The following is a 68,263-nucleotide window of genomic DNA, read 5'->3' as shown; positions in this document are numbered from 1 at the left end:
AAGAGCCTGATAGCACCCCTCTACCTTGTCTCACAGGCTTTCATTGACCTATGAACCACTCTTTGATGCAACAGTGACATTCAAGTAAGTTCTGGTGACTGAAGTGTAGCTGGGCTGGTATGTCTTCATTCTCTTCTGTTCATCTGACATCTCTGTTCATCTGACATCTCTGCTACCCTCACCTCCCAGGTTCATTCTGGCTAGTCGCTTTTACCCAGTGTCTGCCCGATACTGGTTTACCATGGAACGACTTGAAATCCACAGCAATGGCTCTGTTGTCCATTTCAATGTTTCCCAAGTCACGGGACCCAGCATCTACTCTTTCCACTGTGAGTATGTCAGCAGTCTGAGCAAGAAAGGCAATCTCCTTGTGACCAACGTGCCCTCACTCTGGCAGATGACTCTTCACGACTTCCAGGTATTGAAAGGGGGGGATGGGAGCCAAGCTGGTTGCAGTAGGGGGAGGGAAGAAGAGCCCTGAGAATCTTAGTATGGCTTGGGCATGTAGCTGAGAGTTCCATCCTTGTGCTGTCTCTGAAGTATAGACTGTTCACTGATTTCAGAACCCCAGCCCTTGCTTTTTGTCGAAACTTGTAGTCCCTTCTGATCAATGTCTATGTGTCTCCTAGATCCAGGCCTTCAATGTCACAGGTGAGCAGTTCTCCTATGCTAGCGACTGTGCTGGCTTCTTCTCCCCAGGCATCTGGATGGGGCTGCTCACCACCCTCTTCATGCTTTTCATCTTCACCTATGGCCTGCACATGATACTCAGCCTCAAGACCATGGATCGCTTTGATGACCACAAGGGCCCCACCATCACTTTGACACAGATTGTGTGACATGTGCCAGAGAGGGATTGAGGAAGTGTTGGTGTCTAGGTTGTCATGTTTCCATCTTGTGGCACAGTGGATGGAAGGGTTTGTCCTCTTCCTATTATAGCATGAACCCTCAACCTTTTGCTTCCTCTTCAACCTGCTTAGGGACTTCCCTGGGGCTATCCCCCATCTCTACCAACAAAGTGTATATATTCTTCATAGATATTAGACAAATTTTCCAGGCTCCATCATCATGAGGGGAAGGGACATTAATTCTAGTGTTTCCCTTTCCCCATTTCCCCTTATTTATTCTTGCCCCTCCGCTACTATCCCTTGCTGTTTATAGTGCTTTTATGTAGTTAATGCTCACTCCCCAAGCTTTATGGAGCTTCCAGCAACAGCAGTGAACTTGAGGTTCCTTGAGTTTCAGAGGTGTGGAAAGATTACTTAACTGTCTGTCCAGCTTAACTGTTGTGTTTTTTGGGTGATGTGTTAAGAATGAGCGGTACATTGGGGTTTATTTCTGTGGCCTGAGAAGGAAGAGACCTTCACGAGGACTGGTGAGCAGAGTGTGCTTACTGGGTTTCCGGCTTGTTCCCACTAGGATTGCCTGTCAAGAGGCGGGGGTAGGGGTGCTCTGTTTTTTCCTTCCTAATAAAATAAAGACGTATTGCCATGTGTTGGGCTTCGGCTTCATGTCACTCATTTCTGCACTTGACAGTAGATTTGTTCTTGACTGAGGGAAAGAAGTTCCCGGGTGTAGTCCTATCAGGAAGGAGGTGAGAGGGGAAGCAAGCTGATACTCTAAGAGTTAGGGTAGAGGCCTGTTATTTCTCCTGGCCTTGGGAGGAGTCCTGACAATGGGAGCTTTCTCAATGATACTGTCAGCTGCAAAGACACACCACAGGGCCTTGCTTTTTCTCCCAGGGGGGTGGTACGGGAGTGCGCTGGGCGGGGCAGGACTGGGCGGGGCGCGCGGGGCTCCCGCGCATGGATCCTTCGCTGGACGAAGCACCTGCCGCGGACCAGCCCCGCCCCGTATTTCTCTGGGCTCACGAAGATCCGCCCTGCTCCTAGAGTCGTGCTGGTGCTGGGACTCAAGCGCCGGAAGCCCTTCCAGAAAACAAGCCGGGGAACGGTGGCTTCGGTTGAGTGGCAGGGCCCGAGGAAGTAGAGGGACTCTTTGACGCTGCGGAGGGATAGGGAGACGATTAATAGCCGCCATCTTTGGTTCAGTGCGGCGCAACAGCAGCGGCAGTGGCTGCTGAGGTGAAGGAGGAGGAGGAGCTGAGTGGGCGCTGGTACCAAGGCCTGACCATGGACGAGGAATACGATGTGATTGTGCTGGGAACAGGTCTTACCGTAAGTGCCACCACAGGCGCTCATACCCCTGCATCATTCCTTTCCCATCCCCCGCGGTGATGCAGAGCCCCGGCCACCCATCTCATTCTCCCATCATTGCGTTCCTGGCTCCGGTCCTGGCAAAGCCAACCCCGCGCCCACCCCACTACCTCACCCCAGGATGTCGACTCCACTGTGCTGCCATATTCTCGATTCCCCGTAGAGGGTCCCCTTTTAGCCTGTACCCCCGCACCCTAGGTCTTAAACTCAGACCCCTCTCATCTTCCTTATCTGTGTCACTGAGGTGGAAAACTCCCCCTCCTCCCACTGGACCGGTTGCACCCAGCCCCCACCCTTCGCCTGCACTCATCACTTGATTAGCATCCCTTATTTTTTGGTGATCACACTAGGACATGGAGTATGAAGATATGGCTATGGGGGCTTCCCAAGGGTGGGCTCTCATCCTGCCTTTCCGCCTTTTGAGAGGGGACGGGGAACCCAGGGAATGTTCCAGAAGCAGCAGCAATGGGGGTGGTTACCACATTCCTTCTACCCCAACCCTGTTTCTCATGGAGATCTCAGGCTGAATATATCCTTGGTCTTTGTCCTTGGGCTAGTGACAGTGACTGGTGAGGGTGGGGTGTTTGTCTTCCCCACTTCCTCTAAATCTTGTTGGTTTGCACCCTGAGTCTGGACCAGTAGATAGGCCAGAAGGGTCAGGGGCTCCTGCCTTTTGAAGGAGGAGCCCAGGGTGGGGCCTGGGATTTCAAGGACTGGCCTTCCCTTTCAAAGACCCTTTGAATTGGTTCTCCAGAATTCGTTGTCTTATCTTTTTGTGGGTTCAGAGCAGGTAGATACTTCCTTGGTGCTAGAAGACTGTCTCTGGGTCTGCTGGAAGGTCTGCCTCCTTAAGCCTTCTTTAATGCTCTAGTAGTTCACCATTTTGCCCAGCAGGGTTATAAAGGAAACATCACATGAAGCTATCTTCCCTCTCCCCAGTTTTAAGTGCTACAAGAGCCAGGATTTTACATTATGAAATTTGTGGCAGGTTTGAGTCAGGGACAAATCAGGGATGCAGGTCAGAAGGCATATGAGAGTGTAGCTGCAAATACCACCCCTCCCCCAGGAATGCATCCTGTCTGGCATCATGTCTGTGAATGGAAAGAAGGTGCTGCACATGGACCGGAACCCCTACTATGGGGGTGAGAGCTCTTCCATCACACCTCTGGAGGAGGTAAGGCTTCTCGGATCTGGGCTTAGACCCAGACCCCTCATTAGTCTCACATAGGGAAATGGGGGTAAACTAGTTCCCAGGTGCTGGGCAGGAGAGTGGGAGAGGGATGGATGGTCCTTGACATTTTCTTTCTTCCTGTCTTACAGCTATATAAGCGCTTCCAGTTGCTGGAAGGGCCCCCTGAGTCAATGGGCCGGGGCCGAGACTGGAACGTTGACTTGATCCCCAAATTCCTCATGGCCAATGGTGAGAGAGATTAAGAAGATAATGTATATGGTGATTGGGGGGTAGTGGTAATTGGGAAGACCAGAGGGAAGGGTTAAACTCCAGAATAAGGTCAGTCAGACAACAGAGCTTTTGAAGGGAGTCACACTAATGTCCCTTCCCCCCTTTGGACACAGGTCAGCTGGTAAAGATGCTACTGTATACCGAAGTGACTCGTTATCTGGACTTCAAAGTGGTAGAGGGCAGCTTTGTATACAAAGGAGGCAAGATCTACAAAGTACCATCCACTGAGACTGAGGCCTTGGCTTCTAGTGAGTATGAGTCTCCACAGAAAATAATGGGACAGGAGGAAACAGACTGTTCTCAAGATAGTTAGGCAAAAGGCTCCCATTTGCCTAAGCCTAATCTTAGCTCCATGTAGTACCAGAGTCCCCTTGCTTTATGGTACCTTTATTGGACTGTGCTACCCATTCTGGCAAGTTACCAGAAAGGAAGCTCATGGGGGAGGATTTCTTTTTGGCAGAGGGCCCACGACCCCCATAACATCCCCAAGTGGAGCTAGGAGGACCTCTTCCTACAAATAGGAAAACTGAGGCCAAGAAGGGTAGGGCAGGGTTACCATGACTAAGCTCTGGTGGGAGCCAGGACACCAACTTTCCTGGCCTGCTCTGGTGGAAAGAGGGGTTTTATGTCTTAGTAATATAACGGGTCTTCTCAAAACCCTTTCTTCAGATCTGATGGGCATGTTTGAAAAGCGACGCTTCCGAAAATTCTTGGTGTTTGTGGCAAACTTTGATGAGAATGACCCCAAAACCTTTGAGGGTGTCGATCCCCAGACCACCAGCATGCGTGATGTCTACCGGAAGTTTGATCTGGGCCAAGATGTCATTGATTTCACTGGCCACGCCTTGGCGCTCTACCGCACTGATGAGTGAGGGGAAAGCTGACTGGTGGCAGGAGCCCCTTTGTCTGGCTCACACCTTACCCTCCCCACATCTGCCTATTGTATCCACCACCCACCCTACATATCCCTTTTACTTGTCTACAAGCTCATCTGTTGAATTTCCATACCTCTTCCATTTGACCTATATCTTTGCCAGGTCACAAAGGGTGGTGGGAAGGCTGGATGGTGTCTTGGAAGGTGAGCAGGGTGCTGCTGTCAAAGCATCTTCTCTTATTCCCCAGCTACCTGGATCAGCCCTGTCTTGAGACTATTAACCGTATCAAGTTGTACAGCGAGTCCTTGGCCCGGTATGGCAAGAGCCCATATTTGTACCCACTCTATGGCCTGGGTGAGCTGCCCCAGGGTTTTGCAAGGTGAGGACCTGTTTGTTTTTCTTCCAGCTGGCATTACTGGTAAGACTAAGGCCAATAAGCCATGTGGTGGTGCAAACTTCCCAGCATTTGGTAGGCAGAGGTAGGTGGATCTCTGTAAATTCTAGGCCAGGCTAGTCTACAGAGTAAGTTCTAGGACAGTCAAGGCTACACAGAGAAACCCTGTCTCAAAAAACCAAAATAAAATGAAATAAATAAAAGACTAAGGCCAAGAATGGAAATTACCTCCTTGAGCATTTTTGTGGCATCTCCTACTTTCCCATCTAATCTTCATGTACATTGCTTCATCCTTGGGTAATGGGGGCACAGCCCTAGTGCATTAAAATGCAGAGTAGAGGTTGGAGAGTTGGCTCAGCAGATAAGAGCACTTGTTTTTACAGGGGACCCAGGTTCAATTCTAACACCCATATGGTTGCTTACACTGTCCATAACTCCAGTTTTAGGGAATCCAACACCTTTATCTGACCTCCACAGGCACCAAGCATGCATGTGGTTGTACAGGCATATGCAAACAAAATATATACACATAAAATAGTGAATATAAAAAAATTACTTAAAAAGTAAATGAAATACAAAGTAAAGGACCAGATCACCATGAACATTGATTCCCCATCTGGTAGCATCAGGACTAAGTCTAGGACCCCAGAACCTTGAGTCTGGGCTTCCCTAGGAGCTGACTCTTTTCCAGAGTCCTTGATTCTAGATTCCTAGGCCATTACTATGTGGAGCTACTCCTTCATCCTACACTCACTGTCCCTTTGCAGAATAGAATGTTCTGGATGGAAACTCCAGAGAGGAAGGAGTATGCCAAGATGGGGTCCCAAGTTCATAGGAGGGACACTTGAAACAGTTGGAGTTGAACTCTTTCTACTTGGGCAGTTTTCTCTATCTCACTGGTAGGGTGGGAAGAGTACAGGAGATTTGATCCCTCTTCTCCTAAGACTTACCCATCATTTTCCTTACTACAGATTGAGTGCCATCTATGGGGGAACATATATGCTGAACAAACCTGTGGATGACATCATCATGGAGAATGGCAAGGTGGTGGGCGTGAAATCTGAGGGAGAGGTAAGCATGCCCTGTGCATTTGTTACCATGGATCAGGTAAGGTTTGGTCTTTCTTTTAGGGCTATGTTCATAGGGAACCTTTTTGCTGGTAAGTTTGCTGTTGATTAACCCTGAGAGCCTCATAGCTAGGAACTGGGTGGTCAATAAAAGTCTATGTAGCTATTCCTTTGGCAAGAAGTATCCTTCAAATTGCCAGGTGTGGTGGTACATCCCAGTACTCAGGAGGCAGAGGCAGATGGATTTAAATCAATCAAGAAGCAAGAAGTAACCTTCAGCTGGGCGGTGGTGGTGGTGCATGCCTTTAATCCCAGCACTTGGGAGGCAGAGGCAGGTGGATCTCTGGAGTGTGCAGAGTGAATTTCAGGATAGCCAGGACTGTTATACAGAGAAACCTTGTCTCGAAAAACCAATAAATAAATGAATAAATAAGTAAATAAATAAATAAATAAATAAATAAATAAATAAATAAATAAAAAATAACCTTCAGAAGTCACATGCTGTGTCTGTGGTCCTGAAAGCATTCTTTTGGAAAGGGTGTCATATATCCCAGGTTGGCCTCAAATAGTCTATATAGCTGAAGATGAACTCTTAATCCTTTTGCTTCCATCTTCCTCATGCTGGGATTACAGGTATGTGTTAGAAATCTAACCTAGGAGCCGGGCGGTGGTGGCGCACGCCTTTAATCCCAGCACTTGGGAGGCAGAGCCAGGCGGATCTCTGTGAGTTCGAGGCCAGCCTGGGCTACCAAGTGAGTCCCAGGAAAGGCGCAAAGCTACACAGAGAAACCCTGTCTCGAAAAACCAAAAAAAAAAAAAAAAAAAAAAAAAAAAAAAAAAATCTAACCTAGGGCTTTATGCATGATAGGCAAGCATTCTACCAACGGAGACACATGCCTGTCCATGCCCCCCCCTCCAAAAAAATCCTTCAGCCTGTTGTGATGGGGCATGAGCACTGAGGTGACTGAGGGAGGAAGGTCCTGAGTTTGAGACTAGTTTGGGCCAAATAGACTCAAACAAAAAACCCCATCAACACAAAAAAATGTGTTTGTGATTGTGTTTCAGCAGTAGGGTCACCTACCCTGTATGTAAGGGCTTACCTCTCTGAGCTTTGAAAAAGGGGTTATGTGCTATAGTAGGGATGGTGATGACAACTCAGAGCTGTTTGGTTTTACTCTTAGCTCAGCTTATACTACCAAGGGCAAGGGGGTGATCTGATAGGTGCAAAGCCTTCTGGTGCCTTCACAGGTGGCCCGCTGCAAGCAGCTGATCTGTGACCCTAGCTACATCCCAGACCGTGTACGGAAGGCTGGCCAGGTTATTCGCATCATCTGTATCCTCAGCCACCCCATCAAGAACACCAATGATGCCAATTCCTGCCAAATTATCATCCCTCAGAACCAGGTCAACAGGAAGTCAGGTAGGCCAGGTGATGAGGGACTACCTTCTGTTGCTATGCCTCTCTTCTCACAAGAAGTCTTGTGGCTTCTTGTGACATTTTGTTACAGAATATACCTGGGATTGGATGGCCTTCCCTTCATGAGAGTGACAGTTTGGATGCTGTCTGCATGTTGGGCTGGGGAGGGGCAAGTGGGCCAGATTCTTGTCCAGTTCCTAGGAACTACATTTTTGTGTGGTCATTTCCCCTGGCACATGTTAACCGAGTGTTTTCTGTGGTCAGACATCTATGTGTGCATGATCTCCTATGCACACAATGTGGCAGCACAAGGCAAATACATCGCCATTGCCAGCACCACCGTGGAAACTGCAGAACCAGAAAAGGAGGTTGAGCCTGCATTGGAGCTGTTGGAACCCATTGACCAGAAGTGAGGGGCTGAGCCAAACTGGGAGGGCTTGGTTAAAGACCAGGAATGGGCAAGGCCCATCAGGAGACTTTAATCTACCTCTCTGTCCCATTTGCCCCTCAGGTTTGTGGCTATCAGTGATTTGTATGAGCCTATTGATGATGGTTCTGAGAGTCAGGTAAGAAACCTGTCCCAGTCAGCCCTGAGTCTTGATGCCCATCCAAGATCCTTTGCCTGACTTCCCTAAACCCTGGGGTTTTGCCTATTTATAGGTATTTTGTTCCTGCTCTTATGATGCCACCACACACTTTGAGACCACCTGCAATGACATCAAAGATATCTACAAACGCATGGCTGGGTCTGCCTTTGATTTTGAGAACATGAAGCGCAAACAGAATGATGTCTTTGGAGAGGCTGATCAGTGATTGCTGACTCCCCTCCTCCAGCCCCTGCTCCCCTCTCCACAACCTGTATGTCCTCTGGAACAAGGAAGATGGTATGGCTGGACATCCTTGTTTCCAGAATCTTCTGCTTCCCCCACCACATTCCAATCATACACCTCATTGATTTGATTCACTGACCAAATCCTTAACCTTAGTGATGGTTTGGGAAATGGGGGTTGGATAGTATCCTCTTTCTTGGCCTACCCTTGTTCTAGGAAAAGAGGATTCCTGTGTGTGTGTGTGTGTGTGTGTGTGTGTGTGTGTGTGTGTGTGTGTGTGTGTACATACGTACACATATACACCCTAATTCTACTGTTTGGGAAGGAGTGGAGGAAAAGCTGACTCTGCACCCACTGTTCTTACTCCCAATGTAGTGGCCTTTGGAGATACTCCATCTCCTCCCCCAACTCTTATGTGTTGGAGACACGGGACCCTTCCAGCACAAAATTGCATTCCTCCTCCCCCTTATAATTTATTCTAATTTATTAACTTTGTCCTACCTGTCTGAGCCCTCAGCCTTTCTGTGAAGCATGGGGCTGTAGAGTGAGCTGCCCTGGCTTATCCCAGCCCTTGCAAAGTCTGGGTTGGGTGAAGGTTTAGGTGTAGCCCCCTCTGGGGGTTGATCTATTTTTAATTTCTTGTCTTTGTGTTGTGTTCTCTGAGAAAAAGTAAATGTGAGCAAAGAAGAAGGAGGTGGGAAAGTGGATCCAAACCCCAGTGTGCCCTGCCCCATGCCTTTTCCTTTAGTGGTGGGAACCCTTATCTTGCAAAGTGAATGTGTCCCCTTCCCCAACCTCTAGTGTATTTCACAGGAAACAAAAACCTCCCAATAAAACTGTTGAAACCTGAGTCTGGATCTTTAGGTTCTTTTCTCAAAGGTTGTTGGGTTGTTTTGCAGGACTGGAGCAATTTAGCTTCTGGAATTAGAGCTGTATCCTCAAGGGTCAAGGCAGGTGAAGTAGGTAGGATCAACAGCTGGTGTTTGGTGGGATCATCTTTGCACTTGTGGTTTCTTTCTTTTTTTTCTTTTTGGTATTTTGAGACAGGGTTTCTCTTTATAGCCCTGGCTGTCCTGGAACTCACTCTGTAGACCAGGCTGGCCTCTAACTCAAGAAACCTGCCTGCCTCCACCTTCCTAGTGCTGGGATTAAAGGTACGCCAACATTGCCCAGCTGCACTAGTGGTTTCTAAGTCAGGGAGAAGGCATCTAGGTGTAGAGACTGGGTTCAAGGCCATTCTGGACTCTCTGAGGCAGGGAAGCACAGGTGAGATGGATCAATGGGTAAAGGCACTTTCCAGGCAACCTTGAATTTGATCTTTGGAGCCCATGTAAAGGTGGGAGGAGAAAAACAACCCCACAGTATGACCTCTGCACATATTCCATGGCTTATGCACAAACACATATATACGCACCTTTAACATTTTATGTGTATGGGTGTTTTGCCTAGATGAATGTGTACCACTTGCATGTCTGCTGCCTGCAAAGGCAGTAGAGGGTGTTGGATCTCCAGGAACTGGAGTTACAGTCAGTTGGTGCTGGGAATTGAACTTGGGTCCTCTGGAAGTACTTCTTCTAGTACCCATCACTGCCTGAACCAGCCTCAGTTCTGGGAAAGCAAAGGGACCCATACCTAGCCTTGGATGATAGCAAAAAAATCCAAGCAGCCAACTGAGAGGTGGTATGTAACACGAATTCTAAACTGTCTTTTAATAAAAACCTAGAGCCAGATATTGAGGTAAATGCTTAAAGATCAGAGAGACAAAGGAACAAGCCACTGCCACATCTTAACCTCTAGGACTCCAGCCTGAAAAGCCTTCAGTTTCTCCTCACGCCTTATATATCTTTCTCCACCCAGCTATCACTTCCTAGTCCTTGGATTAAAGGTGTGTGACTCCCAAGTACTGGGATTAAAGGTGTGTGCTACCTCTGCCTGGACTATATGTTTAATCTAGTGGCTTATTCTGTCCTTTGATCTTAAGACAAATTTTATTAGGGTATAAAATATATAACCACAGTGGTGGTTCACGCTTTTAATGCCAGCACTTGGTAAGCAGGGGCAGGTGGATCTCTGTGAGTTTGAGGCCAGCCTGGTCTACAGAGTGAGTTCTAGGACAGCCAAGGTTATGCAGAGAAACTGTCTGGGGTGGGGTGGGGGGTGGGGGGGAATCCAAGCAGCCAAATAGTGTCACTTTGTGACCAAGTAGGGGAAAGAGACTAAGCCTCAGGGTGAAGGGGGACACTTTGCTCGAAGAGCTCCATTAGCTAAGTCAGTGAAGCGCTGCGCTTAGCCTTGGGGCCAACTGGAGTAAGTAGTTAACTTTGAGGGCATGCAGGAAGCTAGGGGACACAGCTCTGTCACAAAAAAAGCCAGCAGAAAGAACTTGTTTCTCTAAATGGTGTGGAAAGGAGTCCAGCCTCCTGTGGGGCGGGGCGGGGCGGGGCGGGGCGCGATCACGTGCCAGAGCCGCGGGCGTAAGGCAGGGCCGGCGTCCGCACGTTCCCTGGTGGCTGACGTCAAGCATCAGCTGACTAAGCCGCTGCTGCTGCTGCCGCCAGGACTCTTTCCAGCCTAAGTCGCCACCGCTGCCGCCGCCACTGCCACCGCCACTGCCACCGCCACTGCCACAGCCATTATGGCTCAGTACAAGGGCGCTGCAAGCGAGGCGGGCCGCGCCATGCACCTGATGAAGAAAAGGGAGAAACAGCGTGAGCAAATGGAGCAGATGAAGCAGAGGATTGCAGAGGTGTGGGCCAGGCCGGGGCGCCTCAGAGCATGCGCTTCGCGCGGGACCCCTGGCGGTCTCATGCTATTTGACTCTAGGAGACCTCTAGGCGGGCTAGAGTGCCCGGAGGGCGGGCCCCCACTGGGGGCGGGACTTGCTTGTGAGTCTCTGGCTGGTAAGGGAAGCCAGCTGAGACAGTGTAATGGGTAAAATGGGCTCAGTGTTGGGCCATGTCAGAGATTGAGACCACTAGCTTGTGAAAACTTCAGCAGGAGGGAGCCACAGTCTGTGATTCTTGGTGGCATTGATGTTGGGCGAGACTCACTGGCACTCCTCCTGAGCACAGAGCTTTCTATGTTCCCAGCCTTCCAATGCATACAGGGAAGTGGAGAGGCACAGGGGTATATGCCACTGAAGCTAATTCCAGAGCCTTTAGCATCCCAGAGTACTAGCGTTTACCTCAGGGCTTCTTCATTGAGTGGTCACTGGTTCAGGGGCGTGGTACCAAAGAGGCCTGGGCTTGATCCTTTGGGCAAGACTCCTAAGAAGAGCAGGGCCTTAGCTCTCCAGGTGAGAGCAAGCCCTATCTAGGGAAATGAGAAGCCAAACCCAAGAACCAGCCTTCAGATGGAGGTATCATCAACCCTCAGTCATGCTTGTATTGACACCTAGTCCTCTAGCTCTGACCCCATTGCCTCAGTGGCAGCTGGAAGTACACCTCTGCTGGCCACTCACTGGGAGGTCCTGGTCAGAGAGGGACCTACATGGCACCTATTATGATGGGGTTGGACTGAAGAACAGTGACATGGGTAGCTGCTGATGACATCCTGGGCCAAAAAGAAGGAAAATTCTCACGGGGGTGGGGTGGGGGGGAGGGCTCGACCTTTTTATTCCTCTTCTCGTTTATCCTTTCCTGAAATCCCATGGTTGGGGTCTCAGGAGTTTTGGCTTAAAGACTGAGTAGGAAAAAGGCCAAAGGTGAGTATGGTGGTGGCTATAGGCTACTGAGGGAGTGCTGATCCCCAGCAGGAGACCTGAAGGGGCCAGAGCAGTTCAGGGATGCCAAGGAAAGGATCTCCTTTGGCTCCTTTAGTCCTCCTAGCTTCATGGATCCTTCTCCCCAGAAAAGGAAAGGGGTATGTGTCTTTTCTAAGATCATATCATAGTGTGTCTGGGTACAGATCTAGGACCCACAGCCACTCTTTCACTTCCACAGTGGAGTGGTAGATGGCCTTCACTGATGTGTACCTCCCCTGCAGGAGAATATAATGAAATCCAACATTGACAAGAAGTTTTCTGCACACTATGATGCTGTGGAAGCAGAGCTCAAATCCAGTACTGTGGGTAAGCAGGACACATGTACCACCTTCTTCCAGACCCAGGGGCTACTCCTTCACTGGCCTTGGCTGACCAGCCTTTCCTTCCATGTCTCCTTGCCTCACAGGTCTTGTGACCCTGAATGACATGAAGGCCAAGCAGGAGGCGCTGGTGAAAGAGCGAGAGAAGCAGCTGGCAAAAAAGGAGCAGTCAAAGGAGCTACAGCTGTGGGTCCCCCATCCTTTCTAAGCAGTGGTCCCCTTCCAGTGCAGCTAGTGCTTAGGAACTCCTGGGGGTGGGTCAGGCTGTTCCCATTCCATAGGGAGACCCCATTTTCTGCTTTGGGAGCAGTTGTGGTATCTATTGAGCTCCACACTGGTTCTCACTTTCCAGGTTTATCTTTCTGTTCTCTGTAAAGGTGGTGAGTCCTTTCTGAGCCCTTTCTTTTTACTGGGTGCCTGAACAGCCTGCATTGTCACCATTCCTCTCTGTCCCATGACCCCTGTGTCCTTTATGCTTGGTGTGTCATAATCTGAGCCCTGCCCTTGAGCTTGAAGTAAACTAGGGCAAATAGAATCCCTCTGGGGTGCTGGGGAGATCCAGCTTGTGCTAAGTGGACCCCATGCTAGGCACACAGTGGCTCTGGGTCAGAGAAGGGGCCCCCGGGCAAGAACATGGGGTATGATGGCCACCCATGCTTTGTTAGGAAGCTAGAGAAGCTGCGTGAGAAGGAGCGCAAGAAGGAGGCCAAGCGGAAGATCTCTAGCCTGTCCTTCACCTTGGAGGAAGAAGAAGAGGGAGGTGAAGAGGAGGAAGAGGTGGCCATGTATGAGGAGGAACTGGAGAGGGAAGGTGAGGGCACTGCCCGCCAGAGCTCTGTCTTGGCATTTGGGCTGACATTTGGGCCAGCAAAAGAAGAAACACTCATTTTTTAGCCTAAGTCACCTACTGTGCTTGTGGTCCCCAGTTTCACACAGGGTAGAAGAAGACAGAACTGAGGCAGCATTTATATTTTTAAACCTAAAGGATACAGTTGCTGTCAGCAGTAGACTAAGTCAGAGCTAGGCCAGTACAGGAGCCACCGGTGTGAGAAGTTACCAGAGTACTACTAGTGCCTGGTCTAAAAGGATCCAGAAGCTGTCCTTTGGAGCACACAGGATAAACTGAGGAGGAGAGAAGATAGTCTGGACTAGGCTTGCCTGCTGAAACTTTATGAAATAATAGGAGTGTTCGTGAATACCTTGCCAGGCATTGTGGGGTTTTTTTGTTTGTTTGGTTTGGTTTTGGTTTTGGTTTTGGTTTTATGAGATAGGGTTTATCTGTGTAATAGTCCTGGCTGTCTGGAACTCGCTTTGTAGACAAAGCTGGCCTTGAACTTACAGAGATTCGCTTGCCTCTAACTCCCTGAGTGCTGGGATTAAAGTGTGTGCCACCACGACTAGCCACTGCCAAGTGGTGTAACTGCTCACCACAGGTGGCCACTGGGCACTTATTGTGATTGGTGAATTTGATCTATACATGCTGAAATCCAGTGCCTCCAATGTACTGTCTTATATATATATACATCTGTTCTGTGCCTGGCCAGGCTACACAGTCAGTGTGGGCTCAGGACACTTGGGATTACTGCTTTCCCTAGAGCCCAAGGGAAATTGCTAGATCAATGTGAGATAGTCATATGGGGATAGTTGGGTTGGCCATAAAGGATGAATATTTCATTAGTTACAGCGATGGGAGGAGGTAGGAAGAGTAGATGTTGAAGTGAAATAGTTGTACTGAAATAACAGGACAAAGAACACCTGTGAAGACTTGGAATAATTTAGGTAATAGCTGTTATTTTAGCCATGTAGGTCCGTCCCCCCTCCACTGGTTGCTTTCTGCCACTGTAATTTTTAAAAATTTCTTTTATTGAGACAGGGTCTCATGTAGCTAAGGCTGGTCTTGAACTCCGGATCTTCCCGATTTTCCTCAATGCCAAGATAATGTGTGCACTACCACACTGGGCCCTTCCACTTTAATTTTACCAGTACATTTAACCCAGAAATAATACCAATATAGCTTTTTGAACTAGATATACATTCAGTAGTGTTCAGAGCTCTATGTGGCAAGCAGTGTTATTGTTTTTTGTTTTGTTTTGTTTTGAGGTTTTTTTTTTTTTTTTTGCTTGATGTATTTTGAGACAGGGTCTTATATGTAGCTCAGTCTGGCCTTGATAGTCATCTTGCATCCACCTTAGGAGCTGTTCTAGATTGCATAGGCTAGTGGAAATGTTGTCAACCTCACTGTGTATCAGTGGGATTTTTTTCTTTCAGATAGTTTCACTATATATCCTAGGCTGGCGTCCAAATTTCAATGCTCTTGCCTCAGCCTTCTGAGTGCTAAGATTACAGGTGTATGCCACTACACCTAGTTCACTAGGGCTTTTGAAAAGCATGGGTGATGGGCTTTCCCGTTCCATCCAGAGATTTCATTTTGGTGTTTTAGAAATAGGAACTAATCACCCAGTGCCCTGGCATCTATTTTTTTCTTTTAGTTTATGCTTGTTATGTATCTAGGTTAGTAGTTCTGTTTTTGTTTTTTTTCATTTGTTTGTTTATTTTGGCTTTTTTTTGGAGACAGGGTTTTTCTGTGTAACAACCCTAGCTGTCCTGGAACTTGCTTTGTAGACCAGGCTGGCCTTGAACTCACAGAGATTCACCTGCCTCTGCCTTGCAAGTGCTGGGATTAAAGGCTTGAGCTACCATCACCCAAATGGTTTTCTTTTTCTCTCTTTCTTTATTCTTTTTTTGCTTTTCAAGACAGGATTTCTTTGTATAGCTTTGGAACCTGTCCTAGAACTTACTCTAGACTAGGCTGGCCTTGAACTCACAGAGATCTGCCTGGCTCTGCCTCCCGAGTGCTGGGATTAAAGACATGTGCTGCCATCCGCCGCCACCACCACCTAACGATTTTATTTTTAAGACAAGGTTTAACTGTAGTTGTGGCATGGCTGGCACTCACTGTATACACGGTCCTGGGCTTAAACTTTGATCCATGTGCTTCTTCTCTTCAGAGCTCGGATTAAAGTTATGTACTACCATAACTGGCTTAGTCAGTAGTACTTTTTTTTTAGTTTTTCGAGACAGGGTTTTTCTGAATAGCCCTGGCTGCTGTCCTGGAACTCACTTTGTAGACCAGGCTGGCCTTGAACTCACAAAGATCTGCCTGCCTCTGCCTCCTGAGTACTGGGATCAAAGGCGTGCACCACCACCTACTGGCAGTTAGTAGTTCTTACAACATACTCTAGGGGCCTGAGAGACCGAGACCTTACAGAGGTCCATAGAGATCAAAATCATTTTTAGGCCAGTCATGGTAGCACACGCCTTTAATCCCAGCACTTTGGGAGGCAGAGGCGGGCAGTTCTCTGAGTTTGAGCCTAGCCTGGTCTATATAAGAGAGTTCCAGACCACTCAGGGCTACATAAATGTGATTCTGTCTAAAAACAAACATGCAAAATCATTTTCTGAAAAATGATAAGATGTTCTTTGTCTCATTTGCTATAGAGATCACCACAAAGAAAAGGAAATTGGGGAAGAACCCTGATGTGGACACAAGCTTCTTGCCTGACCGGGACCGAGAGGTAAAAACTGGTGCTGACTTTGGTGATGGTCATGAATTTGGTTTTGGTGGAGACTCTAGCCCTGGAAGCAGCCCTGAACCTCATCCTTTGTCCATTTCCTCTCAGGAGGAGGAGAATCGGCTTCGAGAAGAGCTGCGTCAGGAGTGGGAAGCCAAGCAGGAGAAAATCAAGAGTGAGTACTATATAGCTAGATATAGTGGCTTAGGTCTGTTATCTCAGCACTCAAGATACTAAGGCAAAAGGATCTGAAGTTCAAGGTCATCTTTAGCTACAAGGCTAGTTTGAAGCCAGCCTTGGCTACATTAGATCTAGTCTCAAAAAGTCAAAAACAAAACAGACACTCAAACAACCAATAGTGGCTGGAGAGATGGCTCAGTGGTTAAGAGCACTGACAGCTCTTCCAGAGGACCCAGGTTCAGTTCCCAGCACCCACATGGCAGCTCACAACTGTCTAACTCCAGTTCCAGGGGATCCGACACCCTCACACAGATATACATGCAGGCAAAACACCAATGCACATAAAATAAAAAGAAATTAAAAAAAAAACAAGTTCTAGTAGAGTTGGGCATGTGTGCTCTAGAGTTGGGGCAGTGAGAGAACAGGGACAAGGCCCAAACAGCTCTCTTGCAAATATTCACCTTGGTTATGTATTTCAAGGGAACTCTTAGCACTTGGGTCTGAAGACCAAGAGAGGCAACTCTTCTTTGTAGGTGAAGAGATTGAAATCACCTTTAGTTACTGGGATGGCTCTGGACACCGGCGCACAGTTAAGGTAAGAAATGGAAGGGCTCCTTTGTCTTGAGTTCAGTGGAAAGTAGCTGACAGTCTTGGCTTGGGAAACCTCTGGATAGCAGGGTGGATCTTTGCCTTCTTGGAGGTATTTCTTTGGACTGTTGTTTTTACTTCCCAATTTACTGGTATACCTGCTTCTGCAGATGAAAAAGGGCAACACAATGCAGCAGTTCCTGCAGAAAGCACTTGAGATCTTGCGCAAAGATTTCAGTGAGCTCAGGTGAGCAAACTATACACTGTGTGTGCCTGTGTTGTGCATCTGTGAAAAGCCTGCCTTCCTGGCCAGGGTATCAGATAACCTTGCTGACTGTTCCACATCTGGGAAGATTTTATGCTGGGCACTGTTCCTCAAAGAGGAAAGCTGTGCTCTTTTTTCTTAACTTCCACCTGTAGAGAGTTTAGGTGAGAGAGCCCTGCCTTGGTGATATGGTCCAGAAGTGGAGGACACTGGGATTCCCATCCCAGGTTCACTAAACTACACAGCTTCCCTTAAACTATAAGGCTTAAAGCATTGTGCCAACTCTGCTGACTTCCAGCTGTTCATCCCCTCCTCTCTCTCTCTCTCTCTCTCTCTCTCTCTCTCTCTCTCTCTCTCTCTCTCTCTCTCTCTCTCTCTCAGGTCAGCAGGGGTGGAGCAGCTCATGTATATCAAGGAGGACTTAATCATCCCCCACGTGAGTCCCTTCAACCCAGGGTCATACACACTGGTTTCATAGAGTCACCATACTGCTGTGCACTCTTCCAGGGCTGGTGAGCACAGTGGTGCCTGCTCCCACCCTGCAGGTAGGGGTGTGGGGAATAGTGGGTGATAGAGGCTTAGATGGATCATCAAGGTTGCCTTTCTCACCTTCTGCTCCTAGCATCACAGCTTCTATGATTTCATCGTTACCAAGGCACGAGGAAAGAGTGGTGAGTGATTCTATCTTAGTTTATCCTATAGCTTGTTCTAATATGTTGGGAAGGGAAGTAGTATGGCCTTGGGATTACTGCTTCTCCCTTCCAGGGCCACTCTTCAACTTTGATGTTCATGATGATGTACGACTGCTCAGTGATGCCACTGTGGAGAAGGATGAGGTATGATAGTGCTAGGATACTGGTCAGGCAAAGGTGCCCTGAGCCTGACATGGGGGTTGTCCTTGGGGAGAAGTCACAGGAAGGCAAGGTCAGGTAGTATGGCCCTGAATTACAGCCTTCATTCCTCAGTCGCATGCAGGCAAAGTGGTGCTGAGGAGCTGGTATGAGAAGAACAAGCACATCTTTCCTGCCAGTCGCTGGGAGCCCTATGACCCAGAGAAGAAATGGGACAAGTACACGGTGAGGAGTCAGGGAAGACAGGCAGGAAGGTTAGGTCTTGGGAAGCTACTTCTTGATGGTCCCACTGCTGGACTGGGCAGCTCAAAGTCAGGGGTGTGAGTCACATCGGCTTTCAGTGACCTGCAACCACCCTGCTAGGAAACCAGAGATAACTAATCTGACATCGTAACACATACCCATAATCCCTCTACTAGGGAAATTGAGGCAAGAGGAGCATAACTTCCCAGCCACCCTACATAGCAAGACCACTTTAACACACACACACACACACACACACACACACACACACACACACACACACACACATATACACATACACTCACACACACACAGAGGCGGGGGCGGGGAGGGGAGGAGAATCATAAGTGACATGCTAGCCTGTCCCTATTTATTTCCTGGCTTCCTTTCCTTGTTTCATGTGTCCCCATTTTCTCATACCAGATCCGGTGAGCATCCAGAAGTGGGCATGACCTTGGCTCTCCCCAGCGTGCCCTCCATATCTCTAGGGCTCCAGGTGCCTAGATTCCCTGGGATCATGCCAGAGCACTCTGGGAGGATGTTAGTTGCTATTCTCTAGCCCTGATATTGTCATTACTGCTTTTCTCTTTTACAATAAAAAAGTGCACATGTGGGAGCCGGAGTGCCTGCATTATAAGAACCTGTGCTTTATTTTTAGAGAGAGAGAGAGAGAGAGAGAGAGAGAGAGAGAGAGAGAGAGAGAGTGTGTGTGTGTGTGTGTGTGTGTGTGTGTGTGTGTGTGTGTGTGTGTGTGTGTGTGTGTGTTGCCAGAAGGCAACCCTGAGTGTCATTTTTGTTCTCCAACTTTTTTTTGGAGATGGGATCTCTCACTGGCCTGGAACTTGCCAAGTACACTAGACTGGAAGGTCGGTGAGCCCTGGGGAGCTACCTGTCTCTATCTCTCCAGGGTTGAAATTGTACATGTATATCATCAACGTTGGGCTTTTAAAAATATGGATTCTGGGGATTAAACTGATAATCTCATGTTTGCAATGCAAACACTTTACCAACTGAGTTATCTCTCTAGACCTAAAACATTTTTGTTGAAATAACATTTATATAATATTTTGGTCATTTTACCAGGTGTGTGATGCATACTTACAATCCTAGTACTAGGGAAGTAGAAGCAAAGGGAACATGAGTTTTGAGATTAGCCTGGGTTGCACAGCAAGTTCTAGGCCAACCTGAACTACAGAGTAAGATCCTGTGTCAACCTCTTCTACAGACCACACCAAAGGATTCTTCTTTTCACCCATTCCTTTTTATTTATTTATTTTTTTAGACAGGTTCACTCTACATAGCCATAGCTGTCCTTAGAACTCACTCTGTAGACCGGGCTGGCCTTGAACTCAGAGATCCATCTACCTCTGCCTCCCAAGTGCTGAGATTAAAGGCATGTACCATCACATCATCCATTCATTTTGAAACCATATAATTAAGTGAATAAATTAGTTTATTCACAATGCATGCAACCATCCCTTCCATTTACATCGAGAACATTTGCATCATTATTCCATGGACTTCCTGGGTTTTTAGCAGTCATTCCTCATATCCTCAGGCCTAGACCCTAGCAACCTTTAAGCTTTCTGTAGATTGGCCTCTTCTAGATATTTCACTTGTCTGGAAATAGAAAGGGATGCCATGGGAGCAAATCTGAAAGCAAAAGGAGGGCTTTCTAAGGGAAGGCCCAGCTGTTGCCATGACCCTGCCCTCCCTTCCCCAGGACACTTAGGTAGTACTGTTCTTGAATGTGGGGACATAGCCTCACACTTGGACAGGGCTCTGGAGTGAAAAGGAAATACTTCCTTAAGCCTCCTTCCCAGGTTCTTGTGTACTCTTAGCTGCTTGTTCCATGGGGTCTTGGCCAAGCACCTCTCCTAGCTCCTGTCCCCAGTACCTCCAGTCATGGCTGCTATGGGTGCCTTGAAGTTCACTTGCCACATCTGTGCCTACCCTGCTCAGACAGCATGGGGACTGGTCACTGTTATAGCCCCAGGGGCAGGATCCATCTGGGGGTGGACAGTGCCTCAGCCTTCAGTACCAGTGGCTCTGCCATCTCAATGGCAGCTCTCTCAGTTCCTCTTGGGTAAGCTGAGACATAGTGGTCCAGCTTGGAGAGTAGAAAAGATGAGTTGAGAGTCCCTTCCCTGTTTGAGGCCAGGTGCTTGTCTGCACCTTGCCTCTCTGGCAAGCATGAATATCATCTAATGGTACTACGTAGTGAGCTTTGCTTTGGCTGGAGGAGGTTTGGTCCTTGACTCTGTGCCTATGGTAGAGACATCTGAGATCACTTTGAGGATGGAGAGGGTAAAGTAGGTCAGGAGAGCACATTGTAGTAGGTAGTTAGACTCATCTTCTTCTCCAGATGTATGCTGCTGGGAGTCCTGGATGCTAATTGTCTAGTCCCCTGTGACAATCCCAATCTGCCATTTGAGAAGCCATCAGAAAAAGAAGACACTATGGAGAAAAAGTTCACTCTCGGCTATCTTATCCACATATTAGTGCCTCAAATCCCCTCTTTAGTCCCCAAGCTCTCTGAACACTACATTCATATGGATCTGAGGCCCAAGGGACTCTGTGCCTGGATAGGTCATACCTAGATAGAAGCTACTACAATTCTGCATCTTCTGGAAAAGGAACTCCTTTGAAGTTCACTGCTGAGTCTTCTCGGGGAAGGATCTATGTTGTTGGTTGTTTTTATTTTTGGCTCTTTTGGGGGCCCACCACCCAGCTCCCAAATAAATCCACAGGGAGTCTTATTATTACTTATAAATGTTCGGCCTTAGCTTGGCTTATTTGTAGCCAGCTTTCCTTAAATTATCCTAGCTTCCTTTTGCCTCTGTTTTTTTTTCTTTTCTTATCTATATATATTACTTTCAGTCTTACTCCATGGCTGGGTGGCTGGGTGGCTGGGTAGCTGGCCCCTAGCATCCTCCCCTCCTTGTTCTCTTACTCTTTGATCTCTCTTGCTCTCCTATTTATTCTCTCTGCCTGCCAGCCCCACCTATCCTTTCTCTTGCCTTGCTATTGGCCATTCAGCTCTTTATTAGACCAATTGGGTGTTTTTGACAAGAAAAGTAACACATAAACAAATGCAACAGGGTCAAGACTAAGAGGATAAAGGTCTGTCAGGGAAAGAGATGTCAGTTTTTTGTTTGTTTTTGTTTTATTTTCTTTGAGACAGTCTTTTTGTATAGCCCTGGCTATTCTGGGGCTCCCTATGTTGACCAGGCTGGCCTCAAACTCATAGAGATCCACCTGTCTCTGCCTCCTGAGTGCTGGGTTTAAAGATATATCAACATGCCTGGCTAGAAAGGCCACATTCTTGTTGTGGCCAATGGAGAGACAGAAGGCTGTACCATGGTGGATCCAGGATCCCTTTGAAGTGTTGAGCTGTATTAGCTATGTTCCTTGTTGCAATAAAATAGCTGACAGAAGCTACTTAAGGAAGAAGGGTAAGTGGGGCTGGAAAGGTGGCTCAGCAGTTAAGAACAACTGTTGCTCTTCCAGAGGACCTGGGTTCAGTACCCAGCACCCACATGGCAGCTCACAACTGTCTATAACTCAGTTCCAGAGGATCTGACACCCTCACACAGATATACATGCAGGCAAAATACTAATGCACATAAAATAAATTTTTTAAAAAAGGGAGAAAGGGTTTATTTTGGCTCACAGTTTGATGGTACAATCCATCATGGCAGAGAAAGCATGGTGGCAGAAGCTTGAGGCAACTGGTCGTCACATTGCATCTACAGTCAGGAAGCAGAGAGAGGTGAAAGCTGGTGCTCAGCTCAGTTCCTCCTTTTTTTTTTTTTTTTTTTTTTTGAGACAGGGTTTCTCTGTGTAGCTTTGCGCCTGTCCTGGAACTCACTTGGTAGCCCAGGCTGGTCTTGAACTCACAGAGATCTGCCTGCCTCTGCCTCCCGAGTGCTGGGATTAAAGGGGTGCGCCACCACTGCCCTAAAGGCTTGTTTTTTTGTTTTTTGGTTTTGGTTTTGGTTTTGGTTTTTTTTGGTTTGGTTTTTCAAGACAGGGTTACTCTGTAACTTGCACTGTAGACCAGGCTGGCCCAGAACTCACAGAAATCTGCTTGCCTCTGCCTCCCAAGTGCTGGGATAAGGGCATGAGCCACTATACTGGCTTAGTTCCTTTTATTTATTCTGACACTCTGGCCCATAGGATGGTCCTACCTATACCCACTGAGAGCATCTTCCTACCTCAATATAGAAACTCCTACACAGACACAACCAGAGGCTGGTGGTCTTCTTGTGAGTCTAGAATCTAGACTCTAGATCCTGTCACAAGTTGACAACATTAATCATCATGGGGCCAAGCTTGAAGAGCAGAACTAGAGGGTCCAGTTCCTAAGATTCCTGTGTGGCCACTGGGGTTCAACTATCTGTATGAACCTCATTATTGGAAGCTGGTGCTGGCCTGAGGAGGGTATGACCCAAGTTCAGTAGTGTTAGTTATTTGCAGTGCTCTTACCCTGCAAGAAAATGTCACGAAACACGACAGAATCCACTAACAAGAGTTTTATTAAGATAGGAAAGAGAGACAGACGTGACAGGCCTGTGGAAACACACGTGATTAAAGAAAGATGGAGCCAGGAATATGGCGCCGGCTTATAAAGGTTGGGCTGCGCCTGCGCACACAGGGCCATGTGGCTATTCCATGTATGCACATAGATCACATGGTTGTGCTGTGTGCTTTATGCAACCATGCAAAGCCACGGGGTCATGGTCACGCCAGATGTTTCGATCCGGAAATGGCTAATTTGACCTGGAGTGGGTATGGGGCTTCGTTTCTCTCAAAGACTGCTTCCGGTCGAATAGTGGGCATCGGTTGGCTCTTGGGGGAAATGGGGCGGGTAGCTTGTGAAGTCCTGGGATGATGGTGAGGGGGTCCTGGAATGAAGTTCTGTCGTCCCCTTGTTCTGCAGCTGTCCATCCTTTGTGGTGTGGCTGGGAACCTTTTGTCTGACAAGACACTGGTGACACAGAAAAAGCTTAGAGAAAAAAGAATCATTACTATTTTATTTTTGGAGTTGACATTTATCTGAGGTAGATCTGGCCTGCCCAGATGGAGACATGTGACATTTATCTGAGGTAGAGCTGGTCTTAGTACTCTGCTTAATTTTTACCCGAGACAAGCCTTATTAGAGGTAGTTTATTTAAGGTACCTGTTTCCTTTATTAGTTTAGCATTTAGGAAACGTAGGTGATCAGTTGCTGAGTATTAAACAAAGATAGACTGCTGTATTACATTTTTCCTTACCGCCTGGATATTTTTGATGGTCCTTTTTGCCTCTGGCTCTGTGTGGCCCTAGTTGGGAAAGGAAGGGGTGATACCTTATTCCTCTGGAATTGGTGACAAGGCAGTGGATCCTGATGTCCTCTGGAGCTTGTGAGTGAGAGGCCCTGTTTGTTTCACTGTATATGAAGAGAGATTTTTCTGGGATGGAGGTGAGATAAAAGGTTTTAGATGAGACAGGTGGACCCAGTGAGGAAAGCCCTCAAGTTTAGCAGCTGTAGGAGTCATAAGAATTACTTTGAATGGTCCCTGCCACTAAGGGTTAAGGGGTGAAGGGCGCTGGCCTGGAGGGAAGAGAAGAACCTGATCCCCAATGTGGATTGGAGTTGGACAATTATTGTCACACGGCTGAGGTAATGAACAGTCTGCATAGCTCCATACGATAGACCTTAGGTGACATAAAAGGGGAGTTAACAGGCTATCTGGAACAGTTGGAGGCTTGGATAAAAGACCTGGTGTTAGAACCGTCCTTCCATACATTAGTTCAAACGGAGAAATTGAAAGAGGCTTTTTAGGAAGAGCCCTGAGCCTGAGAAGAGCTAGAGGCAATAATCTTACCCAGTCGAGGTGAAGTTCCTGTGACATCTTGGTAAGAATAGTTTTTAAAGACCGGTTGGTACACTTCACCTTTCCTGAGGACTGAGGATGGTATGGGATATGAAAATGCCAAGGAATGTTAAGAGTCTTAGCTAGTGTCTGAGAAATCTGAGAGGTGAACTCTGGGCCATTGTCAGACTGAAGAGAAGCAGGAACCCCAAACCGAGGAATAATATCTCTGAGAAGGAGGTCTGCAACTGTCTGAGCCCGCTTATAAGAAACCAGATATGCCTCCACCCATTTTGAAAATGAGTCTGCCATCACGAGGAGATATTTAACTTTCCTGACAGTGGGCATATGGGTAAAATTGAGCTGCCAGTCAGTCCCTGGAAGGGAACCTCTAGTCTGGTGGGTGGGAAAAGACTGACTCCTGTACTTGGTATTGGGATCTGTTTTTTGGCAGATCGCACAAGAGGCAGTAATAGTTCTTAAGAACTGTAGGTCCTCGGAGGTGGGTTGCAGGTGGGCTTTTATGAATTGAGACAGAGCAAGATTATTAGGATAAAAGAGATGGTGTAGATAGGACAGAATTTGCCTAGTGTCAGGGGTTCCCTGTGAGGGTGTGAACTATACTGTATGGATTCCCTGTGGTGGGTGAGGTGAGACTTGGCCCTGGAGGGCCACTGTCCTGGCTGCCTGATCAGCCTGGTTGTTTCCCTTAGAGATGATGGAGCTCGGTCTGATGAGACCGGCAGTGGATAATTCCTATAGTCTTGGGGAGGTGGGAAGCCTCCAGCATGGCCATTATTTGTCCTGAGTTAGATATGGATCCTTCTTTTGCTGTGAGAAGGCCACGTTCCCTCCACGTAGCAGCATGGGACAGGAGGATATAAAAAGCATATTTGGAGTCTGTGTAAACATTTAGGGATTGTCCCTGTACCAATTGGAAGGCATGGGTGAGAGCTATCAGCTCAGCCTGTTGGTTAGTGGTGTGTGTGGGTAATGCCTGTGCCTCTATTATCTCAGTAGCTGACACTATGGTATAACCTGCTTTATGGGTCCCTTCATATAAAAAGGAGCTGCCATCTGTGTACCAGGAATAAGTAGCCTGAGGCAATGTGCCTTCCTGTATGTGTGAAGGGTGAGGTAACAGTTCCTCCAAGGTTTCAGTGCAGGAATGAGAAGGAGAATAGTCAGAATTAGTTTGAGGAAGGAGGCTTGAAATTTTAAGATGTGGACAAGTCAGGAAAATAAGTGTGGCATCCTCTAGTAATGCCACCTGAAGAGAAAGAACCTGGGAAGGAGGTAAAGTTTGTAAGCCTTTATAACCTAAGAGATGGGACAGATTATGGTGAGAGAAGACAGTAATGGGTGACCCAAAGCTTAGCTTCTCTGATTCCCGAATAAGGAACTCTGCAGCTGCTAAGGCACAGATGCAAGGTGCCCAGCCCTGACTGGTAAGGTCTAGCTTCTTTGACAGATAGGCCACAGGTGCAAAGGAGGGTCCCAGCTGATGCCCTAGCGTTCCCAGGGCAAATCCCTCCTTCTCTGCTACATAAAGGGAGAAGGGACGGGTTAAGTCTGGGAGATGGAGCACTGGGGCCTGAAGAAGAGCCTGCTGGAGCCTTTGGAAAGGTTTAGTGACAGGATGGAGGAGGGGCTCATGTGGTGAGCCCTGAGCTGCCTCGTATAAGGGGTGAGCAAGGAGAGAAAAAGATGGAACCCAAGACCGTAGGAAGCCAGATATTCCTAGGAAAGACCGAATCTCCTGTATAGTAGAAGGGACTGTAAGAGACTGGATTAGACACTTTCTGTCTACAGTAATAGTCTTATGGGTTGGAGTAATAGACCCAAATAGGTGACCTGGGGAGTTGACAGCTGAACTTTAGAAGGAAATGCCCTGTAAGCTTGGCTGGATAAGAAATTTAGGAGAGCAGAGGTGTTAGTTTGGCTAACCTGTAAGGATGGGCTACAGAGTAAAATATCATCTACATACTGTATTAGTTTAGAGCCAGGGAGAGACAGAGAAAGCAGGTCAGAGGCCAGAGCCTGACCAAATAGGTGTGGACTGTCCCTGAATCCCTGTGGCAGAACAGTCCAGGTCAGCTGTGTGGACCAGTGAGTATCAGGGTCAGTCCAGGTGAAAGCAAAGATATTTTGAGACTGAGGACTGAGAGGAATAGAAAAGAAGGTGTCTTTGAGATCTAGAACTGAGAAGTGAGAGGTTCCTGAAGGGATAGTGGACAGGAGAGTATAAGGGTTAGGCACTACCGGATGGAGAGGGACCACTGCAGAGTTAATGAGCCGGAGGTCTTGAACCAGGCGGTAGGTTCCATTAGACATTTTTGTTTTGTTTTATTTTTTGTTTTTTCGAGACAGGGTTTCTCTGTGTAGCTTTGGAGCCTGTCCTTGGACTATGCTCTGTAGACCAGGCTGGCCTTGAACTCACAGAGATCCACCTGGCTTTGCCTCCTGAGTGCTGGGATTAAAGGCGTGTGCCACCACTGCCCGGCTCCATTAGACTTTTTAACTGCAAGTATGGGAGTGTTAAAAGGTAAAGAGGTTAGGCGGAGCAGCTTTTTCCTGAGAAGGTCAGAAATGATAGGCTTAAGTCCTCTTAGGCTCTGGAGTGAGAGAGGGTACTGAGCTTGGGTGATATATCTGGCAGGATCTTGTAGCTGGATAATTATAGGCTGATGGTGTTTAGCGATAGAAGGGTGTTGGGTATCCCAGACTTTTTGGTCTACCTGAGAGGCTGGCAAGGGAAAAGAACTGTTAGAGTCTGTAGTGTGAGTGGCTAGGAGAAGGAGGAGGGGAGCTGCTGGCACGTCTGGGGTGAGGTGAATGTGGGGAGCAAATGAAATGGGTGCTCCTACCTTAGCTAGAAGATCCCTCCCTATTAAAGGTACAGGGCAGCTTGGCACCACTAAGAATGTGTGTGTGAGAGGGATGCCTCTGAAAATGCAATTAAGTGGTGGTGTCTGATGAGGTAGGTAAGGCTGTCCCCCAACCCCGACAATAGGGAGATGAGAAGGAGAGGTAGGCCCCCAAAACTCTCTTAGGACAGAGTAGGTAGCTCCGGTGTCCAAAAGGAACAAGATGGGGCACCCATTTACTTTTATTACTACCCTTGGTTCCCTGTGTGAGATGGGAGTGGCTGGGGCAGAAACCAGGCAGTGTCAGTCCTCGCTGTAGGCCAAGCCTAGAAAGTCAGCCAGAGGGTGGTCTTCATCTGGCATTCCTATGTCGCTTGGTACCTTAGGACAGTCAGCTGACCAGTGACCCTTTTGGCAACATTTTGGACAAGGCTTTGTTGGTGCCCTTCGTGGGGTGGGATATTTGCTGTTAATCTCTCCCAAAAAATTACTGCAAGCTCTTTGCCAAGGTTCACTTTCTACCCATAATTTGTCAATATCATCCTTAGTTAAAGGTACTACAATTTTTTCTGCTGAGTCTATCCCTGCTAATTGACAAAGTCTTAATTTTCCTTTTAAAATCAACTCAGAAATGTTTTCCACATAAGTTTTTAATTTTTTTATTTTGTTTATTTGGTAGAAATATCCATTCCAATATAATATCTTCCCTCTGCATTAATATTCCTGTAGGAGAATGCCTAGAGGGTAAAATAACCAAAATGAAATCAAGCTTTGGATCCACACGATCCACATGTGCATCTTGTATTTTCTTTTCCACCAAAGCCAATTCTCTCTCAGCTTCAGGTGATAATTCTCTTGAACTATTTAAGTCCTTGTCACCTTCTAAGGTTTTGAACAAATTACTCGGTTCATCATTTTTTTTACCCCAACAATAGTCTGTAGATGGGAAATGTCTCTCAATAATCTTTGAAAGTCATTAAGAGTCTGTAATTGATCTCTCGTGATTTGCAACTTTGGGGGTCTAACTTTTGTAAACCTATTTTATATCCTAAATAATTAATAGAATCTCCTCCTTGTATCTTTTCAGGAGCAATTTGTAATCCCCAACAAGGCAAAATTTTCTTCTTCAAACATTCTTTCCAAAGTATCTGCATTTGAATCAGCTAGTAAAATATTGTCCATGTAATGATAAAGTATAGATTTAGGAAATTGTTTACATATTACTTCCAATGGCTGTCATACAAAATGTTGGCTCAGGGTTGGTCTATTTAACATTCCCTGTGGGAGACCCCTCCATTGTTATCTCTTAACAGGCTGAGAATTATAAGTAGGCACTGTGAAGGCAAATATTTTTCTCTCTTTTTCTTATAAGGGTATTGAAAAGAAACAGTGTTTTAAATCGATTACTATAAGAGGCCATCCTTTTGGTAACAGAGTAGGCAAAGGAATTCCAGATTGTAGAGAGCCCATTGGCTGAATTACTTTGTTAATTGCTCTAAGGTCTGTTACCATTCTCCATTTACCAGATTTCTTTTTAATAACAAATACAGGAGAATTCCAAGGGCTGGTTGATTCTTCAATATGCTGAGCATTTAACTGTTCTTCTACCAGCTCTTCTAAAGCCTGGAGTTTCTCTGTTGTTAAAGGCCATTGTTGAGAGTTCGAGGCCAGCCTGGGCTACCAAGTGAGTTCCAGGAAAGGCGCAAAGCTACACAGAGAAACCCTGTCTCGAAAAACCAAAAAAAAAAAAAAAAGGCCATTGTTGAACCCATACAGGCTTGTCTGTTAACCATTTTAAAGGTAGATCTGTTGGTGTCTTTGGAAGATCATCAGTTGTTGTGTCCTATTCTTGTACAATCTGGATGGCCAGTGACTGTTCTTTATAATACCTTCTAATATTTTTCTCAGTAACATGTGTTAGTTTATGGTTTGTTTCTGAGATTGGAAGAATGTTCATCTGGGTATTCCATTGTTGTAATAAATCACAGCCCTATAGATTCATAACTATATTAGCCACGTATGACTTTAATTTTCCTCTCTCTCCTTCTGGCCCTATATATTCAAGCCATCTTGTGTTCTGTTTCACTTGAGATAATGTTCCAATCCCTAACAGCTGAACATTTACATCCTAAAGAGGCCAATTTGGATGCTAAGATTCTGGTGCAATTATTGTGATGTCCTCACCTCTGTCTACAAGACCCTCCATGAGAAGGTCATTTATTTGTAATTTTAATTTTGGTCTTTGTTCATTTATAGAAGTTTGCAAAAAAAATTTGCTTTATTGTTTCTCCTGAATTTTTTGTTCTCTGTGCTACAGCTGTTCTATCATCCTGAGCAGCCTGGTTTATTACAATAGGCATTTGGTTATTTAATTGCTTTGAGAAGAGGTTTCTTCCATGATGTCAGGAAAGGCCTGAACTGAATTTGCCATGGTGGCCTGTGAGAGGCCCCTCAGGGAGTTTCAAGATTACCATGTCTGTTCCTTGTTGATCTACATTCATTAGTGCAATGTCTGCCTTTACCACACCTTTTGCACAATCCAGAAGAGAGGGCATTCTGTTGCCATTGTTCCTTGAAGGAACATTGTTCCTAGGAATGCCTTGTTTATAGTCCCTTTTTAGGTGGCCTTGTTTACAATTAAAGTATCTGACATTACTATTTTTCTTTTCTTTCTTTCTTTCTTTTTCTTTTTTTGAGACAGGGTTTCTCTGTGTAGTTTTTGTCACCTGTTCTGGATCTCGCTCTGTAGACCAGGCTGGCCTCGAACTCTGCCTGGCACTGCCTCCTGAGTGCTGGGATTAAAGGCATGCGCCACCACCGCCCGGCCACTATTTTTCTTCAAACCTCTTGAAATCACATCTCCTACTCACATATTTTCATAGTCATGAGATTCAATATTAATTGTGTCTCTGATCCAATCCTCCAAGGGTGCTGATCTTGCCTTTAATGACCTAATTATCATTTTTTATGTGGCATTGGCATTCTCAAAAGCCAGGGATTCAATTATTATCTGTCTAGCTTCTGAATTTGATATCATTCTATTTACTACTGAAGACAGCCTTTGTAAGAAATCGATGAATTTTTTTTTGGGGGGGGCCCCATATAACTTTTGTAAATGACTCAATTTTCTTTCCTACTTCTTCAATTCTGTCCCAAGCATTCAAAGCTGCCATGTGGCATAAAATCACTATGTGGTCATCATATTAAGATTGTCTTTGTGTATCAGCATAATTGCCTTCTCCAAGAAGTTGATCTTGGGAAATGTCCATACCTCTAGCCCTACATCATTGTTCAATGGTCTTAGCCTAATCCTTCCACCAGGTCCTCCACTGTAACTGTAGACCAGCCTCTAGTATTGCTGTAACTAATTCTTTCCAGTCCTGAGGGATAATTCTATTACAAGTTGACCATGAGTTTACCTCTGCTTCACAAATGGTGAATGCATACCATATGATACTACAGCTTCTTTAAATGTCCTGAAATCTAACATTTCAATTGGAGTCCAGTTAGCTTGTAGACAGCCTTGAGCATTTGGCTGTTCCTGCAAAGTTACTGGATAGATTAATGTTTGCTGTCTGGTAACCTGAGGCTGTTTCTCTGGAACCATATAATTCAATGCTGAGACAGGTTCACCTTTAAATTCTTCTATCTGAATTTCTCTATAATTCATTTTAACAGGTTTTTCTAAAGCTTTTATCTTGGCACTCAAATTGACCAACCTTTTTAATGCTAAAATAAAATGATCAAACAAATAATATTCAAAATTATTATGTAAATCCCATCAACATTAATTATCATCTCATTTAATTGTTCCATTTTCAGACCTCCTAATGTGTTATCAAACAGAGACCAAATTCCATCTATAGTAAAAATGTTTCCCATTTTTTAATGTGGGGAAAAAAGAAATCTTTTTAAACTTATTTCATCCTTTAAGATATCTTAATTGACTCACCAACTCTGCCAACTGCATAGAACAGTAGGAGTCTGAGGGAGTTTCAAAGCAGCTACCTAGTATGGTAATAGTCCAAGATGGAAATCCAGAGAGAGCCCACCACCCACCAGGAGAGAAAGAGACAAACAAACTCTGGCCCACGTGGGGTGGAGACTCCAGCCACATGTAGCTTGGGCCTGCAAGGTCACAAGCAGTGTTTTAATGAATTCTTGCCACAAATATTGGGCTGCCAAATGTAACACAAATTGCTAAACAATTTTATTAATAAAAAAACCTGGAGCCAGATATTGGGGTGAAAACCTGAGATATCAGAGGAATAGAACAAGCCACAGCCAATCTCACCTTAAAGATGCCTCAGTCTCCAAAGAAAACTACCTCCTGTATACCCACGACTATATGCCTTTCTGTTCTCTCATTTTCTCTCTCAGCCCAGCTACATCACTTCCTCTTTCTGCCCAGCTCTGTCACTTCCTGTCTGTCTGTACAGACCTCTATGGCTAGTGCTGGGATTAAAGGCATGTGTCACCATGCCTGGCTCTGTTCCCAGTGTGGCCTTGAACTTACAGAGACCCACATGGATCTCTGCCTCCCAAATACTAGGATAAAAGGCATGTGCTACCACTGCCTGACTTCTATGTTTAATATAGTGGCTGGCTTTTTACTCTGATTCTCAGATAAGCTTTATTAGGGTACACAATATTTGGGGAAACACAATATATCACCACATATTGGTCTCTTGCTTGCCCAGGCTTCATTCCTGTGTTTCTTTTCTTTTTTTTTAATTAATTAATTTATTTATTATGTATATGGAAGAGGGTGCCGGATCTCATTACAGATGGTTGTGAGCCACCACGTGGGTGCTGGGAATTGAACTCAGGACCTCTGGAAGAGCAGTCGGTGCTCTTAACCTCTGAGCCATCTCTCCAGCCCCCAGTGTTTCTTTTTATGGTTATTTGTTGTTTTGTTTGAGACAGGGTTTCTCTGTGTAACAGTCCTGGCTGCCCTGGAACTCGTTTTGTAGACCATCTTGGCGGTAAACCCTGTGTTTATTTTTTCCTTTCCTTTTCTATATTTTTTTAATCTGAGACAGGGTTTCCCTGTATAGTTCTGGCTGTCCTGGAACTCACTTTGTAAACCAGGATGGCCTTGAACTCATAGAGATCTGCCTGCCTCTGCCTCCTGAGTGCTGGGATTGAAGGCGTGCACCACCACCACATGGCTTCCTTTTCTATTTTCTCTTCCTGTACTGGAGGTGCTTTGAAAGTACTCAGTCACTAAGCTACACCTTTATCCCTCATTTTTCTGTCATTTTGTGGTATGTGTGTGTGCAACAAAGAAAGAAACAAAAGATGAAGTGCAATGACTTTCTGGAATAATGACATCACTGACATCTAGCAGGATATGAGATTATAGGAAGGTGTGGACAGAAGAATTATGCATTTGAGGCTAGCATGAGCTACAGAGCATGACCCTGTCTTACAAGGAATGGAGAGAGAAGGAAGAAAGGTCAAGAAAGTGGGATGGTATTCAAATGATAATAAGCCACCAGGCAGATTTAGTGGTGCACACAAAATTCCAGAACTAGGGAGAGAGAGGCAGGAGGATCAGAATTTTATGGTCATCCTCAGTCATGTGGTGAGCTTGAGGCTAGTCTGAGCTACAAGAAACCCTGTCTCAAAACCAAAATAAAACAACAAATTGAGACCCATAATCATGTAGGAGACACTTGTAGGTGTGTCTGTGATGGTGTTTTCAGAGAGCTTTAATTCAGGAGGGACGGCCCTGAATGTAGGCTGAAGTTCCAGACTGAAGAAAAAAAGAAAAAAAGAGAAAGTGAGTTGAGCACCAGCATGCATCCCTCTCTGTTTCAGTGTGATCAGATACCTTATCACCAGGTCTTCTTGGCAAGCTGTGAACTACTCTCAAACTGTGATCCAAAATAAAGTCTTCATTCATTGAGTTTTGGGGGGCTATTATGTCACAGTAATGAGAAGAATAACTAGTACAATACTCTTCCCCCGCATTTACCTTGAATGTTCAACCAGAAGCCAGTATGGATGGCAGATAGCAAGGTATTTCATTCATTCCCAGCAGCAAGGTCCTGGGCCAGTCTTGTTCCCACAATTGCCTACACACCCCTCTCCTCCTGGCCCCATAGTAGTGTTACTTGATACCTGAACATCTACATGTCTTTTCATATCATGTACACATAGCCTTGCCATTTGTTGTTATGCTCCATAGTGAATATTGCAGATATTGGCAGTTTCCACCCAAGGCTTGTCCTATTTTGCAACCCCAATAGCAGTATGAGAGCACTGAGCAAGCTCTGCACCTATCAGCTAAGATCAGATGAGAGACAAAGAGACAATGTCTCTCAGGTATTATATATGTTATTTGTTTGTTTTGAAGATTTGTTTATTTTAATTTTATGTGTATGAGTGTTTTGCCAGCATGTGTATTTATTTATGCATCATATGCAGTGCATACAGAGGTCAGAAGAGGGCAAAAGATCCTCTGGAACTGGAGTTATAAATGATCATGAACCACAGTGTGGATACCAGGAACTGAACTCAGGACCTCTGCAAGAGCAGCAAGTGCTCTTAATTTCTGAGCCATCTCTCCTCTCCAGATTCTGGTTGTTTTAAAATGAGGTTTTATGTAATCCAGGCTAGTCCTGATATCATTTATGTAGCTAAAGATGTTCTTCAACTCCTGATCCTTCTGCCTCTATTGCCCTTGTGTTGGGACTATAGACATGTACAGCATGCCCAGCTTTGGTGATCTTTTTGTTTGTTTTTGTTATGTTTCTGTATCTGTGTTTGAGTGTATATGTGTGTAGGTGTGAATATTGTCATAATATGTATGTAGGCCAGAGGACAACTTGCAAGAGTCAGTTCTTTCTTTCTAATATGGGTTCTAAGAATCAAACTCAGGACCTCTGACTTGTCAGCAAGTGCCTTTACCCATTATGCCATCTTGCCAGCCTCTCTAAAATTTGTTTTAGATTTATTTGTTTTATATGTATTTACATGTTTTGTTTGCATGCAGATAGGTATCCATGGAGGCCAGAAGAGGGTATTGGATCCCTTGGAACTAGAGTTACAGATGGTTTTGAGTCACCATGTGGGTACTCAGAACCAAACCCAGGTCCTCTGCAAGAACAAGTGTTCTAAACCACTGAATCACCACTCTAGCCCTCCACCTTTTGTTTTGTTTGTTTTTTTGTTTGTTTGTATTTTTTTGAGACAGGGTTTCTCTGGGTAGCTCTGGCTGTCCTGGAACTCACTCTGTAGACCAGGCTGGCCTCGAACTCAGAGATCCGCCTGCCTCTGCCTCCTGAGGCCTGGAATTAAAGGCATGCAGCACCACTGCCTGGCTCTAGCCCTCCACCTTAAAAAAAATTCAGAATCTAGGTACCTTCCATGTATGAGGGAGAATAGCCTTTGTGCCATCTAGTATTAGCATATAAACATTTTCCTGTTTTTCACATATCTTAGAGTGTTGTTCTCCACCTTATTCATTGAGGCAATGTCTGTCCATTGAACTTGGGACTCACTGGTATGACTGATAGTCTAGCTAGATAACTTGCTCTGGGGATTCCCTGTCTCCCTGCCTTCCGAGTGCTGGAATTACAGGAGAGCCAGCATTTACATGGGTGCTGGGAATCTGAACTCTGTTCCTCTTGCTTATATAGCAAACCCTTTATTCATTGAGCCAGTTCCTCAAGCCAGAAACTCCAAAAAAAAAAAAAAAAAAAGATTTGCTGGTTGTCCTTTTAATCTCATGGTTTCTGCATTAGAAAGATCTTCTGCAATTCAGTATTGCAAAGGAAGTGATTGTTGTGCTGGTGAATTAGGCAGGCTTGGAGAGGGTAGTTTCTTAGGGGAGAGATGTTAAGATTTGATAATGGGTAGGAAGTGGCATTGAGAGAAAGAAATGAAGGACAACACCAAGGTGCTAAAAAGATTATTTTTAATGTGCATGTATGTGTGTCTGTGTATGTGCACATGCATGCAGGTGCCTATAGAGGTGAGAGGAAGGTCCCCTGGATCTGGAGTTACAGGCATATGTGAACTGCTTGACATGGGTGCTGGAACCCAACTCAGTTCCCTACTAGAGTAGTATTCACACTTAACTGCTGAGCCATCTTGTAAGCCCTAATACCTATACTGAACTCTAATATCTGCACTAAGATGGACTCATGGTGAGAAGCAAGTTTTAGGTGAACAGTTTACTATTTGTGGACATTTTTATACAGATTCCTGCTAGGTAGTCCAGTGGGGCTGACAAGATGAGAGGTGGATCTATGAACTAGCAGTTTTGATGAAACATTATAAAGCTGGGGAGAGAAATCATAGTGATTTCAAGAAAGACCTTATTTGATGCTGTTGAACTAGAGGTCATCATGAAGACCAAAGGTTGACACCTAGGCTTCCTGTGTGAGCAAATAAGATGAGAACAATGGGCCAGGTTGGTGCACACCTTTAATGCCAGCACTCGGGAGACAGAGGCAGGCGGATTTCTGTGAGTTTGAGGCCAGCCTGGGCTACCGAGTGAGTTCCAGGAAAGGCACAAAGCTACACAGAGAAACCCTGTCTCGAAAAACCAAAAAAAAAAAAAAAAAGCTGGGAACGATGGGACTGAGAAACAGATGTGACAGGGTGAAGTGTTTGGAGCTTGTGATATTTACATGAGAATGCTGAGTAATTACAGGAAATGGCCTTGAATCCCTCTCCTCTGTAATAACCCAAGAATAACCTCTGCAGACTCATCCCCCCTTTCTCCTTCCACCTCCCTCTTCCCTCTTCTCTCCTCTGTGAACCTAGGTGTAATACAGTGGGGCAAGCACTCTGTAGCTCAGCCTAGCCCATCCCTGCCTATCCTCCTTGGGTTTCAGAGGTTTGTTTCTGTTGTCCTGTTTTTTTGTTTTTGAGTTGGCCTAAGCTGGCCTAGATTCCAGGCTTGAGCCACCAAACCTGGCATTATTTCAGGTTGAATATTCAACACATGTACATAGGGTGAAGATCCAGGAAGTGAATCAGTGAAAACCCAGAAGGGTCACACCTTAGGAATAGCTAAACTGACTGTTGGTAAAAGCTTCCTAGACTTGCCCTACAAAGCTTAGCAACAGACCTTAAGAGAGGATAATGTGCATATATCACTGACTGCCAAAGTCCAATATTCTTCAGGAAGACAATAAATCCAGACATTCAAACCACAGAAGAGTCATGAATGTCCAGAATGTAATAAAGGACTACCATATATTCAAAGATTCTTAGCTAGAAGAAATACAGGCTAAGTGAGACAGAATTTCAAAATATAAAATTAAAAGAATATGGAGTGTCAGTATAGAGGCACACACCTTTAATTCCAGCACTCAGGAGGTAACAAAGTAAGAGAATCAGGAGTTCAAGGCAGCCTTGGCCACATAGTGGGTTCAAGGCTAGCCAGGTCTTCATGAAACCATGCCATAAAAACCCCAAATGAGCTGGGTATTGGTAGCGCATGCCTTTAATCCCAGCACTCGGGAGGCAGAGCCAGGCGGATCTCTGTGAGTTCGAGGCCAGCCTGGTTTACCAAATGAGATCCAGGACAGGCACCAAAACTACACAGAGAAACCCTGTCTCAAGAAACAAAAAACAAAAGAAAACAAACAAACAAATAAACAAACAAACAAAGATGCCAGCCACCAAGCCTGATAATTTCACAGGACCCACATGGTAGAAGGAAAAGAACTGACATGCAAATTAAATTATCCTCTGGCATCCATATATGTATTCGGTGGCACACAAGCAAACACACACACACACACACACACACACACACACACACACACACACACGTAATAAAGGGCCTAAATAAATACATAGGTAAAATAAAATAAAAGGGATGTAGCACAAATTGCTAAATGGTCTTATTAATTAGAAACACCTGGAACCAGATAATGGGGTGAAAGCTGAAAGATCAGAGGAACAGAACAAGCCAAGCCACAAGTTCTTACTCTAGGAAATCCTCAGCCCAAGAGAACTACTTCCTGTATACTCACACTTATATACCTTTCTGTGCCCTGCCATCTTACTTCCTCTCTCTGCCCAGCTATATCAGGAGCTGAGTGTGATGGTGCATACTGGAAATCAGATATTGGTAACACAGAGTATAAAAATCATTCTTTTAAAAGGATTTCTTAGAAGCTGGCCAATGGTGGCATATGCCTTTAATCTCAACATTTGGGAGGCAGAGGCAGGCAGATCTCCGTGAGTTCAAGGCTGGCCTGGTACAGAGAGAGTTCCAGGACAGCCAAGGCTACACACAGAGAAACTCTGTCTTGAAAAAAAATTAACAAGAACCTGGTGTAATGATGCACATCTTTAATCCCAGTACTCAGGAGGCAGAGGCAGGTGGATCGTTGTGTGTTTGAGGTCAGTCTGGTCTACATGTTGAGTTCCAAGACAGCCAGAGCTACATAGTGAGACCCTGTCTGTAGTTGGTTTTTTTTTTTAACTCTTTGGGGCCCACCACCCAGCTCCCAAGTAAATACATGGAGACTTATTCTTACTTATGAATGCCTGGCCTTAGCTTGGCTTGTTTCTAGCTAACTATTCTAACTTAAATTATCCCATTTCTCTTTAACTATGTTTTACCTCTCAGCTTTTATCTTTCTCTATTTCTGTATACCTTTCTTTACTTCTTACTCTATGGCTTGCTGTGTAGCTGGGTGGCTGGCCCCTGGAGTCCTCCTCCTCTTGCTCCTTGATCTCCCTCTCCCCAGATTTCTCTTCCTATTTATTCTCTGGCAGCAACACCTATCCCCCTTTCCTCTTTATTAGACCAATCAGGTGTTTTAAACAGGCACAGTAACACAGCTTCACAGAGTTAAACAAATGCAACATAAAAGAATGCAACACATCTTTGCATCATTAAGCAAATGTTTCACAGCACAAACAAATGTAACACATCTTAAAATAATATTCTACAACACCTGTCTCAAAAACTTATATGTGTTTGTGATTGTCTTTAGGTATCTGCATGTGTATGCAGGTCCTCATTGAGTACAGAGGCATCCCATGAATCTGGAGTTACAAGCATTTGTGAGCTACCAAATGTGAGTGCTGGGAACTGAATTTGGGTTCCCCGCAAGAGCAGTATACTCTATTAACTGCTGAACCATCTGAACACACAGTATAAAATTCATTCTTAGGACTGGAGAGTTGGTTCAGTAGTTAAGAGGACCTGGGTTTGAGTCTGAGCACCCATTTGGTGGCTAATAACTGTCTATAACTCCAGTTCCAGGGGAATCTGGTGCCTTCCTCAGGCCTTTGAGGGCACTGCATGCCCATGGTGCATCCATATACATGCAGGCAAATTACATATATATAAAACAAATTTTTAAAAGTTTAAAAAATAAAATTTATTCTTTCTGGCTGGTGAAGCATGCCTATGATTCCAGAAGTTGGAAGGATGAGGCAGGGGAATAAAGAGTTTGAGATTAGGTCTGGAGAGTTGTTTCAGCAGTTAAGAGCATTTGTTCAACCCCCAGCACCCACATGACAGCTCACAACTGTCTGTAACTCTAGTCCCATGGGATGTGATGCCCTCTTCTGACCTCCAAGAGTACCAGGCTTGTATGTGGTACACATATATAAATGCAGAAAAACCAATCATGTACATAAAATAATAAAACAAGCTGGGCAGTTGTGGCACACGACTTTAATCCCAGCACTCAGGAGGCAGAGACAGGCAGATCTCTGTGAGTTCAAGGCCAGCCTGGTCTACAGAGTGAGTTCTAGGACAGCCAGGGCTATATTATAAGACCCTTTATCAAAACAAGACAAAACAAAAACACAAGAATAAATAAATAAGTAAGAAAGGCTAGCCGGGCGTTGGTGGCGCACGCCTTTAATCCCAGCACTCGGGAGGCAGAGCCAGGCGGATCTCTGTGAGTTCGAGGCCAGCCTGGGCTACCAAGTGAGCTCCAGGAAAGGCGCAAAGCTACACGGAGAAACCCTGTCTCGAAAAACCAAAAAAAAAAAAAAAAAAAAAAAAAAAAGAAAGGCTAGATGGGATGGAGAGATTGCTCAGTGCATAAAGTACTTTCTGTGCAAGTGTGAGGACTGGAGTTTGGATCCTCAGAATCTACAGGGATGCCTGTCAGACATGGCAGCCCAACTGGAATCCAAGTGCAAAGATGGGATTCCTGGGGCAAGTTGGTTAGCTAGACTAGCTGAATTGGCAAATTCTCTGTTCAAATAAGAAACTCTGTCTCAATATATAAGGTGGAACATGCCTGAGGAAGATGCCTGATGTTGGAGCCCATTTTTCCTAGTGGCTTTACCCAGCAGGTCTGAATAAAGAGTTCCTAGCACTCACATCCAGTGGCTCACAACCGCCTTTAACTCCAGCTCCATAGGCTCTAATGCCCTCTGCTGGCCTTCTTGGGCCCCTACATACACACACACACACACACACACACACACACACACACACACACACACTAAGCAAGCAAGCAAACAAACAAACAAACAAATAAATAAAAGAACAGCTGGGCCTGTTGACAAACACCTGTAATTCCAGAAGATGAGACTGTGAAGCTGGAGGATCACTGGAAGTTCAAGGCCAGCCTGAGCTACAGTGTGAGGCAACGTGGGAAAAAAAGCCAGTTGTGGTGGCGCAAGCCCATAATAATTCCAATATTGGGGGGATGAAGCAGAAGGGTGGTCAGTTCGAGGTCACACTGTACTAAAGGGGAAAGAAAGGGGAAAAAAAGAGGAAAAAGAAAACAAGGGAATTAGAATCCCAGATTCAGGGTCAGAGTGGCTTGTTGAGGAAGGAGCTAGGTGGAAACAGCTATAAATTGCAGTACTCCAAGCTTTGTGCTGGGTATTTGTTCATTATTAGCCTTCCAGTTTATAGATCATTGGGGAAAGAGCCCTGAATTAGGGCGCAGTCCTTGCTAGTGTGCTTTTGATAGGCCGGTCCAAGCAAAATCTTGCAACCGCAGCAGGTGGCCCAAGGCTCCCTGAGGAGGAGCGGGCTTGCTCTCCAGGACCAAGGGGGTGTGGCGCGGCCGCGCGCGGATTCCAGGATTGCTGGAAGCAGCAAGAGAGGAGCTGGGAGTGTAGAGAGGCGAGCGCCTAGGACTCAGCCATTGAGCGAAGGAGGTAATTTCTCAGGAAGAGATCCCCAGTAGTCCATGGGAGGCTCGTTCTGTGCACTAGAGTCCCGGGCCTCAGGGACCAGAGGCCTCACTCCCATGCGCTATGCCTCTCAGGCCCCGGACCCTCCCTGGGAGCCCCCTCCCGGTGTGGTGGTACAGTCCAAGTTTAAAAGGCCCAGGCGGCCTCGGGCCAGCCCAGTGTGTGGGCGACGGCGGTTGCAGTTATCGCGGCGTGCGGGCTTGCGTGGCCACGCGAGTAGGGCTGCTGTAGGGCACGGGGGCACGTCCACGTGGCCAGGGGTGGCCACCCCGAGTCAGCCGCGTTGGAGGGACAGGTAGGTGGCTGCCATCCTTACAACTCATGTGCCAGTAGTCTGATGGATGTCTGAGATTCAGACACCCTGGGGGTCCAGATGGTTTTAGGGGTCAGGCTCTGTCCCTGCCTCTCGAGGTTCACCAGGCACTAGGTCCCCTGAGCAGGAAGAGACAGCCAACTCAATTGATTGTAGCCCCATTGCCTGATACGACCGTTTTGTAGAGGAGGAGCCGCAGCTAAGAGCATTGCTGTAGCCTCTGTATTGACTAAGGTCTCCACGGGTTTGCCCAGGGGTGCCCCCGATGGGGGCAGGGCTGGCTGGGTTGGTAGCACAGTGAGGAGCATTGTGGGAGAGCGGGCTGTGGACCCACATATTTGTATGGAGCTTTCCTCATTATCGTGCTCTTTGCTGGCAGGGCTGTAGCAGAGGGGCTGGGTGCGTCTGTGATGCCTGAGGTTGCCACTTAGAGGTGGGGGCTGGGGTGGGATCTTGTGCTGCAAATCACGACTTTCCAGGTCTCCTTCCCAATCTGTCCCTGGCGGGTTTCTAAAATTGGTTTTCTGTAGAGTGTAGAAGAGGTGAGGGCAGGATGCAGCTGCTTTTCTCTTTCGCCTTCCATTCTTCATTTGGTTGTTGCATGAGGTGTCCGGGATGCAGACCTGACAAAAGAACCCCAGAGAGCTAATCAATTTGAGCTGAAATTTGGCAATTTCAAGCTGGAATTGCTCCCTGTTCCAGCAAATGCTGCTTTTCTTTTTTCTTTTCTGTGCCCTCCCCACCCCATGCTGAGTTCCTCCTGTGTTTCTTGAGAGGGTAGCACTGACTGCAGAGACTGCTCTGCTGTCTTTGCAGCCTGGGGCTGGCTGGGTGTGGCCTGGGGGTGAAGTGCCAGCACTGTCCCTATCCATATAGGCCTTGCCCCATATCCCTAAGGCTTCAATTGTATTTGGGGGTGCTGCTTCCTACATATAAGACTTCTGGGACTCTCAAAAGTGGGTTAGACCCCTCTGCCCCTACCCCTCCCTGACTAACCTCTGGATCTTCAGGGGGAGCCACACAGGCCTGGCAGAGCATCTGTCTGCCTGTATCTGACTAAAGCTTGATTTACGTCTGTCTTGGTGAGAGTCTTGGCTTTGTGTTGTAGCAGAAAGGCCAGACAGCAGACTCCTGGATAGGCAGCCAAGGCCCTTTGGGAGAAAGCACCTGAGGCCATGAGCTGGAGAAGTGGTGGCATTGAAACCAGCCTCAGGCCTTTATTCTCCAGAGCTTTGCTCTAGGACTCCTGTTGGCAGTGCCTTTCACAGAGAAGCATCCCCCACCTCCAGCTTGTGATTGTTCTCTCCCTATTTTTCTCCTTTCCCAGCTCAGGCAAGGGGTATTTGGGGTCTAGGCTTCCCTGTTAATGCTCTCCTGTGCCATCAACTGCTCTCAGCCTTGGTATGTATTTGGTATATATTTGGATCCCAGTTCTGGGATGGCCTCCCACCCCATCTTTTCAAGCCTCTGGCTCTGCTGTCCCTTGGGTGTGGCCCAGTTGAGACAAGGCCTCTTGGCTTTTTTCCAGTACAGGGGTGGGGAATGATTGATGGCTTCCAAGCTTGCATGTGCTTGTTACTCATTCATTTGCCCTATTAGAGGCCCCTCCCCTCTCCCAGCCTCAGTCACCATCTGGGGCTCTGTCATATTGGATGAGTTGCCCTGCCCCTCTGTGGCATGGAGCCTGGCCTGTCAGGGTCGCTGGGCCAGGCAGGTCAGGGGGAGGGAGAGCAGCTTAACCCTGGGGCTTCTGACTCCCACTTGCTATTTCTCCTCAGGCCTGTTCCTGGTACAGCTGCCGGTCATGCCCACTGTCTGCCTTCTCCCATTGCTATTCTTCACCATAGGAGGGTGCCTGGGTAGCAGCAGGCCCTTTCGTACCTTTGTGGTGACAGATACCACACTGACTCACCTGGCTGTTCACCGAGTGACTGGGGAGGTGTTTGTAGGTGCAGTGAACCGAGTTTTCAAGCTGGCTCCAAACCTGACTGAGTTACGGGCTCATGTCACAGGGCCCATTGAGGACAATGCTCGTTGCTACCCGCCCCCTAGCATGCGTGTGTGCTCCCACCGCCTCGTGCCTGTGGACAATGTGAACAAGCTGCTCCTCATAGACTATGCAGCCCGTCGCCTGGTAGCTTGTGGCAGCATCTGGCAGGGCATCTGCCAATTCCTGCGTCTAGATGATCTCTTCAAGTTGGGTGAGCCCCATCATCGCAAGGAGCACTACCTGTCAGGGGCCCAGGAGCCTGACTCCATGGCTGGTGTCATTGTTGAACAGGGCCAGGGGGCTAGCAAGCTGTTTGTGGGCACTGCTGTTGATGGCAAGTCTGAATACTTCCCTACCTTGAGTTCCCGTAAGCTCATCGATGATGAAGACAGTGCAGATATGTTCAGTCTGGTGGGTGAGCCATGCCTGTTTGTTCTGTCCTATTTTCCCTGCTTCTTATGAGTCCAGGTCTTATTCATTCCTTTCCCTCAGTCCTGGCCCTGCTTCTTGGGAAGGAAAGCTTTGTTTTGAGAGGGGAATTTTGACCCATCACTGCCACAGAGATGTAGACCAGCTGCTGAGGACAGGAAAATGGGTAGAATTCACTTGTAGAAAGCCTGTCTCTAGAGAGGCTGAGGTCACCTTGTACTCTGTGGCATGGATCCCAGTAATTGTCTAGGTAGGGCATATGGGAGATCACAGGAGAAGCCTTTGGAAGATCACATTGTTAGAGCAGGGTTGGGAAGTCAAGGTGGAGTAGGGAGCAGGCCTTTATCCCATACTCATACTTTGCTCTACTCTCCAGGTGTACCAGGATGAGTTTGTCTCCTCTCAGATCAAGATCCCTTCAGACACACTTTCCTTGTACCCCGCCTTTGACATCTACTACATATATGGCTTTGTCAGTGCCTCCTTCGTGTACTTCTTAACACTGCAGCTGGACACCCAGCAGACGCTGCTGGATACAGCAGGCGAGAAATTCTTCACATCCAAGATCGTGCGCATGTGTTCAGGAGACTCAGAGTTCTACTCTTATGTAGAGTTTCCCATTGGCTGCTCCTGGCGTGGTGTGGAGTACCGCTTGGTGCAGAGTGCCCACCTGGCCAAGCCTGGCCTGCTCCTGGCTCAGGCTCTGGGTGTGCCAGCCGATGAGGATGTCCTCTTCACCATCTTCTCTCAGGGCCAGAAGAACCGAGCCAGCCCACCTCGGCAGACCATTCTTTGCCTCTTCACCCTCAGCAACATCAATGCCCACATCCGGCGCCGAATCCAATCATGCTACCGTGGGGAGGGCACACTGGCCCTGCCCTGGCTGCTGAATAAGGAGCTGCCATGCATCAACACCGTGAGCCCTTTGCTTGCTCTGCTGTCCCCGTGCTAGACATGACAGCTCTGTGTCTTTCTGCCCTTCTGCTGTGTGGCTGTTTGTCCACTCCCAGGCTTGGCATGGTCCTGGGAGTGACACCTTTGTTCTGACACTTTTCCTGCCTTACCTTTCTTGAGAGCCTTACTCTCTTTTTATGTCTTGGCCAGTGTCCTGTTTGTATATTGCCACCTTCATTTTCCTGATTAATTCCCAGCTTGCTCCCTGGCCTCTATCAAGTCTTGTAGACCCAAGCTTCTCCTCTCTTTCCCTGCTTTCCATCCCCAGTCCCATTTTCCCAATTGGATCCTAGGGCAAACTGTCAGGCATGTCTGGAGGGCAGTGGCTTCCAGGTTCTGCTGCTTAACAGAACCTGAGATCTAATAGCATCTGTCTATCTTGAACTCTCACTCACCCCTCCTGTGTCACCAGCCCATGCAGATCAATGGAAACTTCTGTGGGTTAGTGTTGAATCAACCATTGGGTGGCCTACACGTGATTGAGGGGCTACCCCTGCTGGCTGACAGCACTGATGGCATGGCCAGTGTAGCTGCCTATACCTACCACCAGCACTCTGTGGTTTTCATCGGTACACGCAGTGGTAATCTCAAGAAGGTTGGTCCTAGAACTCTTGTCTTATGGGATTGGGAATGTTTTTCACACACGGAAAGAAGGGCTGGGGAACAGAATGTGCACATGAGCATGGATAGCCCTGAACAGGGTATGATGACTTTCCAGGTTAGGCCCCAAGAGCTGAGTCCTGCTCCTTGGGTGGCTCCTCTGCCATCTACCTTCACCAGTGTTTTTTTTTTTTTTTAGCTGAATCCAAGGTAGCCTTTGCCTTAGCCTAAGGCTGTGGCCATTGGAGCTATGGGCCTTCAAACTGAGTATAGGCTCAAGGAGGTCCTGCCTGACTTCAGCTCAGCTGCAATCTAGAAAGTCCCTGGCTGAAGAGGATGCTCTGGGTGCAGGGAGCTATGGTAATGTGAAGCTGGCCTGTCATTTCTCTGTCATGGTCTTGTGGCTCAGGTGCGGGTTGATGGCTCTCAAGATGCCCAGCTGTATGAGACGGTCTCTGTAGTGGAGGGCAGCCCCATACTCCGAGACCTGCTCTTTAGCCCTGACCATCGGCACATCTACCTCCTGAGTGAGAAGCAGGTGGGCCCGTGGTGGGTGGTGGTGGATGGTGGGGCAGGGGTGGGCTGTGTGCTGATGTGGCTGTCCCCAGGTGAGCCAACTCCCGGTGGAGACCTGTGAGCAGTATCTGAGTTGCGCTGCATGCCTGGGCTCAGGGGACCCACACTGTGGTTGGTGTGTGCTACAGCACAGGTGAGGGCAGTGGGTGAGGGACATGGGGCAGCAATGGGCTCCCTGGGGCCATTATCTTGGGAGACAGAAAGATTTAGGAGGGCCTTGCCAGCTGAACAGGAGCCAGCCACACTTGCTATACCTTCCTTCACCCACCTGCCCAGTTTCCCCCAGCCTTGAGCCTTGAGCTTTGAGTGTTGAGCCTTCCCCTCCCTCCCTTCCCCTCCACTTTCTCCAGCTAATGAGCGGAACTTCCACCCTGAGTGACGTCCCTTGGATCTCAGGGGATGAGGCCAAGGCACACTGTTGCCTGGCAGTAGGAGCTGGGTATGCTGTCCTCTGCCCCACTCAGCCTCTTACTGCACCCCCATCTGGGCCCTCCTGGGACAGTGCTAAGACTGCTCTGGCCTGTCCCCGTGCAGGTGCTGCCGTGAAGGGGCCTGTCCAGGTGCCTCTGCCCCACATGGCTTTGCAGAGGAGCTGAATAAATGTGTACAGGTGCGGGTCCGGCCCAATAATGTGTCAGTGACAACCCCCGGGATGCAGGTAAGCAATATGGAGGGTGCTTAGGTCCATGTATGCTTCATGAGGAAGGGGTACACCCTGCCCCTGCTCTGAGCCCTCTGCCTCCCCCAGCTGACAGTAGCCATGCGCAACGTGCCAGACCTCAGTGCGGGTGTGAGCTGTTCATTTGAGGAGGTGACTAAAAGTGAGGCTGTTTTGCTGCCCTCTGGAGAGCTGCGTTGCCCTTCACCATCCCTTCAGGAGCTCCAGACACTTACCAGAGGGCATGGTCAGTGGACTCAGGCTGTTTTGGGTGTTGTGGGGTAGGGCAGGATACCGGGCTAGTTGGTGATGGCTATCTGGCTTGCTGCAGGGGCCACTCACACTGTGCGGCTGCAGCTGCTCTCCATGGAGACTGGTGTGAAGTTTGCTGGGGTTGACTTTGTTTTCTACAATTGCAGTGCCCTCCAGTCGTGAGTACCTGGTTCAGAATCGGTCCCTAGCCCTGGGGATAGATAGGTGCTCTGGGATATATAAAACTTGCAGGTTGTCTCGAGGGTTTCAGGGGTGAGCTGTTGGGCCTTCCTGCTCTGTCCCCAGTTCTATCCAATCAATCCTGATGTGCATTGTGTGGTTTATGCAGGTTCTGCCTGTCCCTTCATTTGTTCCCCAGTGCATTTTGTAGGGTGGTGTGACTTTCTCTGTTATTTCTAAAGCCACTTCCCTCTCCAGGTGCATGTCCTGTGTTGGCAGCCCTTACCCCTGCCACTGGTGTAAGTACCGTCATGTGTGTACCAGCCACCCACACGAGTGCTCCTTCCAGGAGGGCAGGGTCCACAGCCCTGAGGTGAGGTGGTGCAGTACACTGCAAAAGGCTGGGCTCCTTGGGGGCTGGCCTCTCACTTTTTTTTGTTTGCTCTCCCATCTCCTTGGGCCTGGAGAAAGGTGGATAGCCCAGCATACCTCTGACAGTTGTTCTCTTCCCAGGGCTGCCCTGAGATCCTGCCTCGAGGAGACCTTTTGATCCCTGTGGGTGTCATGCAGCCTCTAACCCTGAGGGCTAAGAACCTGCCACAGCCTCAGTCAGGCCAGAAAAATTATGAATGTGTGGTTCGTGTACAGGGTCGGCAGCATCGGGTACCTGCAGTGCGCTTTAATAGCAGCAGTGTACAGTGCCAGAATGCCTCGGTGAGGTCCAGGGTGGGCTAGCCAGGGAGAGTTGGGGTTTTTGTTGGTTTGGTTTTTATTTTTTGTTTTTGGTGTATGGTCAGCTTACTGATCTGGAAGCCTCTGGTTGGTCCTGGCAGGCCTTTCTTAGTCTTTTTACCAGAGATTCCTAAGTTGGGCAAGGATTTTGCTCATCTTATTTGTGCTCATGTGATTCCATTTTTTTTTTTAGTATTTTTATGAAGGTGATGAGTTTGGTGACACCGAACTGGATTTCTCTGTGGTCTGGGATGGCGATTTCCCCATTGATAAGCCTCCCAGCTTCCGAGGTGAGGGATGACATGGGTCCAAGGAGCATGTTCCTGGGATAGGGTTGGCAATGCTGGGGGCAAGTCTGGAGGCCCTAGAGCCCCTGCTCCTCTGCCACTGTCTGCTGCATCAGTAGTTCCCTTTGCCTGCAGCCCTTCTTTACAAGTGCTGGGCTCAGCGGCCTAGCTGTGGCCTCTGCCTCAAGGCTGATCCCCGGTTCAACTGTGGCTGGTGCATCTCAGAGCACAGGTGCCAACTGCGGGCTCACTGCCCAGCTCCCAAGAGCAACTGGATGCACCCAAGCCAGAAGGGTGCCCGATGCAGCCATCCCCGAATCACCCAGGTTAGCTTTACCTACTGGTCCTACCTTGCCTGCTGGGCATGTATGAGTCTGGCCTGATCTTTTTGCCTGTTATCCTGCTCTACAGATCTACCCACTCACAGGGCCCAAGGAGGGTGGTACCCGGGTCACCATTGTGGGTGAGAACCTGGGCCTCACTTCCCGTGAAGTTGGCGTGCGAGTAGCTGGTGTACGTTGTAACTCCATCCCTACTGAATATGTCAGTGCTGAAAGGTGAGTGTGGTCATATAAGCACCCTGTCTTTGTGTATCACAGCTGGTCCTGACTTTCTGTGACTCCTAGGATCGTATGTGAGATGGAAGAATCGCTGGTGCCCAGCCCACCACCTGGGCCTGCTGAGCTCTGTGTAGGTGACTGTTCGGCCGACTTCCGCACACAGTCCCAACAGCTCTACAGCTTTGTGGTACGTGGCCTACTGGTCCCTTCCCCTTCCTTAAGCCTTCTCCTCCCCTATCTGGGGGAATTTGGAGTGGCCCTTGGATGGGGCTAGTTCCTATCTCCTCTCAAGGGCTGCTTCTTTCATAGACCCCAACATTTGACCGTGTGAGTCCTGCTCGAGGCCCAGCTTCTGGGGGCTCTCGGCTCACCATCTCTGGAACTTCTCTGGATGCTGGCAGCAGGGTCACAGTGATTGTAAGAGATGGCGAGTGCCAGTTTGTAAGGTGGGCCTGAGCACAAACAGTCTAGAGTTGAGCATTATGTGAAGGGCTGTGGGGACAGGGGAACTGGAGGTGCCGGGCCACCTGTTTCAAGCCTCCCTGCTTACTTACGTAGGAGAGATGCCGAGGCAATCGTGTGTATCTCACCTGTCTCCACTCTGGGCCCCAGCCAGGCCCCTATCACCCTTGCCATCGACCATGCCAACATCTCCAGCCCTGGAGTCATCTATACCTACACCCAGGACCCCACTGTCACACACCTTGAGCCCACCTGGAGCATCATCAAGTGAGATTCTGAGGAGAATGGGGTTGAGGACTGATTTGGGGCTCTGAGTGTCTCTCTTGGGGCCTTACATGTTACTGGGGCCTTGGGGTATCAAATCATTCCTGAATCCACATCGATAGGGACACAGAGTTGTCCTGCCCATATAGAGCCTGGCACCTGCTAAAGGATCCAAGGTTAGAGGCTCTGAGCTTTGCAAAAAAATCTTGGTAATTTCAGGGCAGGGTGTGGGAGGGAGCCTGAGACCTTTACCCATCTCTGCAGTGGAAGTACTGCCATCACTGTGAGTGGAACCCATCTGCTGACGGTGCAGGAACCCCGTGTACGGGCAAAGTACCGTGGTATTGAGACTACTAATGTGAGTAGCAGCTTCCCACCCCTCTACCATCCTTGCTTCTTATTCAAGGCATCATGCACTGAGGTGATTGCTGTTGTCTCTACAGACATGCCAGGTGATCAATGACACTGCAATGCTATGTAAGGCCCCTGGCATCTTCCTTGGGCGTCCTCAGCCTCGGGCCCAAGGCGAGCACCCTGATGAATTTGGCTTCTTGCTGGATCATGTGCAGACAGCCCGCTCCCTCAACCGTTCTTCCTTCACCTACTACCCTGATCCCAGCTTTGAACCACTTGGGCCATCTGGTGTGCTAGATGTCAAGCCTGGCTCACATGTTGTATTGAAGGTGCTTGGATAGGGGTAGGGAGTAGAAAGGAGGGGAGGAGCAGAGAGCTGGAGAGCTTAACTATCTCTTTGTTGGTTATCCACTGCTAGGGCAAGAACCTGATCCCTGCTGCAGCTGGCAGCTCCCGCCTCAACTATACAGTACTGATTGGAGGACAGCCGTGTGCACTAACTGTCTCAGATACTCAACTTCTGTGTGATTCCCCCAGCCAGACAGGCCGGCAGCCTGTCATGGTGCGTATAGGCTTGGGAGGCCACCAGGGCAGCTTTGGGTGTACATGGGAGTTGGTTCACCTTGAGCCTGCCCTTACAGGTGCTGGTGGGTGGCCTGGAGTTCTGGTTGGGCACCCTGCATATCACTGCTGATCGGGCACTGACCTTACCGGCTATAGTGGGGCTGGCAGCAGGGGGTGGGCTCTTGTTGCTGGCCATCACTGCCGTGCTGGTCGCCTACAAGCGAAAGACTCAAGATGCAGACCGAACACTCAAGCGGCTCCAGCTACAGATGGACAACCTGGAGTCTCGTGTGGCCTTGGAGTGCAAAGAAGGTGCCTAAAGCCGGGACTGTACCACAGTATGTGAGAGCTGAGGGACTTCCCTGCCTCTTGCTCAACTCATTCCACTCTACTTTCCCCCAGCTTTTGCTGAGCTGCAGACAGATATCAATGAACTGACAAACCACATGGATGGTGTGCAGATTCCCTTCTTGGACTATCGGACCTATGCTGTGCGTGTGCTTTTCCCTGGCATTGAGGCCCACCCAGTGCTCAAGGAGCTGGATGTGAGCCCCCCTGCTGCCCGTCCATGTTCTATTTCCCCCAGAGCCACCACTACCTACCTTCTGAGACTCTCTGGTCCCCACAGACTCCCCCCAACATGGAGAAGGCCCTGCGCCTATTTGGGCAGCTGCTGCACAGCCGTGCCTTCCTGCTCACCTTCATCCACACTTTGGAGGCTCAGAGCAGCTTCTCCATGCGTGACCGTGGCACTGTAGCCTCACTTACCATGGTGGCCCTGCAGAGTCGGCTTGACTATGCCACTGGACTGCTGAAGCAACTGCTGGCCGACCTCATTGAGAAAAACCTTGAGAGCAAGAACCACCCAAAGCTGCTATTGCGCAGGTATGTAACTGTCTTGCCTGGCCTCTCCCCTAGCCCACTCCTCCATTTCCTATTTCAGGCCCCTCTGTCCAAGCCCCACCCTAGCCAGGCCAGGGCCTTAGGACCTATCTCTTGCCCACAGGACAGAGTCAGTGGCTGAGAAGATGCTCACCAACTGGTTCACGTTCCTGCTGCATAAGTTCCTGAAGGTGTGCTTAGGGGGACTGGGCAGCAAGGGAGGAATGTTCAGGGGTGGGTACAGTTGATTGGTAAGCCAGACAGGCAGCCAGCTATGCCCTTGACCCTGGGTGCAGGAGTGTGCCGGGGAGCCACTTTTCCTGCTCTACTGCGCCATCAAGCAACAGATGGAGAAAGGTCCCATTGATGCCATAACAGGCGAGGCCCGCTACTCCTTAAGTGAGGACAAGCTCATCCGGCAGCAGATCGACTACAAGACCCTGGTGAGCATGGGGCTATGTAAGCAGGAGATGGGGTGCAGGAATCTTGCTCAGGATTAATGCTGGGGGTTCCTTTATTCTTAGACTCTTCATTGTGTGTGCCCGGAGAGCGAGGGCAGTGCTCAGGTCCCTGTAAAGGTTCTCAATTGTGACAGCATCACCCAGGCTAAAGACAAGCTGTTGGATACTGTGTACAAGGGTATCCCATACTCTCAGCGCCCCAAAGCTGAGGACATGGACTTGGGTAAGGTCTCTCCCTTTTTTCCTAGCCCCTGACCTTCCATTCCCTACCAGGGGCTCTCACACTTTATACCTGAGCTCTGTTCCTTAGTGGGCCTAAGGCCTTGTGGTATAAATGTCCCTAAGAGCTGACTGTGGCCTGCAGAATGGCGCCAGGGCCGCATGGCCCGAATCATCCTTCAAGATGAGGACGTAACTACAAAGATAGAGTGTGACTGGAAGAGGGTCAACTCACTGGCACACTACCAGGTGAGGAACTGGGAGCCTACTCACCTCCAGGGCTTCTTAGGAGCAGTGGCCAGGTCTGCTCCCAGCCCTTATCCCTATATTCATGAGCTCTCCTCATAGGGCCTTGGTTGTACATATACATACATACATTGAAGATTCTGGATGGGTGGTAGCCCCTTGGCTTCCTGTACTGCCCCTTGTCTTTGGACCTCCAGGTAACAGATGGTTCCTTAGTAGCACTGGTGCCCAAACAAGTATCTGCCTATAACATGGCCAACTCCTTCACCTTCACCCGTTCACTCAGTCGATACGGTAGGTATCCTCATCATGGTGGCCCTGTGTCCTTCAATTAAGGCTATATAAGCCATCTTAGGAAGCCCCAAGTAGCTGTCTTGACCCAACTGGAAAGACCTTCATTATTTTGGGCCCGAGTGGTCTCCAGTTCTGTAGCGCAGTAGTGGGGGGGGTGGCAAGAATAGATGGGTTCCACAAAGGCTCCTGGGCTCTTAGAGGAGAGTGGAGCAAGAGGGTGGGTAATGGCCAGGACCTGTAGGGGCCTAAGGGTCACATCTGTCCTCTGCCCTAGAGAGCTTGCTCCGTGCTGCCAGCAGCCCGGATAGCCTCCGTTCCCGAGCACCTATGCTCACACCTGACCAGGAGGCGGGCACCAAGCTGTGGCATCTGGTGAAGAACCACGACCATGCTGATCACCGAGAGGGAGACCGTGGCAGCAAGATGGTCTCAGAAATATATCTGACAAGGCTGCTGGCCACCAAGGTGTGGGCCTGCCCCAGGCTCCCTTGGTATCTGCATAGACACTTTCTAGCCCAGACTTAACCATGAGATGAGCCGGTCTTACCAGGCGGGGGCCACTTTCTCAGGGCATTTGCAGTAGGACCTCTAGGCCTGAGGTCAAGAGCAGGTCCATTTTAGGAATGCTGGCTCTTCAGAGTTCTTTACTGAGTTTTTCTGCCCCTGTCTGTCAAATTTGGGGTACTTCCTGACATAGCTGCCTTACTGTCATTCATAGGGCACATTGCAGAAATTTGTAGATGACCTGTTTGAAACTGTGTTCAGTACAGCCCACCGGGGCTCAGCCTTACCCTTGGCCATCAAGTACATGTTTGACTTCCTGGATGAACAAGCTGACCAGCGCCAGATCAGTGACCCTGATGTGCGCCACACCTGGAAAAGCAACTGGTACTTATCAGTTCCTGGCTGCTGCTGGCCATGGGTGGGAGGAAGAGTGACTTAGCCAAGCCAAAAGGCCCATGGACTGAGAGCTGAGTAGCCTTTCAGGCAGGAGGGATAGGACAGTGGCTTGGCCTAGAACTGAATATGAGTATATAGAAGGTGGGTACTGCTGGGTTGTACAGATGGGAATTGCTAGTCTAGCAGTGTAATTGGCCATTTTTCTCCAGGGCCCTGCACAAGGTAGAGATATTGATGGCTTGGCACAGGTGGAGACAGTGGAAACTTCAGGGGTGGAGGTTGAGGACAGAAAGCCATCTATTCTTCTCATTGCCTGAGTCCAGCAGAAAATTAAAGAAAAAGCCATTTACCCTAAATATGTCCTTCCTGTTACATCAGGAGAAGACATGAGTTGGCCAGACAGGAACAAGGTGTGAAGGAAGGCATTGGGGGAAAAGGGACACACAGGGCCACTGGGAAGTCTCAAGTGTATGTCCCTCTATTTAGCTTACCTCTGCGTTTCTGGGTGAATGTGATCAAGAACCCACAGTTTGTGTTTGACATCCACAAGAATAGCATCACGGATGCCTGTTTATCAGTGGTGGCCCAGACCTTCATGGACTCCTGTTCTACATCAGAGCATCGTCTGGGCAAGGACTCCCCTTCCAACAAGCTGCTCTATGCCAAGGACATCCCTAATTACAAGAGCTGGGTGGAGAGGTGGGCCCTGGGAGACTGCTGTATGTGCATGGTGGCAGGCTGCAACTGCCTGCCTAAACAGCCGGTCTGAGGCTGGCCAAACACCGATGACATGAGTTTTGGCTTTTGTGACATATGCATGATTGACTCACCCAGGGTCTCTACAGGTACTACCGAGATATTGCAAAGATGGCATCAATCAGTGACCAGGACATGGATGCCTATCTGGTGGAACAGTCCCGCCTCCATGCCAATGACTTCAATGTCCTAAGTGCACTCAGCGAGCTCTACTTCTATGTCACCAAGTACCGTCAGGAGGTATGTTGATGCACCTTCCAGACCCCCAGTTGCATGGTTCTGATGATGCAATTAAAGGCAAAGAAAGGCAGGGAGGTTGATGGATTGAGGAGTGCCACAAGGATTTGAGCAAGTTGGGACACAGAATCCATCTTGTATCTTGTCTACATTCTATCCCTTGCGTAGGGCAACATGGGTAATAATTTTCCTACATGCTGGGATTTAAGGAATACAGAAGAGAAACCACCAGCTGGAGTATAGAGTTCCCACTGGGTAAAAGTTATAAGGCTGGAAAATCAGAAGGGGTGGGCCAAGGTGTGTGGGGTGGGGCCAGAGGTAGGTGCATTCAGCTATTAGCAGGGCCTGTGGCTTTTGTGGTTGGAGATGCCAGCAGACAGAGGAACACATAAGGCTGTGGAGGCCTGGATTCATGTTCTTCTGAGTAACTGGATGTCAGTCACAAGCTGGAATCAAGGAAGAGTGCAGGGCTTCTTCAGCCTAAGCAGCTGACAGGATGAAGTTCACTGCTATAAACACAGTAATACTATAAACCACAGGAAAGACTGTAGATGGAACTGCTTTGTGAGGCCCAGGGAACAAAGACCAAGAATCTTCAGAACCACTCAAATCATCCATAGAAAGTGCTAAAGTACTGAGGGAACATAAAGCATCTTGGGATAGGTAGCAGGGATGGTGTCAAAGTTGATTGGGTTAGACTGGGAAGGTTGAGCCCAATTACTAGTCTCCTGCTAACTGGACTTAAAATGACAAGTATGCAAGGTATAATAGTATAGATTCAGGGGAAGTCTAGGTTGGAAGTACACTTTTGGAAACCATAGATGGAATTTAAAGCCCTGAGCCAGGGGGATGGAGAAACGGCTCAGTTGATCGAGTATCTGCTATGAAAGCACAAGGACCTGAATTTGGATTCAAAGCACCCATGTAAAAATATTGGGTGTGGTGGCATATGTCTATAATCCCTATACTGGGGGTAGTGGTAGAGGAGATAGGCAGATCCCCACAGTCTAGCCAATCAATGAGTTCTATGTTCAGTGAGAGACTATCTCAAAAATAAGGTGGATGGACTGGAGAGATGAATCAGCAGTTAAGAGCACTTACTGTTCTTCCAGAGGATCCAAGTTTGATTCTCAGCACCCACATGGCGACTCACAGCCCTTTAGCTCCAGTTCCAGGAAATCTATCCTCCTCTTTTAGCTTCTGTGGGCATCAGGCAAACATGTGATATATACGCAAGCAAAACACTCATACACATTTTTTAAAAGGCGGAGAATGATGAGAAAGACACCAGGTATTGACTTCTAGACTCCACACACAGGCATGTGTACCCACATGCACCCATGTACACAGACAAATAACAAATGTGCATGAATGCACAGGTGCACTAAAGATTAAGCCCTGACCAGGCATGGTGGCACATATCTTTAGTCCCAGCTCTTAGGCAGCAGAGACACATAGATTGCTGTGATTCAAGGCCAGCCTGGTCTACAAAGTGAGTTCCAGGACAGTCAGAGATAGTGAAATACTGTCTCAAAAAAAAAAAAAGGAACTCACCAAGAGACATCATGCCAAGCACAGCACTCTGAGCCCCTCACCGGTCAAAGAAGAAAGAGGGAACTAGCAGAGGACTGGGAGGGATCCCAGAAGTGGCTGGTGGAGTCAGCCCTGTATCCTGAGCCAGACCCCTTCATGGATCAAGGAGGATGGAATGGCCAGATTGGCCAAGAAGATGTTGGAGTTTGGGTCAGGAGGGAACAGGAATCGATAACAGCAAGTATGGCCCAATCTCTAAAAAAGCTACACATGAGCTATGATAGAAGATTGCTCTGTAGTTGGGGATGGTATTAGGAGTCAAGGAAAAGCAGGTGGTTTGCTGAGAAATTAGAGGTTTGGAGCTTGAGCTGGGCACAGAGACTGAAGCTTGTGGGAGGGAAGAGCCCGTCTGGGAAGCAAGGGCTTTGTGCAGAAGTGGAGCCTGCCATGGGTCTGCTCCAATGGATCCTCATCTCCTAGATCCTTACCTCGCTGGACCGAGATGCCTCTTGTCGGAAGCACAAGCTTCGACAGAAGCTGGAGCAGATCATCAGCCTGGTGTCCAGCAGTAGCTGAGTGGGGAGATGGTGAGGAGGGGGCTTCTCACTTCTGAGCCATTCTCCCAGCCAGGGGAGTGGTTGGCTCTAGCCTGAGTCTCCAGGGCTGAGACCCAGATCTGGTGTTGTTGGGGAGGTTACCAGGCCAAGATGTCCCCATCACACCTGGGCCCCCTTCATTAGTGCCTTGCTTTGGGCCCTGCAGGGGGAGGGGGTGACAGGACCGAGCTCTCCCCACCAGCAGCAGCAATACCCCCACCCTCTTGCCCTTGTGTTTCCATGTCAAGGGAGCCCTTGCCCTCCTAGCTCTGTATACCCTACCTACCTATTTATTAACCTAACCCCACCTTAATTTTCATATGTAAATATACATGTCCCATGGGATGTTGCCAGCCTCACAGACCTGCCTCCTTGGTTGATTTGGGCCCTACTTCCTGTCCTAGTTCCTTTGTGACATTGCCAGCCTTCACTCAGCCTCTGGCATCTCACCTTTGCCCTGTAAGGCCCCACTTGCCCTAAGAGAGCCTCAGTACCAGCGGCATTTGGGGTTGGATAATAATTTGAAGCTGCCCTCAGATTGGCTGGCCCTGGCCAGGCCAGGGTCCCTCTTCAGATGTTTCAAGAGTCAGACCACATTTTCATGGGGCCTGTTGTCTCTGAGAGAACTAAAACCAGGTTGTGCTTGGGCCTGATGTGGGCCTGGGCCTCTGAAACATTCCTTGTGTCCCTACTGACAAACTTCCTCAGTGTTGTAGGCACTTGCCCCAAACCCCCTCAGCCTCAGCTGCCCCATCATGTCCCCACCCCTAGGGGCCAAGGTGGCAGTGCCTTACTGTTTCTCGTGTCTCCTGCCTCTGAGGAATCTGGCCCTGTCTGATGGTCCCAGAGCCCCCAGTCCACTTTTCTTTTGTTGCATGAGTTTTTCTTTGTTGTTGTAAGTTTTTCCTAATTAAATGTTGGGAAATGGGGTCAGTGCATGTCTTTGTCTTTGGGGTAAGTGGGCAGACCTGTGGGGCTATGGATGAACTGGACTGTGGGAGGAAATATAACTCTTTATAGGATTTCTGATGATTTGAGGAAGATCATGGTCATGTGTAGTTCATTAGGCAATCCTGGTGGCTCTAGCTTCAAGACTGAATAAATCTGCTTCCTTCCCCTTGTATATACTGTTTCTACTCAGATATGCCCATCTTCCTGCTTCTGCCCTGCCCCTTTTAGTACATTATTAGTTGGGGACAAAGAGATGCTGTTAAGAAATAAGAGACTCAGCCGGGCGGTGGTGGCGCACGCCTTTAATCCCAGCACTCGGGAGGCAGAGGCAGGCGGATCTCTGTGAGTTCGAGGCCAGCCTGGGCTACCAAGTGAGTTCCAGGAAAGGCGCAAAGCTACACAAGAGAAACCCTGTCTTGAAAAAACCAAAAAAAAAAAAAAAAAAAAAAAAAGAAAAAGAAATAAGAGACACATCCCCACTGTGTTAAAAAAAAAATTCTTCAGTGGGGGTTGGAGAGATGACTGGGTGGTTTAAGAGCACCAGTTGCTTTTCCACAGGATCCAGGTTCAATTCCCAGCACCCACATAGTGATTTACAACTGTTTATAACTCCAGTTCTGGGAGATTGGATGCCCTCTTCTGGCCTCCTCAGGCACCAGGCATTTACAAAAGAAAAACTTTAAGTGGCTTCACTTGTACCCCAAATTCTGAACATGTGGCAACTCATTGGACTATAAATGGGGAGGACCTACCTGTGTGTGAATTACTCCCAACACGTGTTAGATGTTGCATATGGGGTGAAGATTACTGTACAATTAAAAAAAGGATAGCTTAGGACTGAGGAGATGGCTTAGTGGTAAAAAGCTTTGTCACACAAACTTGAGGACTAGAGTTTAGATAGTAATCACAGTACTCAGAAAGCAGTGATGAGGGTATCCTGGGACAAGCTGGATAGCCATACTAGTCATATAGACAAGCTCTGGATTCAACTGAAAAACCCTACCTTATTGAATAAGGTGGAAAGTGATAGAAAAAGACTCTCAACATTAATCTCAGGCCTCCACACATACAACAGGTATACTCAGACACTGGATCATGCATATACATACACATGAGAAAAATAACAAGGTAGATTGCTCCTAGTACTTGGGAGGTGGCAGCAGGAATTCAAGGACAGCCTCAGCTACACACTAAACTCCAGGCCAGCATGACCACATGAACTATCAAAAAACAAGATGAAAACAACACCTGGCTTGTGGGATTCTTTTTTTGTTTTGGCCTAGAGGTTAAAGAATGCTGTTTTGCAGCTCATAACACCTGTACAAGATGAGCTAGTCAACAGTCTAGTGTTGAGGGGGAGAGGTTCATGTGCTCTCACCTATAACTGGGGAGCTATTAACAATAGATGGCTTCTGGGGGAGTATTGGTGAAATTATTATGGCCACTCGACATAGTTAAAAGGGAGGTTTATTTTGTGGGGTAATTTACAAGTGAATGGATGGTTTACAGAGTCTGGGAAAGGTGTGGCACAATCCGGCGGTGTTCTCTGGAGAACTCGGCTGGGTCTACCTCCAGCATCCAGGGTCCAGGAACCAAGAGAGCCTGCGCATCTGGATCTCAGGTCTTCAAGGTCCTCCCTTGGCCCTGCCTTGTAGGTGTGACAGTTACCGAAGCCTCAATGGGGGTTGGAACTTCCAGACCAAAGCTGGAATGGCTACCTACTACAGGGGAGGGAAAAAATCAGTTTTCTTTAAGGGTATGGCCTCTTATAGGTCAACCATGCTCCAGTGGATGGCCCCACACCCAGGAGTACATGGACAGCACAAATTAGACTTGATGGGTTATTTTTAAAAAGAGTTGGGGAGGGGGTTAAGGAACAGTGGTGGATCTGGGAGGATCTTGTACTAACAAATACCTGAATTCCAGAGCCTCTCCTCTGACACAAGGAAAAAGTCAAAGAAAATCTAGAGGCTGAAATAAACTCAAATACAGATTAGAAGCACAGCTTTATTTTCTTCAGCAACAAACATTTAAACACCAGACTAAACAAGTTGCCCCCTAAGTGCCTGAGGACCAAATCAGGCAAAAAAATATTAGGCCCCACATTTAAGTAGCAGCTACTATTTCTGGAATCTTTTTCCTAGGGAAAATTATACTGTTTAGGAGGAAATGGACATAAGGTCAGACCTGAGTCCCTTTTCCCAGCCAGGCTTAACGAGAAACTGGGGGCCCAAAGCGTTGTATGGTGTTCACCACTAGGCAAAGCTGGTCAAGAAAGTTCATGATGGAAATTCGGAGGAGGCGAGAGTCTTCCGAGATCCAGTGTCTAAGAGTAAGGAAAAAGAATATTAAGTTCAAAATGGTAATTCCTATCCTTTTCTTTTGGAAAGAGAGAGAACCTCACGATGTAGCCCTGACTGGCCTTGAATTCACAGAAATCTGTTTGCCTCCTACCCTTTCCTGATTTCCCTCCCCTCGGGCACCTACTGTACCATATATCCTGTAGGTAAATACTGGTCCAGTGCACCAAGCCTCCCCTAAGAAGTTACCCTTGTGTGCCATCTCTAAGGAAGTGCAGTCTTGGGTGGAAAATAGCCCAGTCACCTACCCAGCATGCCAGACTCTTTCAGCACTTACACCTCCAGCATGCAGCCGCTCACTTTTAGCTCCTTCCTCAAAAGTCCTTGGTGCGGTTCGGCATCAGGAGCTAGGGACCCACAGGCGATATCTGCCTCCAAAGAGGTCGGGAAAGACACTGTAAGGGCGCTGGTGGAGACTCAGGAAAGGCACTATTTTGAATCAACTTTGCCTCCTTGGACCTCTAAAACCATCTCATCTGGTCTAAGCTCCCCAAACTACATCTTCCACACTGGGCAATTCCTGCTCATTTCCCTCCACTCTCCAGTCCCCCTCCCCTGTTCTCTTCTAATGCCCAGACCGTCCGTGGTTAATATACCTTAATCAGCGGGTCCCCTTGCCCCCCTCCACTTGATGGCTCTCCCCGCCTCCAGACTACCCCTTTTCCCGCCTCAAGCATCCCGAAGGTGGCCCAGTTGTTACTGTCCAGTAGGATACAATCTATGATGTCGGATTTCCGGCCTTTGGGTTAAAGGCATGGCGCTTTTGCTCGAATCGGAGACTTCCGGTGCTCGTGCAACAGGATGAGCTCCACTGGAAATAAGTGCCACTGTGCCTGCATCACCGGGACAGCAGCGTCTGGTCGGGGAATCGGCGCCTTCGGCAGTGTGACCTAAACCCGTGTGTGCTGCCTGCATGTCTACACCTTCCAACCCACCCTAGTGTCACCAGCCCGCCCCCTCCGCCACGGGTACCGCCCTGAGCCCGCCTTATCCTCCGGAAGCTCCGCCCTCGCTCAGGCTGCCAATCCCACACACGCACCTGCGCCGCGAATGGACGGGCGACAAAGTTGCTAAATTGGTTCAGTCCCCACCCAGAGGCTTCTAACCCAATCTCGGTAAGGCTGATCAGGTCTGCTTCTGCCTCTAAAGTGCTGCACCACGCCCGCCCAGCTTTCCCTTCAGTTTCTAAAAGGGGCCTAAGTAGCCGGGCAGTGGTGGCCAACACCTTTAGTCCCAGCACTATGGGAGGCAGAGACAAGCGGATCTCTGTGAGTTTGAGGCCAGCCTGGGCTACAGAGGGAGTTCCAGGACAGCCAGGGCTTTCATAGAGGAACCCTGTCTCGAAAAACCAAAACCAAAACAAAACAAAAAACAAAAAAGGGGATATAAGGTGATATTTACCCCTAAATAAAACAAAGAAAAAAAAAGCCACAAAATACATAAAATAAAAAACCTGGCCTGGTGTGGTGTTGCCTGCCTGAAATCCCAGCATTTAGGATTGCAGTTCTCAACTAGGAAGTAGAATGACCCATTCACGGGGGTTGCACATCAGATATCCGATATTTACATTACAATTAATAATAGTAGCAAAATTACAGTTATGAAGTACCAAGAAGAATAATTTTATGGTTGGGGTCATGTGCATTGATTGGTATTTTGTTGGCATGTGTGTTTGTGTGAGGGTGTCAGATCCCCTGGAAGTGGAGTTACAGACAGTTATAGGCTGCCATGTAGTTACTAAGAATTGAACCTGGGTCCTTTGTATGAACAGTCAATACTCTTAACCACTGAACCATCTCTCCAGCCCCAGAAGTAGTTCTTTGCTTAAGTTGAAGGTCAGCATGGTCTACATAACCACTTCCAGTCCAGACAGACAGACAAATTTACATCATCTCAAAACCACTACCAACAAAAAAACAAACAAAACCAACAAATACATTAAATGAAATAAGACTTGGAGCTATATCAGCTGTCCTCAAACTCACAGATCCACCTGCTTCTGCCTGCCAAGTGCTGGGATTAAAAGCATGAGCCACCACCATCTGGTTTAAGATTTATGTATTTTTAGTTTATGTGTATGAATGTTCTACCTGGTTGTATATAAGTGCATCCACAGTGTGCAGTGCCTGGTGTCCATGTGGGTACTAGAACTGGAGTTATGGGTGGTTGTAAACTTTCATGTGGGTGCTGGGAACTTAACCCAGGTCCTTTGCAAAAGCAGCAAGTTCTCTTAATCTCTGAACTATCTCTCCAGCCTCTCTCCCTGAATCATACCTTCAAAAGCTCTGAGATTCATTTCCTTCTTGTCTACAGCTTAGTCCCCACAAAATAGTTTCTAATTTATTTATTTCTTTTCTTTTCTTTTTTCTTGGATTTTCAAGACAAGGTCTCTCTGTGTAGCCCTGGCTGTCCTGGGGCTCACTATGTAGACCAGGCTGGCCTCGAACTCAGAGATTTGTCTGCTTCTGCCCCCCAAATGCTGGGATTAAAGGTATATGCCACTACCTCCTGTCTAATTTTTTTTAAAAAAAATCTTTTACTTATTCTTTGAAAATTTTATACATGTATACAATGTACTTTGATCTTATCCACCCCAACTCACCCTTCTCAGTCTGTGTAATTTCTAATATAGATCACATCAATGCTTACAGCCCTGTATATTGGAACTAGAGAGATGACTCAGCAGTTAAGAGCATTGGCTGCTCTTACCCAGGTCCTGGGTTCCATTCTCAGCACTCACCTAGCAACTCACAAGGGTCTGTTACTCCAGTTCTAGGGGATCTGATGCCCTCTTCTAGCCTCCATGGGCACTAGGAATACATATGATGCACAGACACATATACAGGCCAAACACTCATATGCATAAAAGTAAAAGAAACATTTTTAAAAGTTTAAAAATAAAAAAGGTGATGGTGGGTTGGATAGAACTCATTTGGTATAGCACTTATGAGGCATTTCAAGGTTCTGGTTTCATTCTCATTATCACAATTAATCTATCTACCAACCTATAATCCCTAAAATGTTTTCTAGTTGCACTTGGAATAAAATCCAAAGCCTTTGTAGTAGTTTATAGGAGCCCTGTATGATGTGGATCCAGTTCCCTCTCTATGGCCCTGTGCCACCTGTCTGGGCCCATATTCTGTGCAGTTACTGGGGCCTTCTCTCTGCTCCTGAGACTAACCTCAGTACTTTGTACTTGCCTCTTCCATGAGTAAGAATATTCCTGAACTTTCTTATGGCTTGTATATCAACATTAGATTTCACTTTCAATGTTACCTTCTAAAAACTAAACAGAGAAATGCTGGTGCTAACAGATGTTATAAAACAAATGGACCTAACAGATATATACAAAACATTTCATCCAAACACAAAATAATACATCTTCCTCTCTATATCTCATGGAACTTTGTCCAAAATTGACCACATACTCAGACACAAAGCAAGTCTCAATAGACACAAGAAGATTGAAATAACTCCCAGCATCCTATCAGACCATGGATTAAAGTCAGATATCAACAACAACAGAAACAATAGAAAGCTTACAAACTCATGGAAATCAAATAACTCTCTACTGAATGAAAAATGGGTCAACACAGATATTAAGAAATAAATTAAAGACTTTCTAAAATGCCAGTGGCTGTGTCAGAGGGGCAGCAGGTGGCAATTAAAGTTCAAGGTGTCAGCCCACCAGGAGGAAACTCTCTGATGAGTGAATCTTGGTTAGGCAAGGCCCCTAGACCACAGACCCCAGAAAGTTTTTTGCTTCTGCTGTGTCTTTACATATTTGCTGCTGCCATCTTTCTCTGGTATCTGGCATGGTGTGAATGGGTATGGGAGATCCCCACTGCCTGTAATGAGTGTGTTTATCTCATGGAAATATCCCATTCTACTGGGAATTTTTACCTGTGGATTATTATGAAGATGATCTCTTCCTAACATGTACTGTCTAATTGATAATAATATATTAGTTAATAAAAATTATAAACAAGGAAGTATCACACAGCTAGAATGCAAGAGTTCCTATTGAGAAGTTGTATAGACTGTGGCTTAGGTTAATGATTAAGAAAAACAATTGAGTCCTGGTAGCCCAACTAGCTTAAATTCTTTTAATCTTAATGTTGGGAGATGTGTTCACAGGTTTTGGTGTCCATCATTAGCTGAAACAAAGCTTTAAAATAACTTCAGGTTAGATCAGATGTTCTAGCATTGACCTTGAAGCACCGCCCCTGTGAGGTAGCAGGTAACTGTTACACCTGCCTATGACCTTGAAGTACATGCCCCTGGGCATAGCCACTCAGGACCCTTAAGAAAGGTACTTGGCACTCTCTTCGATTCCTCATGGTTTTGAATGCTGGGACTGACCAGGCAGATCTTGGAAGAAGATCAGCATGGGATATAGCTCAGCTTTCCTGTACCCTACAATAAATACCTGTGCAATAGTGAGTTACCTCCTAATAAATTCCCTTGCTCATTAAATAGACTCCATGAATTTCTCGCATTAGCTTTGATAATAGCTTTAAGATGAAAAAAATCCCAGAAAACAATCTAAAGTTCACAAGGATACATAGCTAGGGTCAAAAATACAAAGCAGCTCAATTGTTACTAGCTGATGTACTTTCCTTACTAGGGTTGGTTGATGATCAAAGGTTGTGGTGATATATTGTGTACCCTAATAAACTGCCTGAAGATCAGAGAAGCAAAGCAAGCCACAGCCACCACCTCTTACCTCACCAACTCCTCAGCTTGAAAAAACCTCTAGTTCCTCTTCACATCTTATATACCTTCCTCCACCCAACCATCACTTCCTGGGATTAAAGGTGTGTGTGCTTCCCAAGCAAGGCACGAGATCTCAAGTGCTGGGATTAAAGGTGTGTGCCACCACTGCCTGGCCTCTATGTTTAATCTAGTGGATAGCTCTGTCCTCTGATCTTCAGGCAAAATTTTTTAGGGTACACAATATATCATCACAAAAGGTGATGATTAATTCCTTATACCCATTTCTGCCCTCAATCTCCAGATATAAGAAACTATTGATGAGGGGGTATGCACCCTAAAGATTTAAAGTAGTGCTGATTGATTATTTCTTCATGTATAAAAGTTTAGATTTGTGATTCCTTTAAGATTCCTTATAAGATTACCTTTCAAGATAAGTAATAAAGTAATTGGCCCTTTCTTTGTAAGTGCAAATGCAGCCTGCCAGTAAAAGACCTGACTGAGAAAAATATCTTGCTTGTCTACACAGTTAATCTATAGCAAGTTGCTTAGGTATAAATATACGTGGGTTCTTGAGATAATTTGTTTTTCACCTGTAATACATAAAATGTTTAATCATGTAAGGGATATGGAAAACATGCTGTTTTTTTTAACTGCTTTGTATTCATTGTAATCATTCATTTGAAAAACAGAATCTAACCACATTGTAATTCCTATATTGCCTGAAAAATTTTGTTGGGGCATACAAGCTGTAGGAAAAAAAAAGTATATAGTAGAAAAAAAACCACAGAAAAATAGAGAATAAAGAATGAAACCATCAAGAGAGACTATGAGTGTCTTTCCCCCTAACCCTCTCAGCTAGAAAAGTCTTAGTATGCCCCAACTCTGTGGATTCCCTTTGAGCCCTGTGCTGCTTGGGGATGGTCTCCCAGGTAGTGATACTAAAATTCAATGATAATGAATATACAGCATACCCAAACTTATGAAACACAATGAAAGTGGTACTAAGAGGTTCATAGCACTAAGTGCCTACATTAAAAAAAAAAACTGCAGAAATCTCATGCTAGCAACCCAGCAGCACATCTGAAAGCTCTAGAACAAAAAGAAGAAATAATACCCAAAGGGAGTAGAAGGCAAGAAATAATCAAACTCAGGGCTGAAATCAATAAAACAAAACAAAACAAAAGAATAAAAGAAACAAATAAAAAAGAATCAATGAAACAAAGAGTTGGTTCTTTTAGAAAATGAATAAGATTGACAAACCTTTACCCAAATTAACTAAAAGGCAGAGAAAGAACATACAAATTAACAAAATTAGAAATGAAAAGTGGAACATAATAACAAATACTGAGGAAATCCAGAGAATCATAAGGACATACTTTAAAAGCCTGTACTCCACCAAATTGGAAAATCTAAAAGAAATGTATAATTTTCTCTATAGGTACCACTTACTGTGTTGTGGGATATTCACTAGAGAAGACTGCTCAGACATGGGTTTAAGTCAATAAAAAAATCTTTATTAGCCGGCTGGCAACTATACTTGGTGTTTGGGATCCCAGTGTAGGCCCAAGCCTTTCTCAGGATGAATTTTTAAGCCCCCCCAAAATATGTTCTGGGTTGACATACTTCAGTTAACAAGAACAGTTAGACAGAAGTGGAACTACAGAAGCTAAAAAGCATTTGATGTATTAGGTCTTTGTTTTAACTTTGGCAGGTGGTGCTGTCTACATGCTGAGTTTTACAGCCTGAATGGCACCCCTATCATGGAAGTTAGTTGTGCTAAGGTCTCAGAGCCTACTAAGGTCTGGGGCTCTGTTACATCACCAAAGTTAAATGGAGATCATATAAGCAATTTAAACATACCCATAACCTTTAGTGAAATAGAAGTAGTCATTCAAAATCTCCCCCTGGCCCCACCCCCCAAAAAAGCCTAGGGCCAGACTGTTTTAGTGCAGAATTCTACCAGACTGTCAAGGAAATATTAAATCCAATACTCCTCAAATCATTCCACAAAATAGAAACAGAAAGAACATTGCTCAATTCATTTTATGAGGCCACAGTTACCCTGATACTCAAACAACATAAAGACCCAAAAAGAAAGAGAATTGCAGACCGTTTTCCCGTTATGAACACACATGCAAAAAATTCAATAAAACACTTACAAACCAAATGCAAGAACACATAAAAAAGATCATCCACCATGGTCAAGTAGGCTTTATCCCAGAGACGCAAGGATGGCTCAATATAGGAAAATCAATAAATGTAATCCACCATATAAACAAACTGAAAGAAAAAAGACCCACATGATCATCTCATTAGATGCAGAAAAGGACTTTGACAAAACTGAACACCGCTTTATGATTAAAGTCCTGGAGAGATTAGGGATACAAGAGACATAACTCAACATAATAAGGGCAGTTTACAGCAAGCCCATACCCAACAGCAACTTAAATAGAAACTCAAAGCAATTCCACTAAAATCAGAAGAAAACAAGGTTGTCCACTCTTTCCATACCTATTGTTTTGTTTTGTTTTTTTTCAAGCCAGAGTCTCACTATGTAGCTCTGGCTGTCCTGGAACTCACTATGTAGACCAGGCTGGCCTTGAACTCACAGAGATCTACCTGCCTCTGCCTCCTGAGTGCTGGAATTAAAGGTATTCACCACTACACATGGCTTTCTCTATACCTATTCAATATAGTAATGGAAGTGTTAAGACAACTAAAGGAGATCAAAGGGATACAAATTGGAAAGGAAGAAATCAAAGTATCTTTTTTTTTTTTTTGGTTTTTCGAGACAGGGTTTCTCTGTGTAGCTTTGCGCCTTTCCTGGAACTCACTTGGTAGCCCAGGCTGGCCTCGAACTCACAGAGATCCGCCTGCCTCCGCCTCCCGAGTGCTGGGATTAAAGGCGTGCGCCACCAACGCCCGGCCAAAGTATCTTTATTTGCAGATGATGTGATAGTATCATCAGTGACCCCAAAAATTCCACCTGGAGAACTCCTACAGCTGATAAACATTTTCAGCAAAGTGGCTGGATACAAAATTAACTCACAAAAATCAGTAGCCCCCCCATATATACAAATGACAAATGTATTCAGAAAGAAATCAGGGAAACAACACCTTTCACAATAGCCTCAAATAATACAAAATATCTTGTGGTAATTCCAACCAAGCAAATGAAAGACTTGTATGATAAAAACTTCAAGCCTTTGAACAAAAATTGAAGAAGGTGACAAGATCCCTCATGCTCATGGATCTGTAGGATTAACATAGTAAAGATGGCCATCTTACCAAAAGCAATCTACAGATTCAGTGCAATCCTAATCAAAATTCCAACACATTATTCACAGATCTTAAAAGGAAAATTCTCAACTTCATATGGAAACACACACACACACACACACACACACACACACACACCACCCCACCCCACCCCACCCCACACCACACCACACCACATCACACCACACCTCACCACCACCAAAACACCAAAACCCCAACCCAAACCCAAAGAAAACAAAAAAACAGGACAGATAAAACATTCCTGAACAATAAAATAACTTCTGGAGGTCTCACCATTCCTGATTTCAAGTTGTACTGCAAAGCTATAGTAATAAAAAGGCATGGTGCTGGCATAAAAACAGACACATTGGTCAATGGAATCAAATTGATGATCCATACATATCCACATACCTATAGATGCCTCTTTTTTGATATAGAAGCCAGAATACAAAGTGGAAAAAAGACAGCATTTTCAACAAATGGTGCTGGTCAAACTGGATGTCTGCATGTATAAGAATGCAAATAGATCCATACCTATCACCCTGCACAAAACTCAACTCCAAATGGATCAAAGACATCGACATAAAACCAGATACACTTGTAGTGATATATTATGTATCCTAATAAACTTATCTGAGGATCAGAGAACAGAACAAGCCACTAGATTAGACATAGAGGTCAGGCAGTGGTGGCACACACCCTTAATCCTATCACTCGGGAGGCAGAGATCCATCTGGATCTCTGTGAGTTCAAAGCCACACTGGAAACAGAGCCAGGCAGTGGTGGCACACACCTTTAATCCCAGTACTGGGAAGCACACATGCATTTAATCTCAGGAAGTGATGGCAGGGCAGAGAAAGGCATATAAGGTGTGAGAAAACAGGAACTAAAGCAGTTCAGCTGAGACCCTTTTGGGTGAGGACTCAGGATTTCAGTCAGAGGATTCATGGGGTTGGTGAGTTAATAGGTGATGTTGGCTGTGGCTGGCTCTGCTTCTCTGATCTTTCAGCTTTCACCCCAATATCTGGCTCTGTTTTTTTTTTAAATTAAAATACCATTTATGATTTGAACAACATCTGGTGCCCAACATTTGTGGCATGAATTCACCAAAAAGCCACTTGCCCGAGGCTTGGGCCTGAGCTAGACATGGCTGGAATGTCTATCCAGGAGCCTCCTACCCCACTGGCTAAGTTTCTTTTGCAGCCTCTCTGCAGCAAACTCCCCAGGCTCAAGCTCCAAACACCCCAGAATCAGCTGCTTTCACACGTTCCCTGGTGCATAAAGCTGGATTTTTTTTTTTTGGCTTCTTTCCAAAGCTGGTGGGTTCTGGCTTTCCTTGGGTCCCCTCCTAGGGCTGCTGCCACACCATCATCTGAATTGTCATTATCAGCAGACTTGGTGAGTCAATTGGGATTTCTTAAAGGGAGGAATTAGTTAAAACAAAGTTTTTTTTCCCACATTAAAAAATGCGAAACACGGGGGCTGGAGAGATGGCTCAGAGGTTAAGAGCACTGACTGCTCTTCCAGAGGTCCTGAGTTCAATTCCCAGCAACCACATGGTGGCTCACAACCATCTGTAATGAGATCTGGCGCCCTCTTCTGTATACATAATAAATAAATAACTCTAAAAAAAAAATGCGAAACATTTTCACAATGGAGAGTGTTTGGTCTCTTTTTGATAATATGATTGACATTCTGAAAATTGGAACAGTTAAATGAGATGATAATTAATGTTGATGAGATA

At 46.9% G+C, this 68,263-nt stretch overlaps 5 protein-coding genes across 7 annotated transcripts in view; 4 read left to right on the top strand and 1 right to left on the bottom strand.

The window, feature by feature from the left end:
* The window catches only part of Atp6ap1 (ATPase H+ transporting accessory protein 1), a 7,624-nt gene extending 6,131 nt beyond the window's left edge, over positions 1 to 1,493 (top strand). Inside the window, exons 8-10 of the mRNA XM_006992438.4 lie at positions 37 to 84; positions 190 to 418; positions 630 to 1,493. Coding sequence (XP_006992500.1) covers positions 37 to 84; positions 190 to 418; positions 630 to 839 — 487 coding nt within the window. The 3' untranslated portion in view covers positions 840 to 1,493. The remainder of the gene's footprint in view (positions 1 to 36; positions 85 to 189; positions 419 to 629) is intronic.
* Positions 1,494 to 1,779: 286 nt separating this feature from the next.
* Positions 1,780 to 9,111, top strand: Gdi1 (GDP dissociation inhibitor 1). The gene is made up of 11 exons (XM_006992436.4): positions 1,780 to 2,177; positions 3,283 to 3,390; positions 3,537 to 3,636; positions 3,792 to 3,926; positions 4,348 to 4,546; positions 4,801 to 4,932; positions 5,919 to 6,018; positions 7,263 to 7,434; positions 7,696 to 7,840; positions 7,943 to 7,997; positions 8,092 to 9,111. The coding sequence occupies exons 1-11, from the start codon at positions 2,133 to 2,135 to the stop codon at positions 8,242 to 8,244; spliced, it is 1,344 nt and encodes a 447-aa protein (XP_006992498.1). The 5' UTR covers positions 1,780 to 2,132; the 3' UTR covers positions 8,245 to 9,111.
* Positions 9,112 to 10,782: 1,671 nt separating this feature from the next.
* Positions 10,783 to 18,683, top strand: Fam50a (family with sequence similarity 50 member A). Its single transcript, XM_006992437.4, has 13 exons — positions 10,783 to 11,007; positions 12,246 to 12,330; positions 12,431 to 12,530; positions 13,010 to 13,155; positions 15,843 to 15,919; positions 16,025 to 16,091; positions 16,630 to 16,691; positions 16,855 to 16,931; positions 17,331 to 17,385; positions 17,572 to 17,620; positions 17,715 to 17,785; positions 17,915 to 18,025; positions 18,467 to 18,683. Exons 1-13 carry the CDS (start codon positions 10,897 to 10,899, stop codon positions 18,473 to 18,475), a joined length of 1,020 nt encoding a protein of 339 aa, XP_006992499.1. The 5' UTR covers positions 10,783 to 10,896; the 3' UTR covers positions 18,476 to 18,683.
* A 21,388-nt stretch (positions 18,684 to 40,071) lies between these two features.
* Plxna3 (plexin A3) lies at positions 40,072 to 56,336 on the top strand. Of its 3 annotated transcripts, XM_042268869.2 has the most exons (34): positions 40,072 to 40,209; positions 41,555 to 41,628; positions 42,006 to 42,628; positions 43,023 to 43,562; positions 44,013 to 44,195; positions 44,610 to 44,738; positions 44,809 to 44,909; positions 45,311 to 45,434; positions 45,525 to 45,681; positions 45,766 to 45,865; positions 46,125 to 46,239; positions 46,380 to 46,580; positions 46,792 to 46,888; positions 47,021 to 47,211; positions 47,297 to 47,442; positions 47,512 to 47,632; positions 47,755 to 47,891; positions 48,004 to 48,174; positions 48,436 to 48,529; positions 48,615 to 48,854; positions 48,944 to 49,087; positions 49,167 to 49,401; positions 49,492 to 49,634; positions 49,718 to 49,974; positions 50,096 to 50,162; positions 50,268 to 50,414; positions 50,496 to 50,655; positions 50,797 to 50,900; positions 51,095 to 51,191; positions 51,466 to 51,656; positions 51,910 to 52,079; positions 52,578 to 52,790; positions 52,937 to 53,087; positions 55,098 to 56,336. In XM_042268869.2, the coding sequence occupies exons 3-34, from the start codon at positions 42,032 to 42,034 to the stop codon at positions 55,191 to 55,193; spliced, it is 5,619 nt and encodes a 1,872-aa protein (XP_042124803.1). In that variant the 5' UTR covers positions 40,072 to 40,209; positions 41,555 to 41,628; positions 42,006 to 42,031; the 3' UTR covers positions 55,194 to 56,336. The 3 variants fall into 3 exon arrangements, with proteins under 3 accessions (XP_042124803.1, XP_042124808.1, XP_006992496.1); XM_006992434.4 differs by lacking the exon at positions 41,555 to 41,628 and having other exon boundaries at positions 40,093 to 40,209; XM_042268874.2 differs by lacking the exons at positions 51,466 to 51,656; positions 52,578 to 52,790; positions 52,937 to 53,087; positions 55,098 to 56,336 and having other exon boundaries at positions 40,081 to 40,209; positions 51,910 to 52,070.
* A 1,815-nt stretch (positions 56,337 to 58,151) lies between these two features.
* Lage3 (L antigen family member 3) lies at positions 58,152 to 59,494 on the bottom strand. Its single transcript, XM_006992433.4, has 3 exons — positions 59,240 to 59,494; positions 58,802 to 58,930; positions 58,152 to 58,490 (listed from the first exon to the last, which is right to left on the bottom strand). The coding sequence occupies exons 1-3, from the start codon at positions 59,437 to 59,439 to the stop codon at positions 58,376 to 58,378; spliced, it is 444 nt and encodes a 147-aa protein (XP_006992495.1). The 5' UTR covers positions 59,440 to 59,494; the 3' UTR covers positions 58,152 to 58,375.
* Between the last annotated feature and the right edge of the window lie 8,769 nt (positions 59,495 to 68,263).

Source organism: Peromyscus maniculatus, chromosome X (genome assembly GCF_049852395.1).
Source record: "Peromyscus maniculatus bairdii isolate BWxNUB_F1_BW_parent chromosome X, HU_Pman_BW_mat_3.1, whole genome shotgun sequence".
Lineage (NCBI taxonomy): Eukaryota > Metazoa > Chordata > Mammalia > Rodentia > Cricetidae > Peromyscus > Peromyscus maniculatus.
This window is presented reverse-complemented; position numbering and strand designations above follow the sequence as displayed.

Coding starts and splice junctions, on each gene's coding strand:
- Lage3 (XM_006992433.4), bottom strand. CDS start 59,439: ATGCAGGCAGCACACACGGGTTTAGGTCACACTGCCGAAGGCGCCGAT. Junction 58,931..59,239: donor GAAATCCGACATCATAGATT/GTATCCTACTGG, acceptor AGTCTCCACCAG/CGCCCTTACAGTGTCTTTCC. Junction 58,491..58,801: donor AGCGGCTGCATGCTGGAGGT/GTAAGTGCTGAA, acceptor CCTTACTCTTAG/ACACTGGATCTCGGAAGACT.
- Gdi1 (XM_006992436.4), top strand. CDS start 2,133: ATGGACGAGGAATACGATGTGATTGTGCTGGGAACAGGTCTTACC. Junction 2,178..3,282: donor TGCTGGGAACAGGTCTTACC/GTAAGTGCCACC, acceptor CCCCTCCCCCAG/GAATGCATCCTGTCTGGCAT. Junction 4,933..5,918: donor CTGCCCCAGGGTTTTGCAAG/GTGAGGACCTGT, acceptor TCCTTACTACAG/ATTGAGTGCCATCTATGGGG.
- Fam50a (XM_006992437.4), top strand. CDS start 10,897: ATGGCTCAGTACAAGGGCGCTGCAAGCGAGGCGGGCCGCGCCATGCAC. Junction 13,156..15,842: donor GGAGGAACTGGAGAGGGAAG/GTGAGGGCACTG, acceptor CATTTGCTATAG/AGATCACCACAAAGAAAAGG. Junction 15,920..16,024: donor TGCCTGACCGGGACCGAGAG/GTAAAAACTGGT, acceptor ATTTCCTCTCAG/GAGGAGGAGAATCGGCTTCG.
- Plxna3 (XM_042268869.2), top strand. CDS start 42,032: ATGCCCACTGTCTGCCTTCTCCCATTGCTATTCTTCACCATAGGAGGG. Junction 47,212..47,296: donor GCCATCCCCGAATCACCCAG/GTTAGCTTTACC, acceptor CCTGCTCTACAG/ATCTACCCACTCACAGGGCC. Junction 52,080..52,577: donor CACACCTGGAAAAGCAACTG/GTACTTATCAGT, acceptor CCCTCTATTTAG/CTTACCTCTGCGTTTCTGGG.